Source organism: Lactuca saligna, chromosome 7 (genome assembly GCF_052625555.1).
Source record: "Lactuca saligna cultivar CGN05327 chromosome 7, ASM5262555v1, whole genome shotgun sequence".
NCBI lineage: Eukaryota > Viridiplantae > Streptophyta > Magnoliopsida > Asterales > Asteraceae > Lactuca > Lactuca saligna.
This window is the reverse complement of record NC_136423.1, coordinates 155,606,271-155,678,359: the sequence shown is the minus strand read 5'-3', so window position 1 is coordinate 155,678,359 and position 72,089 is coordinate 155,606,271. Positions and strand designations below refer to the sequence as shown.

At 35.1% G+C, this 72,089-nt stretch overlaps 1 protein-coding gene and 1 non-coding gene across 3 annotated transcripts; one reads left to right on the top strand and one right to left on the bottom strand.

The window, feature by feature from the left end:
• Positions 1-28,455: 28,455 nt before the first annotated feature.
• On the top strand, positions 28,456-34,071 carry IQD33 (IQ-domain 33). 2 transcript variants are annotated; one of them, XM_078965596.1, is made up of 6 exons: positions 28,456-28,680; positions 28,781-29,107; positions 29,183-29,398; positions 31,728-31,841; positions 33,407-33,766; positions 33,851-34,071. In XM_078965596.1, the coding sequence occupies exons 1-6, from the start codon at positions 28,606-28,608 to the stop codon at positions 33,899-33,901; spliced, it is 1,143 nt and encodes a 380-aa protein (XP_078821722.1). In that variant the 5' UTR covers positions 28,456-28,605; the 3' UTR covers positions 33,902-34,071. The 2 variants fall into 2 exon arrangements, with proteins under 2 accessions (XP_078821722.1, XP_078821721.1); XM_078965595.1 differs by having other exon boundaries at positions 28,463-28,680; positions 31,725-31,841.
• A 20,454-nt stretch (positions 34,072-54,525) lies between these two features.
• TRNAS-UGA (transfer RNA serine (anticodon UGA)) lies at positions 54,526-54,607 on the bottom strand. Its single transcript has one exon. It is a non-coding gene; the product is annotated as a tRNA-Ser (tRNA).
• Between the last annotated feature and the right edge of the window lie 17,482 nt (positions 54,608-72,089).

The following is a 72,089-nucleotide window of genomic DNA, read 5'->3' as shown; positions in this document are numbered from 1 at the left end:
AACCACACACACTCCACTAACGACTTAAACAAAGTGTAAAGTGTAATTTCATGGATTAGCACCTTATTCACAATTCCTAAAGTAACTAAGATTGGGAATTTAATTTAAGCATTTAGTTACTTTATAATTATCATTATACTTTTAATGAGAATTTATAAGTCCTTGTCCTACCCATTCGGCTAACGACCCTCCACCGATCAAGGAAGCGGTGGGTGAGAATGGACACCCATTAAGTTGCCATTTTATAGGCAACAACCTTATACCCCCCTTATAGACCAGCTTCGTGAATGAGGAGTACTAGCGGTAAGACGACTTGATCTTATACATATATATATATATATATATATATATATATATATATATATATATATATATATATTAACTTATAATATTATAAAGTATAAGGGTTGAATTTTAAATTTTAAAATTCTAAGGGTTGGAACTAAAGTTTTAATCATGACTTTACTTGTTCCAAAACTTCAGGGAAAGTTTTCTAAACTTTCAAAACTTTTCATTTCTTATAACTTATGAATTTAATTGAGTATTAAAAATAAAGACTCTTCATTTTTATAACCCTTGTGTTCTTTTAATGATTTTTATTAAAGTGTTACCTTTGGTTTTCCATAACTTGAGGACAAGTTATGGACTCCATTAAAACACATAATGATCATGATTTAAACTACCAAGTAGGTTACAAACAATTCATATGATCATCTAATCTTCGTAAGTTCAAGAACATGAATATGAACATTTCAAGAATCATAAATTACTCATAAAACTTGTAATTTTAATAATAGCCATTGTAAATGGATTAGCATAAACATCACACCATCTAAAACAAGTTTTATAACACCAAAACAGTTTAGGGTAATGTTTCTAGTCCATTTCCAGCAGCAAAACTTGAAAATCTGGACACTGCAGCCTCTACTCGTCGAGTGCATGAACAGACTCGACGAGTAGCATGCATTTCTTCATGGACTCATCGAGTCCCCCCATGGACACGGCGAGTTCATACATGCAGTGAACAAAAACTTCAATTTTCAAGCTATTTGCATCAAGTATCAAGTAAACAAGCCTAGGCTCTGATACCATTGATGGAGTTTGAGCATCGTAACACTCCTATGGTGTACATGCAACCCTAGAAACCTTGGATCTATGTTTAACTAAGATACATGCAAATAATTATTTTTCCAAGGTTCTTATCCTATATAGCATGGCATGGGGAACTTGAATCAAATAAATCTAGTAGAATTACTTACCTTGTAGTTGTAGTTGATTGCTTGGAGTTTGAGAGCCTAGCACCAATAGTGTGGATGCCTCAAATGGAAATCACAAATCACCACAAACTTTGGAACCTTGATAGAATAGTCACAAACTTCTTGAAATCGGCCCTCATAGTTTACTCACCACCACTAGTGTGATTTCAAGAACCAAAGCCTCATTTATATAGTGTGGTGGATTAGGGTTACATCCATGTAAACCCTAATACCCATGTCTTTTCATTTCCATGAGATCCATGGGTTAAAGCGCCATGGAGTATCCATGGACTTTCCATGCAAGCCTAGCCCATTCCAAATAAGCATTAGCTCACACTATATAAATACAAGAGCCCATATTTAATTAGTCATACTTTTGATCTCTAAATTAATTCTAGATTAATTATAGATCAATACTAATTAAATAATATGGTTTTATATTAATATATTAGAACTTATATATATATATATATATATATATATATATATATATATATATATATATATATATATATATATATATATATTAATAAATCATAACTTATACTATTCTCAAAAGATTATCCATATATTGTTTGGGTGAAGTGCAACCCAAATGGACCATGCCGGGTCGGGTCAAGTGCATACCAAATATAGTTATGGACTTTGACACTATATCCAACATAGTGATGCTAGCTTTCAGACTGATAGGGATAATTTTTGCTCTCAGTCGAGCTGGGTCTTTACATTAAACAGAGGAGCAGTTACTTTGAAGATTTCCAAGAAGGAGACGGTAGCTTATTCAACTTGCGAATTAGAGTATATAGCAGCAAGCGAGGCAGCAAAGGAGGCTATGTGACTAAAGAAATTCATTGGAGACCTTGAAGTTGTACCAGCTAAAAAGGAGCTAATGGAAATTTTCTGTGATAGTGAAAGTGCAATTGCCTTAGCTAAGGAACCAAGGGATCATGGGAGATCCAGACTTATTGATAGAAAATACCATTTCATCAGACATCGAATAGAAGAAGGACTCCTCGTGGAAAAGAGGGTATCATCGGATGAGAACCCAGCAGATCCTCTCACGAAGGGACTAATTCGGGTTAAGCATCTCCAGCATGCTCGGAGCATAGGGCTGGAGGATGATATAAGTTTTAGTAGTTAGATAATTTTGAAATTTGTAAAGTGTAATTGACATTTGATGATGATTAAAAGTTGTGTTTATTTATGAGTAAAATGTTGCTATCTCTTGTCACTCGTTTACTATATATCTTTTGCATGTTTTGACTTCCAGAATAATTGTGGTTGGTATATCATATTATTCGAATCTCCACAGTAGTCATATGTTGGAAGTAGGTATGAATCAAGACTATCATGAGATGGTTGCAGAGGTCTAAGCTGTTGGACGTGGCTGCAACACTCATGAGTGCTCATAAGTTCTGAGCATTGGACTCAACCCACACTCACTGGTATCACTTCATGGAATTTATCTCAATTGATTGTGAGACGGTAATATCATATAAGTCTTCAAACATAGAGATATGACTTGTTGCCTATGAGTTGGTTATGCATTGATTGTACGAAAACACATTGGTAACTCGATGTTATAAAATGTACTTTTGTGTGTGATTTAACAAGTAGTAGAACAAGCATATGAGTCGAAGTTTATCTATTCCTTCTAGGATTAGAAGCGATATCTAGGACCCTCGATGATTTTGTTTTGACCTATGTATCGGGCCCGGTCAGAACTAAGTTGATATGTTCAATTAAGTTCTTTGTCAAACAAATCGGAAATCAGGAAACAAACTGCTGGACAATAAGTAAGACATTGTTCCTTGTATTTGTCCGGCTGATATCTAGAACAGATGATTATATGATCACTCATCTTAAATGGCACATCATCATCTTCTCAGTTCTGAGAGACCTTGAAAATAGCTACGATTGCTGATCGGTTCCTGAAGTCATACTTACAAATATAGTAATTAGACTTATCCAAGTGGGAGACTGTTGGATAAGGTGTCTAAGTCCATAACTATATTTGGTATGTACTTGACCCGACCCGACATGGTCCATTTGGGTTGCATGACATCATGCATTTGGATAGACTAAAAGAGAGAAATATCACTTGTGGTTTATTAATATATTATAAGTTCTAATATATTAATAGTATTATTTAATTAGTATCGATCAAGAATTAATTTGGAATTAATTAAGTGATCAAAAGATGACTAATTAAATATATGGGTTGATTATGTAAATCATCCATAACTTGTATAGTGGCCTAAAAGGCTCCATGGATTATCAAGTTGAGTTAAACCTATAGGATGCTCCATGGGAGTTACAAACCAATGGGTCATGCAAATGAAGAGTCATGTCACATTAGGGTTTACATGGTGTAACCCTAGATGTGATATGGTATATAATGAACATGTTATCTACCAAAATCGGCTACACTACGTACAAGTGAGGGCAATCCGATTTTTAGAGTGTTATACATTCTCTCAAAGTCATTCCAAAGCATTTGGTGTTGTGTGAAGCATTTGAGGCATCACACTTGGGGTGCTAGGCTCTCAAGGTTTTCAAGGAATCAAATCAACTACAAGGTATGTAATTCTAGCCATCTTTTAGTTTAAAAGTTCCCCATGTATGCTAGATAGGATTATGAACCTTGGAAATCATATTTTTCATGTATTTTAGACAAACATAGATCCAAGGTTTTCTAGGGTTGTATGTACACTTAGGAGTGATAGAATGCTCAAAACCCATCAATTTTAACATCCATCTGCCATACTTTATAGTCATAATGAGCATCTATGGAAAGCATTACCCTAATTGACTTAATCTTAGCAACTAGTGAAAATATCTCATCATAGTCAACCCCTTGGGTTTGAGTAAAGCCCTTTTCAACCAACCTTTCCGTCAAGATCTTTACTTTACCATCCATGTAGTCTTCTTCTTGAAGATACATTTGTAACCTACAATCTTCTGACCAATAGCTTTATCAACCAAAGTCCATACTCGGTTATCATACATGGATTGGATCCCATTTTCCATCGTCTCTTTCCATTTAGTAGCCTCAGCGCTTTCCATCACTTCTTTCTAGTTAGCTGGCTCATCCAAATTTGTCAATGTAACATTACTAACAAATGTGTCCCCATATGTAGTTATATGGAAACCATAAAACTCAGGTGTAATAATAACTCTACTGGATCAACGAAGAGGTAACGAATTGTCAATGGGCTCAAAAAGTTCAGCCTCAGGTGGAGAGCTAGTGTCATCAGAGATTCTTTCATTAGGTGACTCTTAAATTTATTCAAGATCAGTTTTACTAACACTGTCCTATTTGAATATGAGTTCTCTCTCGTGAAAGACTCTCTTCAAGCTATGAAGACCACGTTCTCACTAGGTCTGTAGAACAAGTGTGCAAAGGACTTTTGTGGATAACCAATGAAAATACATCTTTTGGCTTTGGGTCAATTTATCTTTGGTCTTGTGCCTAACGAGAGCCTCACAACCCCATACCTTGATATGTGCGAGCGAGGTAGGTTTCTTTTTCTTTATATCATGGTTTGTTTTGGAAACCTTCTTGGTAGGAACAAGATTTAGAACATGGGTTGTTGTATCAAAGGAATATCCCCAAAATGATATAGGGATGAAAGCTCGAATCATCATGGAACAAACCATGTCTAACAAGGTTCAATTACTCCTCTCAACTACACCATTAAGTTTTGGTGTCCTAAGAGGTGTCAATTGTGAAATAATTCCACATTTCTTGAGATAGTCGTTAAACTTGATACTAAGATATTCTCCACCTATATCAAATCAAAGAATCTTTATCTTCTTGTTGAATTGATTCTCTACTCGTGTTTAAACTCTTTGAACTTTTCAAAAGTCTCTAATTTATGCTTGATTAAATAGACATATCCATATCTACTATAATCATTAGCAAACGTCATATAGTAGTGATTGACATCCTTTGTGGCGGATCTGTAAGTACCACATACATCGGTATGGATGAGGTCTAACAAATTTTCACCTGTTTTACAAGTTCTTATGAAAGGTGACTTAGTCATCTTGCCCAACAAACAATATTCACATTCATCATACGATTTTAGGTTAAACAATTCCAATACCCTATACTTTTGGTGTTGGGAGAAGTGTTTCCTGCTGATGTGCCCAAGATGACAATGTCATAAGCATGCCTTGTCTAAACCATTAGAAGAATCAATACTATAAACATTATGGCAATTTTATTCACACACACAATAGTTTCGTACACACCATCACAAGTATAGTTCGAGTGTGTACTTTTCATTTCATCTTTGCAGTCTCACATTAGTATGTCAGTTAACCACACACGCTCCATCAACGACTTGCAAAAAAATGATGTGCGTTTTCATGGATTAACATACAATTTCAATTTTTTTCTTAAAGCAAGTAGACTTGTATTTTATAGAATGTTCTAGTACTTTATATATTATATTTTTAATGTGATTATGTCTATCAAACTCGTTTGGCTAACAACCCTCTACCACACAAAGAAACGGTGGGTGAAAAGGACACACATTCATCGTTATTTAATATGTCGTTTCCTTATACATCTCTTATAGTGTGGCTTCATGAATCAAGTCTATTACTGATTCGACTAACTTTTAGTTATACATATAGTAATATACAATTATATATATATATATATATATATATATATATATATATATATATATATATATATATATATATATATATATATATATATAAGTTGTATTTTAAAACTTTTCAAAATACAAGGTTTAAATTTATTTATCTAGGTTAACAATGTAACAAACCGTCTATGGTATGTTGTTTTATATTATTTATTTTAGAAGTTTGCAGAGGGACTCGACGAGTCTATGGCCCGACTCGTCGATTAGAGTCGTGATCTTGAGCAGCGTATAGATCGGCGACTCGGCGAGTCCATATTCGGGACTCGACGAGTCGGCCTGCCAGGTAGAAACCCTAAATCCCCGGGATTGCACCCTATTTAAACCATCTTATGAGCCCCCAAACTCGTCTCCTTCACCCTCAAAGCATTATTTAGCAAACCCTAACCATTCCATTCAGTATTTGAGCATTTCTTGTGTAAATCTTGAAGTTTTGAAGAGAAGAAGGAGGCTAGATCCAAAGGAGAAGAAGAAGATCCAAGGTCTTGCACCCATTTCAGAGTTTATTGAGGTAATAATCAGATTCCTTCTGTTTCTATGATTGATTCTCCTTTATAAGCATATTTAGCCCATTTTATCCATTCCTTAGATTTTTCATAGTAGAAAAATCATATTAGATTGCTTAGCCTTCAGATCCAGCCATGTTTCAGTTCCAAAAACGTAGATCTATCACCTTTATGGAGCCATTTTGCATGATAGCCCTAGATCTTGATGGGTTTTAGCTATAAAAACTTTCCTATGTGCGCATGCAAAACCCTAATGCTCGGATCTAGGCTTTCTAATTAAACATGCTTTGAATCCAAGACTTCTAATGGCTAATTAGGTTAGATAACAATATTAAAATAGATCTAGAATCATACCTTTGGATTCCTTGTTGATCTTGTTGTCTTGGAGCTTCTAAAGTCACAAATGTCACTCCTCTAATGGCTTACAAACACCAATAGCAAGTAAGATGATTTAGGAGAGAGGAGAGGGGAGGAATTCGGCCAGAGTATCTCTACTTTTGATGATCTGTCGAATTCCCTCACCCCTAGGGTCTATTTATACTTGTAGACTCCTTAAGGATTACAGCTTTCACCCTAATTGGATAACTTAGACTTTAAGTTGATCTATATCCTTTCCTTGATAACCCTATGGACGATTTTGGCTTATCCAAGCCCTAGAAATCGTCCATCCTATCATGGATAAGGATTTATAGTCTAAAGTGTAACTATCAAACAATTGACAGTTTATACCCTCTTATTTAATTAATCTCTTTAAGTCACCAAATTAATTCCAATTAATCTATGACATATATTAATCAAATAACCATATATTATTCCTTATAATATTTACTCTCTCTTAACAAATCATCCATCAAGTTGCTATGGTGAAGGCAACCCAAAAGGACCATGCACAACCGGATCAAATACTTGCCTAATATAGTTTCAGCCTTAGACACTATTCCAACAGTCTCCCACTTGGATAAGTCTAGTAACTATACAAGTACAATTCGGTTTGCAATCGTAGCTCTCAAAGACACTATCAAACTCTGATCTAATCAATCTTGTCCTTTAGATAAGGGATCGTACAGTCCTCTGTTAGATATTGTAACGCCTGTGTTTCCGGGCTTGCCATTTTTAGCAATGTAATGGTCTAGGTTAACCTTTGTAACCCGTTTTGAAATAATAAGATTGTATTATTTGAGTATTATGTGTTTTGTGCTTAATTGCTTAATTATGTGGTTTGATTAATTAAGAATAAAAATAAGCATCAAAATTTAAGTGTAAAATAAACTTGATATCTTTAGATAATGTTGTAGTAGTTGAAACAAGGTTTCCGAAGATATAAAGAATGCCGAAATCCGAGTTATAACGAGGAAGTTATGATTTGTCGAAGTTTCGCGACAGAACCGGCAACGCTGAATAACGTAAAAAGTGAAATTTACATTAAAGCGATATTTAGCCTTAGTGATCTAAACGAGAATCAAAGATCTCGTTGTTAGTATCAAAGCGATAAAAAGTTAGGCGAGAACGGACGTCGGACGAAGAAGTTATGAATTTATAACGAAATTTTCTATCCCGGCTTATTAAAAATAAATAATAAAAATAAAGTCAAAATTAGCCTACGGAGTCTGAACAAAAGTTGTAGAGCGTAGTCTCACCTTTCCGTGGATATAAAGAACGTCGAAAACGGAGTTCGTATGAAGAAGATATGAATTTCCGAAGTTTATTAATTAATTTGTATTTATTTTTAATTGAAAATTCGGAGGCATTATCCGAAGACGAGTCACAACTCTGATCCGAGGTACGCGCCGCGTACTCGAGTACGCCCCGCGTACAGCCAAAGTGTCGACACTTCGAATGACGCATGCGATGACGCATTTCGGAGGCAGTACGCGCTGCGTACTGCAGTACGCCCCGCGTAAATGGGGCTCCCAGCCTCCTATAAATAGGATGCGAGGGCAGCCGGCCAAATTGCTAATTTCCTCTCGTTTTTGTGCCGAAGCTCTGCGGTTTTACCCCCGAAGCCATCCCGAAGCCCCGGTAATATTCCTGAGTCCCGAAGCGAGTCCCGATATCCCGAAGATCCCGAGAAGTGCGGTTTCCGAGCCGAAGCTCTGCCCGCGAGAAGTTCGATTTTCGTAGAGACCTTCCAGATCTGCTGTGGATTACTACTTCTGCAAGTCGTAGTGCTGTCTGATCATCTTCTGATCAAGTGAGTGTATACTACCTTTCATAAACGCAATAATAATACAAGTATGGTTCGAGGGTATTAAGTTTATTGTCGTTTATACGTGTGAGTGTGTAGTTAATTTCTTCTAGCGCATAATTATGAAGTATTTTATATGAAATACATGTTATGTGTATAATTTTGATGTTATGTGCGTGAATGTATATTCACTCTTTTCAATCTCATAGATCTGAATTGTTTTCTATGAAATACGTGTTATGTGGGTATGCCTCATCTGTTATGTGAAATATGTATTGGATGAAAATGCTATACAGGTTTAAACTATGTATAAAAATATATATTTTTATCTACTAATATGTTGGGTAGAACATGGGTAGATAGTTGGTGCGTAATAAACAGATGAGAGGCCTCGATGTTGTTGTTGTTGACCTAGTTATTCAGCGGAGTATGGATAACGACCACAACTCCTTCTAGACAGTCTCGTGGAACGCTAGCAGGTTCATAACCTATAGGTGTTGTGAACGCTGTGTTCACCGGTGTACTCTATCCCCCTCATGGTTGCCTTAGGATATCTATTGTTGAGGAAACCCCTTGGTTGTAATGTCCGTCCCGATGAAAATCCTAGATTAGGTCCCTTGAGATAGATGTTGTTTTAGGGACGTAAAGTGAGGATAACGGGAATGGGTAATCGGGATAGTGATTGGTTGGTGAAATTAAATATAATTTATTTATTGTGGGTTGAAAACCCTATATGCTCACCAGGCTCCCAAGCCTGACCCACTCAGTTTTATTTGTATTACAGGAAGTGGCGCAAGGGCGTAAGATGGACGAACCATCAAGTTGTTTTGTTTACAAGTCTGTATATGTATATATTTGTTGAATGACTTGTAATGTTATTGTTTATGCTTAATGGTCTGTATCGGAACATGACACCCCGAGTTTTAATTATATAATGAAAATGCATCTCTTGATGAAATGCTTGATAAATATTATCTTATCATGTTTTGTTTTGGGAACAAATTCCGCAACTCTTTCAAATCAAAAGGATTTACTCTGAATTTATTTTAAAGCATAAATGAAAATCGGTCTTTTCTGGCCGTGATTTTGGGGATGTCACAGTTGGTATCAGAGCATTAGTTTAAGCAAACTAGGAAATTGTAGGATTTCTAAACTTAAACTTAGAATGCTAAGTGGAATTTGAGATGTGTGTCTGTAAGATTTTAGACACAAGCACTAGTTTCTTTTAGGAACGTTGCCTAAAATGCTTTTATGTGCTAAATGTTATATGTTGCCATATATGATATTACTTGTTCGGATCTACGGTTTGTTGCCAACCGGATCTGAAGGTTTATGTGTTTAGGATTCTAAGCGTATGTATATGATATTAGAACTAGCATGTAATCGTTTTGGAGTGATAAGGATGATTTGAAATCTATCATGATCGAAGATCTAAATTTCACCTTATTCGGTGTGTAGATCAAAAATGGTGAGAACAAGGAGTGGCGTTGGAAACGCGGATGAAAATAGGGATCAACCGCCAGTGATTGACCAAATACCTGTTGTAGCAGCAGCACCAGAACATATCACCATGGCTGGAATGCAAGCCATGATTCGGGCTATGTTAGCCGAACAAAGGGAGGAGATGCGACAAATGTTGCATAACAATAGGGACGAACCTATCGTACCTATTGAGGAACCTGAATTGATTCACGAGCAGTCGGAGGAAGGGAACAATAGTCGCATTTTGAGTCAAGTTGGGAATCAAGAAGAACGAAGGAACAATCCGGAAAGGAGAAACAACAACGATGGGCGAATGTACAAAAATTTCTTGGGCGCCAAACCGCCAAGTCTTTCTGGGAGCCCAAAGCCTGTTGAAATAATGGATTGGATCTCCGAAATGGAGATGGTATTTGAAAGTTGCGACTGTAGCAACAAACAAAAGACTGTATTTGCAGTCAAACAATTGAAGACTGGAGTATTAAGTTGGTGGAAGTTGTTGGCAGATACTATGCCACAAGGGAAAGCCCTGAAAATGTCATGGGAAGAGTTTTTGGAACAATTAAGGGTGCAATATTGTTCAGAGATAGATCTGATTGATCTTAACAATGAGTTCCAAAACTTGAAGAAGGGGAGGATGAGCGTAGACGACTAGACTATGGCATTCACTGAGAAAATGAAATTATTTCCGTACCTAGTGCCAACGGAACTCTCCAAGATTGAGAGGTTTGCTAATGGACTGCCTGGCGACTTTGGCCCGACAGTCAAGATGGAAACTACTCTGAAAACGGTTGTACGTGCAGCTAAGAATGTGGAGGCCCAGTAGAAAGAGAAGGGTCTGGAAAGGGTAGAAGTTGGCGAAAAGAGGAAGTTCGATGGAACTTCAGGGTCCAATAAGAAAAACAAGTTCTCGAAGTCTGGTTCGAGGGGAAGTGGGGGCGAAGTGAAATGGTGCGATAAATGTAAGAAGAAGCATCATGGAAAGTGTGAGGTAGTGACCACATGCTACAAGTGTGGAAAGCCAGGTCACTATGCCAATGAATGTACCCTCACTAAGAAAGTTTGTTATGGTTGTGGTGAGGAGGGACACATGTCGAGGGACTGCCCAAAGAAGAAGGAGGCAGCTAGACCCAACATTCCGCCAAAGCCAAAGGCGAGAGCATTCCAGATGACACTGGAAGCTGCTAAAGATGAAGCTGATGTCGCTTCAGGTACCTTTCTCGTAAACAAATTGCCTGCCCAAATTTTATTTGATTCTGGAGCCAACTACTCCTTTATATCGCATGAATTTGGTAGAAAACTAGCCTTTCCTGTTGATAGACTAGATAATGCTTTATTAGTCGAAGTTGCTAGTGGCAAGTTTGTACCTGTTAGCCATCGTATGAAAAACATCTTAATCGACCTTAATGGGAATAAGTTCCACGAGGAATTATTGCCTATCGAACTTAATGGTTTCGACATCGTGTTGGGAATGGATTGGCTTAGTGCCAATGATACCGAGATATTATGCAAGAAGAAGATAGTGAAGGTAAACCCACCAGGGAAGGAATCATTTATGGTGTATGGGGACAAACACCGAGTGAAGTCTGGAATCATTTCCCTAATGAAAGCCAGAAAATGTTTGACCAAAGGATGTACATCATATTTAGCATTCGTGATTGATGCTAAGAAGGAAAAGAAAGTGATGCAGAGTATTCTCGTGGTGTGTGATTATCCGGAAGTATTTCCCGAAGATCTTCCTGGATTACCACCTGATAGACAAGTAGAGTTCAGAATAGACTTGTTACCAGGAACCACGCCAATAGCAAAAGCACCTTATCGATTAGCACCGACGGAGATGAAGGAGCTAATGATGCAACTTCAGGAATTGTTGGACAAAGGTTTCATTAGACCTAGTTCATCACCCTGGGGAGCTCCGGTGTTATTCGTGAAGAATAAAGATGGAAGTATGAGAATGTGCATTGATTACAGAGAGCTGAACAAGGCAACAATAAAGAATAGATATCCATTGCCAAGGATTGATGACCTATTTGATGAATTGCAAGGTTCGAGCTATTTCTCGAAGATCGATCTTAGGTCAGGATATCATCAGCTGAAAGTAAGAGAGCAGGATATAGAAAAGACTGCGTTTAGAACTAGATATGGACACTACGAGTTCTTGGTTATGTCGTTTGAACTAACCAATGCTCCGGCAGCATTCATGGATTTAATGAATAGGGTTTGTAATCCGTTCCTTGATAAATCCGTGATAGTGTTCATCGACGACATTCTGATTTACTCAAAAAGCCAGGAGGAGCATGGCAGACACTTGCGAGAAGTGTTAGAAGTTTTGAAGAAGGAGAAACTGTATGCTAAGTTCTCCAAATATGATTTTTGGATTCGAGAAGTCCAATTTTTGGGTCACGTGGTCAACCAAGAAGGGATAATGGTTGATCCAGCGAAGATTGAAGCTGTGATGAAGTGGGAACAACCGAAAAGTCCCACGGAGATCCGAAGCTTTTTAGGATTAGCCGGATATTACCGAAGGTTTATCCAAGGCTTTTCTTCGATCGCTAGTTCGTTGACAGCTTTGACCCACAAAGGAGCTACTTATGCTTGGAGTGATAAGCATAAAGAAGCATTCGATAACTGTTAAAGAAGAAGCTATGCGAGGCACCGATACTTTCTCTACCCGATGGAGTTGAAGACTTCACCGTTTATAGCGATGCGTCTGGGGTTGGATTGGGTTGTGTTTTGACCCAAAAAGAAAAGGTGATAGCATATGCGTCTCGACAGCTGAAGGAGCATGAAAAGAATTACCCGACTCATGATTTGGAGTTGGCAGCGGTAGTTTTCGCTCTGAAAATATGGAGGCATTACCTCTATGGCACAAAGTGCAAACTTTTCACTGATCATAAGAGTCTCCAATATCTCTTTAATCAGAAGGAATTGAATATGAGGCAACGACGCTGGCTGGAATTACTCAAGGACTACGACTGCGAGATACTTTACCACCCCGGTAAGGCTAATGTTGTTGCTGATGCTCTCAATCGGAAAGTCAATCTTGAAAGGAAAAGGCCAAGAGCGTTGAGAATTGTGGAAAGTATAAAGAAAGCTCAAGAGGAAGCTTCTGAGAAAAATGACCGAAAGGAGGAACGTTTGGGTAAAACGTTGGTGTTTGGTACAAACGGTCATGGACTGAAGGTATTCCAAGATCGTATTTGGGTACCTAAGTCAGGAGGAATTAGAGATCTTCTGATGGAAGAAGCTCACAAGACCATGTATTCGATTCATCCCGGTAGCACTAAAATGTATAGGGACCTGAAACCCTACTACTGGTGGCCGACGATGAAGCTTGACATTGCGAAGTATGTGGCTGAGTGTGTGACTTATGCGAGAATCAAGACACAACATCAGAAACCGTATGGGAGTTTAGAACCTTTACCTGTGCCTATGGGTAAGTGGGAAGACATTGCTATGGATTTTGTCACTAAACTACCCAGAACAAAGAATGGTCACGACATGATTTGGGTGGTCGTTGATCGATTCACTAAGAGTGCGCATTTCATAGCAGCCAGGGAGAAATGGTCTATGGAAAAGCTTGCGAATTCTTATGTGAAGGAAATTGTGAGACTTCACGGTGTTCTGCTAACAATTGTGTCGGATCGTGATAGTCGTTTCACCTCAAGGTTTTGGAAAAGTCTACAAGAGGAAATGGGTACCAAGTTATGTTTAAGTACAGCTTACCATCCGCAGACTGATGGTCAGAGTGAAAGAACGATACAAACACTTGAAGATATGCTGAGAGCATGTACCTTGGAATTCCTAGGTAATTGGGATGAACATTTACCTTTGGTAGAATTTTCCTATAACAATAGTTTTCACTCAAGCATTAAGATGGCACCTTACCAAGCTTTGTATGGACAAAAGTGTCGTACGCCGTCTTGTTGGCTTGAGGCTGGGGAAAAGCAGTTTATGGGACCGGAGTTGGTTCATCAAACTGCTGAAAAGTTGAAAATAATTAGGGAAAGAATGTTGGCAGCTCAAGATCGTCAAAAGAGCTATGCTGACAAAAAGCGAAGACTGATGACTTTTGAGGTTGGAGATTCGGTTTTGCTTAAAGTCTCGCCGTGGAAGGGACTTATAAGATTTGGTAAAAGGGGAAAGTTGAGTCCAAGGTTTATTGGACCGTTTAAAGTTCTTCAGAAGATTGGGAACCAAGCTTACAAGCTCGAACTACTAGAAGAACTGAATGGAATTCATAACACTTTTAATGTGTGTTATTTACGAAAGTTCACGGGGGAAGTTCCCGACATGATTCCACTTTCGGAGTTGAGAATCGATGAGAACAAAAGGTTGATTGAAGAACCAGAGGCAATTGTTGACCGAAAGACTAAGAAGTTGCGACGCAAGATGGTCGAGTTAGTGCTTGTCCGATGGAAACACACGAATAGGCCGAATCTCACCTGGGAGACGGAGAGTGACATGATGGGTCGCTATCCGCATTTGTTTGTTGATGTGTGATTCCGGGGACGGAATCATTCTAAGGTGGAGAGAATTGTAACGCCTGTGTTTCCGGGCTTGCCATTTTTAGCAATGTAATGGTCTAGGTTAACCTTTGTCACCCATTTTAAAATAATAAGATTGTATTATTTGAGTATTATGTGTTTTGTGCTTAATTGCTTAATTATGTGGTTTGATTAATTAAGAATAAAAATAAGCGTCAAAATTTAAGTGTAAAATAAACTTGATATCTTTAGATAATTTTGTAGTAGTTGAAACAAGGTTTCCGAAGATATAAAGAATGCCGAAATCCGAGTTATAACAAGGAAGTTATGACCTGTCGAAGTTTCGCGACAGAACCGGCAACGCTGAATAACGTAAAAAGTGAAATTTACGTTAAAGAGATATTTAGCCTTAGTGATCTAAACGAGAATCGAAGATCTCGTTGTTAGTATCAAAGCGATAAAAAGTTAGGCGAGAACGGACGTCGGACGAAGAAGTTATGAATTTATAACGAAATTTTCTGTCCCGGCCTATTAAAAATAAATAATAAAAATAAATTCAAAATTAGCCGACGGAGTCTGAACGAAAGTTGTAGAGCGTAGTCTCACCTTTCCTTGGATATAAAGAACGTCGAAAACGGAGTTCGTATGAAGAAGATATGAATTTCCAAAGTTTATTAATTAATTTGTATTTATTTTTAATTGAAAATTCGGAGGCATTATCCGAAGACGAGTCACAACTCTGATCCGAGGTACGCGCCGCGTACTCGAGTACGCCCCGCGTACAGCTAAAGTGTCGACACTTCGGATGACGCACGCGATGACGCATTTCGGAGGCAGTACGCCCTGCGTAAATGAGGCTCCCAGCCTCCTATAAATAGGATGCGAGGGCAGCCGGCCAAATTGCTAATTTCCTCTCGTTTTTGTGCCGAAGCTCTGCGGTTTTACCCCCGAAGCCATCCCGAAGCCGCGGTAATATTCCCGAGTCCCGAAGCGAGTCCCGAGATCCCGAAGATCCCGAGAAGTGCGGTTTCCGAGCCGAAGCTCTGCCCGCAAGAAGTTCGATTTTCGTAGAGATCTTCCAGATCTGCTGTGGATTATTACTTCTGCAAGTCGTAGTGTTGTCCGATCATCTTCTGATCAAGTGAGTGTATACTACCTTTCATAAACGCAATAATAATACAAGTATGGTTCGAGGGTATTAAGTTTATTGTCGTTTATACGTGTGAGTGTGTAGTTAATTTCTTCTAGCGCATAATTATGAAGTATTTTATACGAAATACGTGTTATGTGTATAATTTTGATGTTATGTGCGTGAATGTATATTCACTCTTTTCAATCTCATAGATCTGAATTGTTTTCTATGAAATACGTGTTATGTGGGTATGCCTCATCTGTTATGTGAAATATGTATTGGATGAAAATGCTATATAGGTTTTAAACTATGTATAAAAATATATTTTTTTATCTACTAATATGTTGGGTAGAACATGGGTAGATAGTTGGTGCGTAATAAACAGATGAGAGGCCTCGATGTTGTTGTTGTTGACCTAGTTATTCAGCGGAGTATGGATAACGACCACAACTCCTTCTAGATAGTCTCGTGGAACGCTAGCAGGTTCATAACCTGTAGGTGTTGTGAACGATGTGTTCACCGGTGTACTCTATCCCCCTCATGGTTGCCTTAGGATATCTATTGTTGAGGAAACCCCTTGGCTGTAATGTCCGTCCCGATGAAAATCCTAGATTAGGTCCCTTGAGATAGATGTTGTTTTAGGGACGTAAAGTGAGGATAACGGAATGGGTAATCGGGATAGTGATTGGTTGGTGAAATTAAATATAATTTATTTATTGTGGGTTGAAAACCCTATATGCTCACCAGGCTCCCAAGCCTGACCCACTCAGTTTTATTTGTATTACAGGAAGTGGCGCAAGGGCGTAAGATGGACGAACCATCAAGTTGTTTTGTTTACAAGTCTGTATATGTATATATTTGTTGAATGACTTGTAATGTTATTGTTTATGCTTAATGGTCTGTATCGGAACATGACACCCCGAGTTTTAATTATATAATGAAAATGCATCTCTTGATGAAATGCTTGATAAATATTATCTTATCATGTTTTGTTTTGGGAACAAATTCCGCAACTCTTTCAAATCAAAAGGATTTACTCTGAATTTATTTTAAAAGCATAAATGAAATTCGGTCTTTTCTGGCCGTGATTTTGGGGATGTCACAGATATCATGCTGACAATCCTATGGAATGGTTAGTCTAGAATTTGATTTCTCGATCTCCGATTTATTCGACATAGAACTTAATCAAACACATCAATTCAATTCTGACCGGGCCCAGCACATAAGTCAAATCAAATCATCGAGTGGCCAAGATATCTCTTCTACCCTCTTAGGATAAAATTTACAGATAAACTTCGACTTATATGCATTTACTTATTCATTAACCAACTATACACAACAATGCGTTTTATAACACCAAGTTACTGATACGTTTTCGCATTATCAATGTACAATCAATTAACAAATAATAAACCATATATCTAGGTTTTAAGACTATATGATATTATCGTCTTGCGATCACCTTTTATATCATATTCCATAAAGTGATTCCAGCAAGCGCGGGTTTGTTCCAATGCTCAAAACCAGTTCATAAGCACTCATGAACATTGCAGCAACCCTTGCTATGTCTAACACCATTTAGACAATCTACACACCAATTCATGACAATCTTCATTCATATCTACTTCCAACATATGAACGATTGTGGACAATTTGAATAATTCGATTATTCCTAATAAACTCAATTATTCTGGAAGTCAAAACATGCAAAGTGAAACAATAGTTAAACAATTAACATATGACAGTAACTTTACTTATAAATAAAACTCCTTTATTTAATCATCAAATGTTAATTACATTTATCTATTATATGTTTCTAAATACTATCTAATCTATACTAATATCATCCTTCAGCCCAATACTCCTAGCATGCTGCAAGTGCTTAACCCTACTCAGTCCCTTCGTAAGCGGATCTGCTGGGTTATCTTCTGATGATATCCTCTTAACTATGAGTTGTCCTTCTTCTACACGATGTCTAATGAAGTGATATTTTCTGTCGATATGTCGAGATCTACCATGATCCCTCGGTTCCTTGGTCAAGGCAACCGCACCTTCGTTATCACAGAAAATCTCCATGGGCTCCTTTATGGCCGGCACAAATCCAAGATCACCAATGAAGCTCTTTAGCCATATTGCCTCCTTCGACGCTTCGCTCGCTGTGATGTACTCTGATTCGCACGTTGAATCAGCTACGGTTTCTTGCTTGGAACTCTTCCAAGTTACTGCTCCTCTGTTTAGGGTAAAGACCCAGCCCGACTGCGAATGGTAGTTGTCCCTATCGATCTGAAAACTGGCATCACTATACCCTTGCACCTTCAAGTCATCACTCCCTCCAAGGACTAAGAACCATTCTTTCGTCCTCCGAAGGTACTTAAGGATGTTCTTCACCGCAATCCAATGTGTTTTGCCAGGGTTCCCTTGATATCTGTTAACCATGCTCAAAGCGAAGGCTACATCAGGGCGAGTACAAGTCATAGCGTACATGATTGAGCCAACTGCGGAAGCATATGGTATTCGGCTCATTTCTGCTATTTCAGCTTTAGTACTCGGACTTTGAGTCTTACTCAACTTGGCATTTCCTTGTATCGGCAGTTCTCCCTTCTTTGAGTTTTCCATACTAAAACGTTTTAGTACCTTCTCTAAGTAAGTATTCTGACTAAGTCCAATTAGTCTCTTACTTCTTTCTCTTACTATCCTTATTCCCAAAATGTAAGAAGCCTCTCCGAGGTCCTTCATAGCGAAACACTTCCCGAGCCAGGACTTGGCTTCCTGCAGAGTCGGGACGTCGTTTCCTATGAGTAATATGTCATTGACATATAGAACGTGGAAGCTTACTATACTCCCACTGGCTTTGACATATACACAAGATTCGTCTTCGCTTCGTACAAATCCAAACTCTTTGACTTTCTCATCGAAGCAAAGATTCCATCTGCGAGACGCTTGCTTAAGTCCATAAATGGACTTCTCAAGCTTACACACTCTATTTGGATGCTCCGGATTCACAAACCCCTCTGGCTGAGCCATGTAAACATCCTCAGCCAACTTTCCGTTAAGGAAAGCGCTCTTGACATCCATTTGCCAAATCTCATAATCATGAAATGCGGCAATTGCTAGCATCACTCTAATAGATTAATCTTCGCAACTGGTGAGAAGGTCTCATCATAGTCAACTCCTGGAGTTTGAGTAAAGCCCTTCGCAACCAATCGTGCTTTATACGTGTGTACGTTCCCATCCACGTCGGTCTTCTTCTTGAAGATCCACTTGCACCCAACGGTCTTACGTCCGGGCACATAATCAACCAAATTCCAAACTTGGTTATCGTACATGGATTGGATCTCGCTATCCATTGCCTCTTTCCATTTCGCAGACTCCGGGCCTGCCATGGCTTCCTTATAGCTATTAGGTTCATCAAGATTTATTAGTGTACCATCACTAATATACGTGTCCCCTTCGGTAGTAATATGAAAACCATAAAACTGGGGATGAACTCTAACTCTATCGGAACGTCTAAGAGGTAAGGATTCATCAATCGGTTCAACCGGAGTTTCCTCCTCGGGTTGAATGTCAGTGGTAGAGGTTCCTTCATCTATCGACTCTTGAATCTCTTCAAGTTCGATTTGCCTCCCACTGTCTCCTTGGCTTATGAGTTCTCGCTCTCGGAAAACTCCTCTCCTCGCAATAAAAACAACATTGTATTTCGGTCTATAGAAGAGATATCCAAAGGATGTCTGCGGGTAGCCGATGAAAATACATCGCTCACTTCGAGGTTCAAGCTTGTCGTGAGTATCTCGTCTTACGAAAGCCTCGCAACCCCAAACCTTGATATGTGCCAACGAGGGAGCTTTCCCTATCCACATCTCGTGAGGTGTTTTGGCAACCTTCTTAGTAGGGACTCGGTTAAGGATATGGGCGGCACTCTCTAAGGCATACCCCCAAAAGAAGATAGGTAGTGAAGCACGACTCATCATAGAGAGAACCATATCCAATAAGGTTCGATTATGCCTTTCTGCCACACCATTCAACTGCGGTGTCCTAGGAGGCGTCAATTGCGAAACTATTCCACACTCCTTGAGATAATCGTGGAATTCAAGACTTAGGTACTCTCCTCCTCGATCGGATCGAAGCATCTTGATTTTCCTGCCCAATTGATTCTCCACTTCATTCTTGAACTTTTCAAAGGTTTCTGACTTTTTCTTGATTAAATAGATATACCCATATCTACTATAATCATCGGTAAAAGTCACATAGAAGCGGTTCCTATCCTTCGTGGTTGATCTAAAGGGTCCACATACATCGGTATGTATTAGGTCCAATAGCCCCTCACCCCTTTCACAAGTATTCGTGAAGGGTGACTTAGTCATCTTTCCAAGTAAACAAGACTCGCATGTGTCATCTTCCCTAAGGTCGAATGACTCCAACACTCCATCCTTTTGGAGTTGGGCTATGCGTTTCTTGTTGACATGTCCAAGACGGCAATGCCACAAGGATGCTTTATCCAAACTAGTGGAAGAATCAATATTCAAAAAATCATTTCCTAAGTTATCAACAATCATAACAGTTTCATATATTCCATTACATGGTATAGCTTCAAAGTAAAAGACACTATTTAGATAAGCCATAATAGAACCATTCTCATTATTAAAAGAAAATCTAAATCCTTGTCTATATAAACCATGAAATGAAATGATGTTTCTAGCCATTTCTGGCGAATAGCAACAATTGTTCAAATCTAAACATAAATTATTCCTAAGCACTAAATAATACACTCCAATATTGGTAACAGGCAACGATCTTCTGTTCCCCATGATTAGATTGATCCTTCCTTGCTCCACATCCCTACTTCTTCTTAGTCCCTGCACATTTGAACAAATGTGATAACCACAACCGGTGTCAAGAACCCAAGAAATAGCATGATTAGAATCGCTAGATTTAATTGTGTATATACCTGCGAAAGATGGCTTGATCTTTCCTTCTTTGATTGCTTGCAGGTATTCTGGGCAGCTTCTCTTCCAATGTCCTATCTTGTGGCAGTGGTGGCACTCTGCCTCCTTCGGGTTAGGATAGGGCTTAGAGGGATCAACTTTGGTCCCACTAGAAGAGGCACCATCTCGGGCTTTAACCTTGCGATAGTTCTTTGATGAAACCTTCCTCTTCTTTCCCTTTCCTTGACCAATTGCCAAGACAGGAGCAGCAGACGGATTGGGAGTAGGTGCAACAGACTTGTCTTTGAAGTTGCTCTCAGCGACTCTCAAAAGACCTTGGAGTTTGCTTAGGGTGACCTCCTCTTTGTTCATGTGATAGGTCATCCTAAATTGGTTGTACATTGGAGGCAAAGAGTGAAGCACCATGTCGATCGCCAAGTCTTCCCCAAAGTCAACATTTAACTTGCGAAGGCGATCGACATACCTTTGCATCTTTTGCAGGTGCACGGTAAGAGATTCTCCATGACCCATCTTAGCGGAGATCATGTTAGTGAAAATCTCATAACGCTCTTGTCTCGTGTTTTGGTGGTATCTCTCCAACAAGTCTTGATGCATCTCGTATGGATACATGTCCTCGTAGGACTTTTGGAATTCGGAGTTCATGGTGGCAATCATGATGCAATGTACCTTCGTTGCATCTCGCTCATGAGTCTCAAAAGCGGTGATTTCAGCCAGAGTAGCGATTTCGGGGTTGATTTTCTCAAGCTTTTCATCGAGGACATACTCCTTATCCTCATAGCGAGCAATGGTGCGAATGTATCTTATCCATTCGCTAAAGTTCGTTCCATCGAAGGTGACCTTTTGGCAAAGGATCATCAATGTGAAAGAACTCGCAGCAGCGTTGTTTGTGTTCGACATCTATAGAAAGGACAAAGATAGATTAGAATAAGAATCCCTAATTATCACCCAATAAGAAAAATTAGGGTTAGGATCCAACAATAACATTTACATATTAGAAAAGGGATGCCGTAATCTAACATGAAAATAAATTGAAGGTAAGTGAATGACGATTCACTAATTCTCCATTACAAAACCTAGACTATTAGTCCTAAGTGTATTGAGAATTCCTAGGTTCGGATGAGATTCATTGAACTATTCAATGGCATGTTTAAATCTCGATATGCCCCTCTTATTTGTGACTGGGATGCCGAGGATCACAAAGCGGGTGTGAATTACCATGCAAATTCACATGGTGCCTTCATTGTAACGATCACCTATTCGATGTGCCGGTAAACCACACACGCTCCATCGAACTATGATAAACAATGAATCACCCTTTGCCACCTTTGCTTAGAACCAATTAGTGTGCCGGTAAACCACACACGCTCCACTAACTTCTTAGCAAGGGTGCAAAGTGTAATTTCATGGGATTGCATCAATTCACTTTTCCTAAAGTAACTAAGATTGGGAAATTTTTAAAACGTGTAGTTACTTTGTATTTCTTATTATACTTTTAATGAGAGGATGAGGTTGCCCTATCCTACCCGTTCGGCTAACGACCCTCCACCAATCAAGCAAGCGGTGGGTGTGAGTGTACACCCATTAAGCGCCATTTTATAGGCCGCAACCTTATACCCACCTTATAGATTGGCTTCGTGAATGAGGCCTACTAACGGTAAGACTAGCATTTAGTTATACATATATATATTATTTTAGTAATATCATATTAGTATAAGGTTGTGTTTTAAACCTTTTAAAACGTAGGGTTTGAAATTTAAGTTGTCTAAATTAAAACCTTTTAATCACAAATATAAATTTCAAAACTTGAGGGCAAGTTTTAAACATTTTAAAACATGGAGGATCAAATAACAAATAATTCCAATTAACAATTATTATCCTAATTATCTTTATTTGATTTATCCAAGATTTCTTTTAAGATAATTATCAAATAATTAATCAATTATCATATAAGGAAATTAAATATTTTATTAGATGATAAATATCTTTAATTAGATCAAGATTATAGTCATATATATCAAAAAATCGGATTAGGGTTGATCTAGTATGATTAAGGTAAGTTTCCATAATCCTGACGCCCGGTTTTGCCTAATCCTGACGCCCGGACTCGCCGAGTACACAAAGGGACTCGCCGAGTCAGGCCTACTCGTCGAGTCCACTTTGGAACTCCCCGAGTCCATGACTCAAAAACCCAAAAATCGAATTTTGCAGGTTTGTTTCAGTTAATCAAGCAACAACTTAAAGAAAACCAAGCTAGGCTCTGATACCACTGATGGGTTTTAGCCATAAGAACTTTCCTATGTGCGCATGCAAAACCCTAATGCTCGGATCTAGGCTTTCTAATTAAACATGCTTTGAATCCAAGACTTCTAATGGCTAATTAGGTTAGATAACAATATTGAAATAGATCTAGAATTATACCTTTGGATTCCTTGTTGATCTTGTTGTCTTGGAGCTTCTAGAGTCACAAATGTCACTCCTCTAAAGGCTTACAAACACCAATAGCAAGTAAGATGATTTAGGAGAGAGGAGAGGGGAGGAATTCAGCCAGAGTATCTCTACTTTTGATGATCTGTCGAATTCCCTCACCCATAGGGTCTATTTATACTTGTAGACTCCTTAAGGATTACAGCTTTAACCCTAATTGGATAACTTAGACTTTAAGTTGATCTATATCCTTTCCTTGATAACCCTATGGACGATTTTGGCTTATCCAGGCCCTAGAAATCGGCCATCCTATCATGGATAAGGATTTATAGTCTAAAGTGTAACTATCAAACAATTGACAGTTTATACCCTCTTATTTAATTAATCTCTTTAAGTCACCAAATTAATTCCAATTAATCTATGACATATATTAATCAAATAACCATATATTATTCCTTATAATATTTACTCTCTCTTAACAAATCATCCATCAAGTTGCTATGGTGAAGGCAACCCAAAAGGACCATGCACAAGCGGATCAAATACTTGCCTAATATAGTTTCAGCCTTAGACACTATTCCAACAGATCTATCCTTCCAAGTGCCTTTTTAGCCTTTATATCCTTTTTCATGCATTTGTACACGTAAAGTTGGAAACTTTACGTGGTAAACCAACCTTAGGAACTCAGATCTATAAATTGTATGCAGTGGTTTTGAGCAGAATCGAGTTTTTAGTAACTGCATGCATGTAACTCGGTGAGTCGTTCTTCGGACTCGGCGAGTCGAGTCGCGAGTCCCCGATCCTTCCCCTTTGAGTGATTCCGAGTGGGGACCAGTGAGTAGTAGCATGGACTCAGTGAGTTGGAGGTTAGACTCAGTAATGGAGGGACTCGACGAGTTGTTCATACAACTTGGCGAGTCTAAGGCAATCTTCTAAGATTCAAGAACAACTCGTCGAGTTGTTCATACAACTCGGCGAGTCGGATACAGATAGCCTGAGTTTTAGAATCGAATGGGAACTCGTCGAGTTTATGCCATACTCAACGAGTAGCAGCGAGCAGGGTTGAGAAATGAGAGTAGGGAGTCGGCGAGTTGGCGGCCCAACTCGGCGAGTCAGGTCAACTGTAAGTTGACTTTGACCAGAAGAGTTGACTTTGACCAGGAGAGTTGACTGTAGCCAGGGGTAAAAGAGTCATTTTACCCCAATGCAGTTATTAGTATTTGATTAAGTGTATTTGTGGAATTGTAGCCAGGGAGATACCGGAGCAGCAGCAGATAGCTTCCAGAGCCATACACTCAGCAGCCAGATCACGAGGTGAGTTTCCTTTCAGTTGGAACGGGTCTAAGGCCACAATGCCGACCCGTATAGCTAGTAGTAGTTTCCAGACTTCGGTCCGATGCATATTTTAGTATGTTTGATGCCTTCGTGGCTCAGACAGGATTTATGTGTTATGTGTTCCGGGTTACAGCCCGATGCAGTATGCAGTTTATGTGTTCATGGTAGTTGATATCCTTATGCTATGCTATGTTCAGTAGTTCCGGACTTCTATCCGATGGAGTCAGTTCCGGACTTCGGTCCGATGCAGTTAGTTCCGGACTTCGGTCCGATGCAGAGGGCAAGGCCCTGGCTAGTTCCGGACTTCGGTCCGATGCAGTGGGCAAGGCCCAGTATGTGTTTATATGTATTGTATGGTATGTGGTAGTTTGGGGGAGCTCACTAAGCATAGTGCTTACAGTTTCAGTTTTGGTTTCAGGTACTTCCGCAAGCAAAGGGAAGAGCTCGGGTTGATGGCATCGCATACACCACAGTTTCAGTTGTCCTGGGATATGTTTTAGTTTTTCATAATGTGATTTGATACAGTTTTGACACAGTCTACATAACACTTTGCTATTGTTTTGTGATATTGACGTATGAGTTTTTTTTATGATATTATCTTAGTATTTTTAGTAATTGTTAAACAAAAATTTTTGGGTCTTATTTTGGGATGTTACAAACAAATAATTAATTAATCTTTTAAAACAGTTATGGATTTAATATTTACCTTTTAGTTAGACCATTAATTAAATATTATATTAAAATCCATTAAGAATAATTCCATTTAATTACCTTATAATTAAATATTTAGTTTCCTTATTTACTTCTCAAAATTCAAATTAGGGTTTTAAATGATTTAGCATTTATTGGTTTGGATTTTATCAGAAAAAATAGCCGATAATTCCTAATAATTAACCTACTAATTGAATTAGGCAAGTAAAATTCGGAAAATCAAAATTTTTTCAAAAGACGTTGCGCCCTACGATTTTTTTTTTCTTTCATAGGTTTCAACTTATATGCATTGGTAATAGAAAACCATGGATCTGATACCACTTATGGTACATGCAAATTAAATTGGATTTTTAGGTTATAATTTAATTGTACATGCAAAATTTCACTTAACTCTTAATGGTACATGCAAACTAAATTGGATATATTTCCTTTCTCAATTAATAGCAACATACTTATGAAACAAAATCTAGAAACCTATGATATCAAAATCATGAGTAAAACCACATACCTTTACTTGAATCAAATCAAGCTAATCAAAACTCTTGAAGCCTCATTGGAAAACTAGCTCCAAAAGTATGGTAGCCTCTAATGTGTCACATCTAAAACTCAAGAAACTCTATGATTGAAGGCGTGAGGGAAAAGGAAGGAGAAATTTCGAATTTCTCTTGTAGTTATGTTTAGCCTGAAAATACAAGGGGTATGCCCTTGTATATAGTCGCCTAATAATCCTAGAAACCCTATATTTGAACTTAAAATAATAATATTTTAAAAAAAATTATCTAGTTTCTTTTTATCATTTAGAGGCTTCTAGAAGCCCTATTCAGGAGCCTTAAAACTATCCACCATATAGGGAGGTTCTAGATCATCTCTTTTGTTCAACTATTAATCAATTGCAACTCAGCCCTTGCACCTTTAATTAATTCTAATTAACCCATAATTAATTCCAATTAATTTTGATTAGTTCTTAATTAATTATTACTATTTCTAATTAATATATTAATTATATAATATATTAACAAGCCATTTCTTAGTTATGAGGGCAACACAGAAGGGACTTTACTTTTATTCATCAACATTATACCTATTTAGTTAGGACCTTAGACACCTTAATCCAATAGATAGTTTGTGTGATATAGTGAAAACAATTAGTAGCTCAACTGGAGGTGCTAAGCTAAGATTCGAAAACATTCATGATTTAATCCTTGGTCAAGATGTGCGCATACGAAGTGTCAAAGAATCTTCTAGTAGTCTCCTAAGTACCGAAGATAGAGGAATGAATCCCAACATAAGAGGTAGGGATAGAGGATGATCAAAATATAGAAAGAGATGTGTACTAAAAAATAGGAAATGCATTGCATATGCAAAGGCAAGGGTCATATCAAGAACTAGTATATGAAGTCTCTTGTAGATAAAGGTAATAATGTGATGAATATTGTAGCAGATTCTGAAGGAGATGTACTCATTTGTGAGTTGGAAAGTCAATTGAATCTTGGGTCATGGAATCTAGTGCATCGTTTCACAATAGTCAATCCAAAGATGTAATGCAAAATTACACAAAATACAAAGGGAACGTCATATTAGTAGATAAAAAGAGCCTATATATTATGGGTGTTGGTGTGGTCCTTAACACTACTTTCGCTATGAAGTGGACTTTTAAGAATGTTAAGTTCCTTCCAGACTTGAAGATGATGTTAATTTCAGTATGGAATCTTAATGATGAAGTTCATCATGTTACATTTGGTGCTCATCAATGGAAGGTAACAAATGGAAACTTAAATGGTTGCTAAGGGTCAGAAGCGGGTTACACTTTATATAGTGGAAGTATCTGATGGTGAAGCACATGTTGTTGAATAAGTTGGGGCATTCACTTTATGGTACCAAAGACTTGAGCATATGAATGAGAATAGAATAAACACACTAGCCTTAAAAGGAAGAATTCAAGATAGGAGGACTATGCTAGTTGATTTTTTGTAAGCCGTGTATTCTTGGAAAAAAGAAGATGATTACTTTTCTAAAATAGGTCATCCTCCCAATACACGAAAGTTGGAGTTAGTTCATTCGGATGTTTAATTATGGTTTCACTTCAATTTCTTCATAGGGAGGATCTAAGTATTATGTTACCTTCACTTACAATTTCACAAGGAAAGTTTATGTCTATTTCTTAAAGTAAAAGCATGAAGTTTTCAATGCTTTTAAGAAATGGAAGACTATTATTGAAAATGAAACGAACTTGAAAATCATGTGTTTCATATCCGATAATGGGGGTGAATATAATAGTAAAAAATATGTTGATTAATGTGCAAGAAGACGGTTCGGGTGACGCCTCAGCATAATGGAGTTGCTGATATGATACATCGAACATTAAGCGAGAGTGCTAAAAGCAAGACACTGCATATGCATGTTTACCAAAACTATTCTACGCAAATTCGGTCAACATATATGCATATTGAATCAATAGGGGACCGTCAGTCCTTATACGGTTTTGGTATCTAAAAGAGGAAGGACAAAGTAGTGAGATTTCTCTCAGACACTTGAAGGTTTTCAGTTGTTTCTTGTATATCAAAGTGAAAGACTCGAACATAGACAAACTAGATACAAAACCAAAAAAATGCACATATATAGGCTACGTGTTCACTTTGTTTACCGACCACAAATTTTATCCTAATCAATTCTAATATTATAGGGTTAAGGAAAAAAGTTTATCTTCTCCTCCCAAAATAATTCATTATCACAATTTATCCACCAATTTCAATTATCATATTATCTTTTTTTATTTCTTATTTTTTTTTATAGTACTTGACATTCAATCAAATCATCTGGATATTAGTGTAATGAATTTCCTATATATATTTTTGTAATGAAATTAACCCCCAAAATTATTACCTTTTTTTCCTTGTCATATACAAGTGGCATTCCAACATGATGGTAGTTCTAAGGGGGCCAAAACTAAAAATACACAAACATCAAAAAGAAATTGTAGAATCGACATAACCCTAACAGCAAGAAAACTTTATGAAACCCAATCCGTTACCAACCATGTGCTCAAAGGCATCCGCTACCAAAACAAATGTAAAAAAGAAACGTACTTCATAATTTCTATCCACCCTTTACTCTACTTTACTTTACTTTACACTTCTCTCCATCACTTCCCTGATCTAAAGTTAATCATTTCCAGCTCTAAAGTTTCCTTAATCTTCACCTAATCCACCCAATTATCTTCTTTATCTAATTATAATCACAAAACGCCACTTTATACTTCTCAAATCCCAAATTTAAGATAGTTTTTTATTCTTGTAGCTCAAAATGGTCTTCAAGTTTAAGGCCTGTTTTTTTTACTGTTAATGGTAAAAAACTAATACATGTGGACCATTTATGATGTATTCTTTATACAAGAAGCATATGGGGCATCTTTTTCTTCTTTCTTTTCTAATATAACTAAAACAGAATGATTCAATTCTGTCAATTATAGACATGGGTATCACTGGAGAACTCGTGAGGAGCGTGTTCTCCAAAAATCGATCTTTTGGAACCACCCATGACACCAATGTGAGTTCTAATTCTTGATTTTTCATGTAATTTATCGTAATTTTCTTGAAGAACATCTTCATATAAACGTAAATTTATGTGATTTTCATTGAATGATCAGGTTATGAGAACGAATTCGGTTGAAAGAAAGAGATGGTCGTCTGTGAGATCGTATCTTTGTGGCGATGAATTCAATTCGGTTTTAGCAGAAGAAGATTCGGCTTCTAGAAGATTCTCGAGTTCAGTTTTTCTTGAAGATTACTCTGGTTCTGCAAGAACTTCAAAAGCTACTGTTTTTAGTTCTCGAATTGACGATGGGTCTGAAGCCACAGTCACACAACCCATTTCAGAAAACTCAAATGAAAGTTTACACGACTACGAAAAGACCAATTTGCCCTTGGAACATGATGCTGCTGTTGTCATTCAATCAGCTTTTAGAAGCTTTCTGGTAATTTCGCAAACCAGTGTTCATCTTTTTGTTGTTCTTCGTGTCGAAATGCTTATGAGTTTTGTGAATTTTCAGGCTAGGAATCGGAATGAAAAAGAAAGAGTTGAATCGGTGAATGTTTGTGATTTGGAGGTTGCGGTGGCCACCGGAAGTCCTGGGAGGGCGTCGATAGCGACGTCGGTGGAAGTTCAAACGGGAAACTCGGTGGTGGAAGTTAACGAAGGTTGCAACAGTTTTGCTCATCGTATGTCAAATCAGAAAGGGGCCAAAGTACAAGTGTCGAAGCTTAAGGTACATATAGAGAATCAAAGTTTACTAGACGTTAAAAATAGCATAATATTAATAATTAACCAAACCTATGAAATGGCTTATCATTTGTCAGTTTAGAAGGTTATAGATTTACCATATGAGTATATAAAAAGCTATTTTAGAAAATTTGATGCTATATTTGAATGTTATAATGTCTTGTAGAGTTGTAGAATGAAAAGTATGTTAGTTTTTAAATTCTGTTAAATTTCTTTTGGAAAATGAAGAATTTTATTGACTGAGATAAAAAAATACTGTTTAAACCGTAAAAGATACACAAAGCGTAGGTGATTTTTATGTATATTACTTAAAATAATTCCAAATGTTATTGTTTATTTCAATGTTTTAAAAACCGGTTTGAACCGGCCGGTTGGATCAATATCGGGAGAAGGAGCGGTTCAACTATCACCGGTTTTATATTGATTTCTGAATAAGATTGAACCGGTCGGTTTTAGAAAAACCCGGTTGAACCGGTTAAAATAAACCGGTTGAACCGTTTAAATCGAATAAAAACACATGAAAAAAATAATTTACATAATAAAATTTGATGATTGTTTTTTCAAATCTATTTAGTTTTCTCTAAATAAAAATATGTGGTAAATGTTATAAAGTTTTTTGATGTATTTGTATTCATCTAAAATTATATTTGGTTTCAGTATTATACTTTATATTCTTTTTTAACGTATATGAATTGATATAAAAACTAAAACTTATGGTTATATGTTATTTTAATGTATTTGAATTTCTCTACAACATATTTTTATATGTATTTTTAATGTTTGAACTTGTAAATATCAAATTCATAATTATATATGTATTTATGTGTAGGAATATAGAAAAAACACATGAAAACTATAGAAACCGATTCACCTGACGATCGAACCGGTTGAACCGTGAACCAATCACCATATAAAAAGCTATTTTAATGTATTTGAAGCACCAAAATGGTATATAAGTGAAACTGAGTTGCTAATAATTTTCACCATTGGTTTAAGTCACATTTACAATGGACCAATGGTGGATTCTTTATTTATTTATTTATTTATTTATTATTATTATTATTATTATTATTATTATATTTTTTTGGGTTTTTTTGCACCATATAGCTGCCAATTCAACAGTACGAGAACTGAATAGCAAAAAACCTGTCCCATCAAATTTTAATTTCTTTATATGAAACAATATATTAGAGATTAAATTAATATAAATACGTACTACATATTTAATATTATTTCATCTTTAAAAAAATATCAATATAAACGTTTCTAACATTTTCATATTTATATTTAAATATTAAAAATGTTTTATATTTAACTGTTACAAAATTTTTGACTTTCTATATTTTACATTTGTTTAACAAAAATAAAAACACATATAAAAGTACAAAGTTGTAAAAAAAATATTTAAAACAAAAAAGAACCATGAAAAAGCTACTTTGAATAAGGTTCAAGTGTTTGCAAATGCACAACCACTTTCTTTCCAAATAAGGAAAATGCTCACAATGATAATTAAGCTTTTTCCATATTTAGAGAAAAAAAATTAAAGAAACATCATTGTATTTGTGGATGTCTAAACTCTATCAAGATGCTATTGGGTTAATTTATAACTTTAGGGCTTTAAGTTTTACAAATTGGTATATCTAATTAGGGATGCCCAAAAAAACCGGTTCACAAACCGAACCGGTTAGTGAACCGGAAACCGGTTTTCCTCCGAACCGGTTCATGCATGAACCGAACCCCCGAAGAACCGAACCTACGGACCGAACCAATTCGCCCTTTTTAATGTGTGATCCGGTTTCGAACCGGTTTGTTAAGAACCGGTTTTTTGAACCTATTTGTAAACCGATTTTGAACCGGTTTGAACCGGTTTTTTACACTTACTAGCTCAAAAGAGCTTTATACTCTAAACAAATAAAAAACCCATTCCTATTTAACACTTACTAGCTCAAAAAAAAACCGGTTTTCGTTGAACCGGTTTTGAACAAACCGAACCGGTTTAAATATGTTCGAATAATTTTTGGGGTGAACCGGATTGGAACCGAACCGGTTTTGGTGTGAACCGGTTTTGACTTGTTGGACTGAACCGAACCGGTTTTCTGAACCAGTCCGGTTCATAAAAAAAACCGGTTTTTGCACACCTATATCTAATATCTTAGTAGTAGCCCATTAGGCCTTCTTTAAGTTGTGGGCTACAATAAACTTCAGCAAATGATTTGATCATTTATTTATTGGGCTAATATTTAACATTGGGCTTTGAGTGTTATAATAACTCTCATGAATTCAACTAATATCAAAATAATTATGTTTTTTAGCAGGAAGATTGGGACGATAGCACAGTGAGTAGCAACATATCAAAAATGAGGATTCAAAATAGACTCGAGGCATCTACAAGACGCGAAAGAGCACTCGCATATGCTTTCTCACAACAGGTCACATTCAACTACTAAAGTATCAAATAGCTCTTCTTTACATCAAAAACGAATAAAACAACTAAACACAAGAAATAGCAATCTACTCAACCAAATTATTATAACATCTTTTATTTATTTATTATAACATTTTACTTTTGTTTCTTATTGTTATTGTTATAACCACTGGCGAAATTAGTTGGTTGGCAGGGTTATCACATGCTACCCCTTATTTCATCCGTAGAAGTATTAAAAATATTAGAACTTTTTTATTAATGCAACTCCTAACAAAAAAAAAAATGAAGCATATAGCCCAATCAATTAGCCCATCTATTACTTGTATTTTTGGGTAATATTTTTCTTTATATATTGCATTTATTTAGTTTAAGTTAAAATAACTATAACAAATCATTAAAAACAATTGATTAATTATTAGTTTTGTCAAATTGTCATTATAATGATAAATTTGGTACATGTATATTGATTGGTTGATATTGCTTGAGTAGATATGATAGTCTTGATTTTTTTTTTTTATATATGAGAGTTTTTGCTTCTTTTAGCTCCTTTTAGCGTAGGTTAATGTCATTTTTTTAAAAATATATGCTTTTTATATAACGAGCCAAATATTGGTAACATTAAAGCAATAACAGAAATGGAAACAAAAGACGTGTTTTTAGTGTATGATACCTCTTCAATTGGTCAAGTAAAAATAAATAATCATTATATAAATTATTCATAAGTAAGTAAATCGCCGTAACAAAAAGTGTTTGAGATCAAAGAACATTACGTGACTCATGTTATGTTTGGCACGTCAAAGCTACCTGATAAACTAGTTTATTTTTTGAATTTTTTTATGTTGTCGTGTTTGGTAAGCCAAAAAGTAGCTTATAAGCTAGTTTTTTGAAAAACTACTTAGACTAGCATTTTAGGAGTTTTTTTAAAACTTTCCAAATACACCCTTTAGTTAATTATAGAAACACATATTCTTACATGTCCTTTTATGTAATTTTATATATTTCAGCTAGTTTTACCAAATGTTATTTTTTATCAGCTAGTTTTTCAGCTATCAGCTAGCTTTTTATTTAACAACTAGTTTTTTAGGTATCAATTACGATTTCAGCTAACCGTCAGCTTTTGAACTAATACGCCAAACATAGCCTCAATACATATGGATGTTAAGATTGAAAAAAATAATGTATCACTTTCATAAAATGAGTAAATGAATAGCTCAATTTTAAAATGTGATATATACACTAGTTTGTTACTATATTGGGAAAATGTTTTGGTGCTACCCCTAACAAAAAGTTATGTTACAACACTATACATTGTGAAACCTAACCGAATTATAGAAATGTCATCAAATTACAAAAACAATTTTCATTGTTATAATCATGTAGAATTTTGAAAATACAATGTCCTAATAAGAATAAAACTAAAAACTGCAATCCTATAATTTGGTAGGTTTCCTAAAGAAAGTATATTGTTGTAATAAAAAAAAATGAAAAGAGGATGCTATAATAAACAAATAAATAAAATTACATTGTTATTTCTTGAACTGATTTTAGTTATTGATATTGTTTATATAGTTAAGGATTTGCTCAAAAAAGAAGCAAAATGTGAGAAGTGGAAATGATTCAGAAACGAATATGAGTTGGAGTTGGCTTGAAAGATGGATGGCTACTCGACAACATGATACTTCTTTTGGGGACTTAAGCAAACAATTTGAGGAATTAAATGTGAATCAAAAATTAATGGTGAAAAAGAAAGTTATATCGGATTTAGCAGGGGAAGAGAAGGAAAGCTGTGGATCAAATGAAGTTTCTATCCATTTTGATAATGTTTCGTTGAGCTCAAAAACAGCTGAAAAATCTTACTATAAGCCCACTCGAAACAGGCTCAAGGCAACAAGGCAAAAATCCTCAACGGGTTATAAGGAGTATTCTAAGGTAAAAAGACCTTTGATTAATCAACATTTTGGTATGTGTATTAATGTATGTGATGATTGATGGTTATACTGGTTTATGAAACAGATGAATAGGCCAGGAGGAGTAAGAGAAATTAGATGTGAAGATCAACAATGACTCCAACGAGTTGTGACTTTTATATATTAATAATATTTACTACTTTGAAACCATTAATGTTGTGGTAAATTTGTATAAATATAAGGTTTTGATTAGGTTGTGGTTTTAAACTGTATTTGTATTTGGAATGATAATATTTTAATTCTTAAAATTAGGTGTTTCTTTTTCTACTTAACATAATAATATTGTGAAGTTTATTTGGTTTACATATTATCTTAAAAGTAGTATTTAACTTGAGTAGTAAGCCAATTTATTGTTGGAAAATTGGTTTTAACCAATTTAAAAAATGATATTTTTTCCACTTTTAATACGAATTTCAAACCCTAACTATAATTAAAATGAAAAAATGATTATATGTTCATGTTCCTCCATGATACATTCGTTTTGATATATCACATGTTCAAAACGGACAGAAGATAAATGAGAAAATGTATCTTAAATTGAGATGTTTGGAAGAAATTAACAAATGAGCTAAGTATAAAAAGTTTATGACTACAAATGTTTCTTTATCCTTGTAAGTTTTATGACATAAAGGTTACCTCTTGTGCGGAAGATTGCAAATTTGAACCATATTGGGGTCGAAGAGGGTTATAAATCTCATTCATCTTGAATCTGTCTTGCGTGCGCATGGGGCAAGTTTAGCTGTTCCCTATTTGGTTAAAATCGAATTGTCCAATCGGACAATTTGAATTGGACTATTTGGTTCGGATATTCATATTTTTAGATTGATTTTAAGCTAAACTGAATTATTATTTTTGGATTTCGGATTTGTTTTGGTTTATAAAATAAGAACCGAATAGTCCAAAAAAAACCGAATAAAAATTTATTTTATATATATATATATATATATATATATATATATATATATATATATATATATATATATATATATATATATATATAATGATTTATAAATTTACAAAATTATTTTTCTAATTATTAGAAACTTTTGACCAATATAGTCTTTTAATACGTACTTCTTATCAAAAGTTTTTTATCAATAAAATATTAAACTATAATTAATTTTTCTTAATTTATAAATTATAATTCATAACTAAAAAGTTTTATATAGTTACTTTTAAAGAGTTGGTTAATATTTAAGTTATACATTATTTAAAATGTCTTACCTCTTAAAAATCCGAATTGTAAAAACTGATCCAACCGAACTGTAATTTTGTTGGATCAGATCCGATTTGAATTTAGTTTGTATTATTTTGATCCGTGTTTTGAAAGCCGAAATCCATTTGGATTTATTGATCGGATTAGATCAAACAAATCAATTCAAACGAACACTCCTACGAGCGTGCGACTCACGCTTACGAATACACCACCAGTTTACCATAAAAGTTTAGCTCTCTTTTCCAAATATTTTTTCTTTTTGTAATTGAAAAAAAAAATTACTAAATTAATCACAAAATATTAGTTATAATCTTGTGATTAGTGTTTCGTCAGTTATATGTTTTAAGTCTCATTCATCTTTAATCTCTCTTGGGCGTGCAGTGGGTTCACTAAACTTGCTAGCGCACGACATGAGGTTACAAATGCACTATCAATCGATCTGAAAAGTTTACGTCATTTTTGCAAATATAAATTTTTTTTCTTTTTGTAACTGAAAAAGAACCATTAGTTATCACAGTAATCACAAAATATCAATTAAAATCTTGTGATTAAATTTTTGTAAGTTACATGTTTTGGGCCCTATAAATATAGCTCTTTGGTCATTGATTAGACACATTAGATACACCAATATTTCCTTATTATCTATTGATTCTACTTCTTCTTCCTATTGTTGCAGTCAAGGTACTTTTCTGGCCAAGCAAGGGTTCAAGTGATCTTGAAGAATCACTTACCGTTGTTGCATCTTGGGAAATAAACACTCATATTTACTTCGTGAAACTTCGATGAAGCATAACTTCTTCATATGAAGTCGGATTTAGGCGCTCCTTATATCCACGACATAATCATTACGACTACTGCATCTTTAGCTAAGATTATCTATTATATCTTAAGTGTTTATCCCAAATTTGTGACCATTACACTATACTAATGTGAAAAGCCAATGTTCAAGATATTTTCATTTATACAGGAGTTCTAATTTATGTTTTTCATTTTAAGTTAATCATGGATTAAACTAAAATGCAAAGTTTAATTATGAATAGGATATCATCTGATAATCCTGTTGATCCGTTCACAAAGCCATTATCTAGAGAAAAACATGATGGTCATGCAAGGGCCATTGGCGTGATATTAAATAGTGATATGATGTAATAGTTTAGTTGTTTAGTTTGAATTATTATGATACATTTTAATAGTATGAATTGTAACTGTTTTGATGTTTATTTCATAGTGACTAAATAAAGAGCTTATATTTGCTATCAAAGTTGTCTTAATTCAATACTATGTTTCACTTTTTCATGTTTTGAACCTACTTCCAGAATGTTTAATGTGACATCCCCAATTTCACGGTCAGAAAAGACCGATTTGTTTATGATTTATTTTAAAATCAGAGTAATGGTTTAAAGAAAACGGTTGCGGAATTTGTTCCCAAAACAAGATATGATAAAAACTTATCAAAACATTTCTCAAAAAGAATGTATTTTCATTTAATAATAAAACATCGGGATGTCATGTTCCGATACAGACATATAAGCATAAACAGAACTTACATATTATTTACACTAATGATTTATATCTCCTTTAAATCTCTTTGTGAAATATATCTTCGTATCGATAACTGTGATACAAAGAAAACTGAGTGGGTCAGACTTGGGAGCCTGGTGAGCATATAAGGTTTTCATCCCACAATGTTATATCATATAAATATATATAGAACATCCAAAATTATATAATTTCACCATATAAAAAGCAACTCTTATCCCACCCCCATCGATCCTCACAATGCCACGATCTAAACTCTCATATCTAAATTTTTCCTCTTTATCTGATCCCTACTCATGGATCTAAACTAATCTGTCCACCTGATCCATACTCTCGGACCTAATACTAACCTCTTGGTCTAATCCATACTCCCGGATCTAAACTAATCTCTTGGTTTGATCCATACTCCCGGATCTAAAACTGTGCCCAATCCATACTCCCGGACTAGGGACAATTTACTATCTCTTAATCCATACTCCCGGATTAATGACAAGTTTACCTATTGGTCTGATCCATACTCCCGGATCTAAAACTGTGCCCAATCCATACTCCCAGACTAGGGATAATTTACTATACCTAAATCCTGTTATGATCCATACTCCCGGATCTAAACTGTGCCCAATCCATACTCCCGGACTAGGGACAATTTACTATGTCTTAATCCATACTCCCGGATTAATAAAAAGTTTATCTCTTTTCCTATTCCATATTCTCGGATCTAAATCCAATCTCTTTGATCTAATCCATACTCACGGATCTAAAACTAACCTCTTGATGTGATCCATACTCACGGATCTCATCTACCCATGTCCTACCCAACATATTCGTAGATACAATATATATATATATATATATATATATATATATATATACTTTAACTCATTAAAACCTATATAGTTCATCCATTCCATACTCAATCTCAAATAAACAAACAATATATAAACACATAGCACGTATTTCATGACAAATACTTAATATTTATGTGTTAGAAGAAAGTGACCACACACTCACCCAAAACATATACTTAATACATTCAAAAAATACTTGTATTATAATCGTGTTTATGAAAGGGGGTCTCAAGGTTGATACCGGGGCTTCGGGGGGTTAAAATAGGGCTTAGAGGGTGTATCGGGAGTGGGAGAGAAGGGATGGAGCAACCATAGTCGGCTGGCCCTTCAAATCTGTTTATAGGGCAAATTTGGCCCTTGCCACGTCGTGGGCTTGATCGTCACTGCATGCGTCATCCCAAGTTGCATCTGGGGGACACCCGGAGCTGTCAGGAGATTTGCCACGTCGTGGCACTGCTTGCCACATCGTGGTCTCTGACAGTTTTGGGGTTTCGCGCCCCGAACTTCTGATATTCATAACTTTCACATACGAACTTCGTTTTCGACGTTCTTTATATCGACGCGAAGGTGAGATTATGCTCTACAACTCTTGTTTAGACTCCATTGGCTAATTTTTTACTTTATTTTTAATATATTATAATTATATTACTTATATATTATTTTTAGTAGGCCGAGATAGGAAAACTCCGTTATAAACTCATAACTCCTTCATCTGAACTCCGTTTTCGTCTGTCTTTTTTTCGTTGGACTACTATCGAAGACATCTTCGAATCTCGTTTAGATCACTAAGGATAGATATCTATCTACCTTAAATTCACTATTTACGTCGCGCTGGGTCGCGCTGGATCATGTCGGTTCTGTTGCGAAACTTCGACAGGTCATAACTTCTTCGTTATAACTCGGATTTTGGCGTTCTGTATATGCACGGAAACCTTGTGACATATACTAAAACTTGGTTAAGATTAATCCTTATAAATAATATTCCATCAAAAATTCATTTTTGATGCTTATCGTCTCTAATTTGACTAGCCCGGATCTACGGGCGTTACAATTATCTCCCCCTTAGGATGATTACGTACCGGAATCATCAACGAAATAGGGATTGCATAATGATTCCACACGTTATCTCTTCATCCTAGGTAATAACCGTAACTTCTATTTTTCCTCGATAGAGTATTTAACTCTATGGTTTTCTTGACAGCAGACTATGCCCAATCTTGCATCTGCTTATCGTACTATGTTGTACTTTCAATCATAACTTCCAAGTTACAAAATAAGTCCTTATTGTGGACTCCTTCTTCTTCTCAGGATAAATACTTTCATTTATCTATTGTAACAAACCGATGGGTCGTGTTCTAATGACCTTTCATCGTATGATGCAACGCTTAGACTCAAGTCTCTTAGAGTCAAATTCCAGAATGGAATATACCTTCTTTCATATTCTAACGTGATATAATCACATTTTTACATGTAGAATTTCTAGCTACAAGCTTCCTTAACAACAAGCACGATGCTATCGATCACATTGATTTCAATCTTTTGACTTAGGTCAGATGTTACATCGAACTTGGTTCCATGAACCACGTAACAAACTCCTCGTAGTCGGACTCAATTTGATATGACCACTAGGGTCGGAATAACAACCATCTTACTACTCACTACCGAAACAAGGGTAATGACACACTTGGACAAAACGGAATCAGTTACTAGCTTCTTGGTAACCTTGTGACTTTCCCTGATCCAAGTGCGAGTCTTGTGCTTCCGGTAGTATATGCATCTACTACCTTTCACACTTACTCATACTCGTCCCAAGTATTGTCCCGCAGTCGACCAATTCACCATACAAGAAAATCAGACAATCATTCAACACATGAGTTAGCAAAACTAGGGTTTACATTAATTCCTTGAAACGATTACACAAAAGTTCAAGTTCACCCTATACTATGCCCCTAATAGGCTACACCACATGTTACTTTTCATATCGCTACTTTATAACTTGATATTTGGATATAAAATCCTCATTCCTGATTCCTTGCATTGCCATCTGCTTGATCAAGGATCATTTAAAATGCTCTTGCCTTTGGCCTTGGCGACACATTTGGCTTTGTAATTTCTTCCCTTCCTGGGCAGTTTTGTTTGAAATGTCCTTCTTCACCACACTTAAAGCAGGCTTCTCTTTTGTTTAGGCATTTGCTGGCGTAATGATCCATCTTCCCGCATTTGAAATAGGTCATTTCTTTAGAGCATTCCCCAATGTGCTTCCTTTTGCACTTGTCACACCATTGTGCTCCTTCTTCGAGCTTCTTCGAATCAGACTTCGAAAATTTTCTCTTCTCATTGGACCTTGAAGATCCTTCAATCTTTCTTTTCTTGCCAACTTCAACCTTGCTGGCGGCTCTTCCCTTAATCATATCTTCAACAGACTTGGCAGCCCAGATAGCTGCCTCTAGAGTAGGCACCTGACGAACTGGCACTGCATACTCCCATGAGAGTCCCTTTGCATACCGGTCAACCTTTGTCAGCTCATCTGGAACGATGCACAAAGTAAACTCCATCTTGTCTGTAAAGTTATTAGAGTATTCATCAACTGACATGCTGCCTTTTGTCAATGTCAGAAACTTATTCTCCAATTCCAACAGATTTTGAGCCGAGCAGAACTTGCGCTTGAACTATGCCAAGAACTCTGCCCATGACAATTGCAGTAGCTCATTAGGGTTTAAAGTCTTCCCTAGAGTGTTCCACCAACGAACGGTTCCACCTCGGAACTGACACACTGCATAGGTAGTCTGCAAGTTGCCTCTGCAGCCACAAGTCATGAAGGCTAACTCCATTTCGGAGATCCAATCCATCACGCTGATCGGATCCTCCTTTCCAGTGAAGGTCGATGGTTTGCAACTTAGAAAGTCCTTGTACTTGCATCCCATTCCATCATTCCTTCCATCATGGTTGTTTTGCCTAACTATCGGTGGGTTGGCTTGACCAACCGATCCACTGAAGTTTCCACCTTCCGAGTGCCCTTCATTTAATTCGGGCTCTTCCAAGTGAATTGACAGTTCTTCACGATTCTGTTGAAGCAACCGTCTAGTCTCCTCCATTTGACGATCCAACATCGTTCGAATCATCAATTGTACACCAGCCATTGTTATCGGCTCAGGTGCTGCTGCTACGACAGGTATTTGCTCAATCACTGGTGGTTGATTCCTGTTTTCATCAGCATTTCAACCTCCACTTCTTGTTCTCACCATTTTTTGATCTACACACCCAATAAGGTGAAATTAGATCCTTATTCACGATAGATATTCAAATCATCCTTATCACTCTGAAACGTTTACATGCTAGTTCTAATACTGTAGTTGTACGCTTAGAATCCTACACACATAAGGTTTCCAGATCCGGTCGGCAACAGACAATAGATCCGAACAAATAATAGCATCAATTTAGCTATCACACAAAACAATTAGCACATAAAAGCATTTTAGGCATCATTCATACAATAAACTAGTGCTTATGTCAATTTAAGTGTACTACCTAACATATTTTAGACACACTCCTCACAATCATTACTTAGCATTCTAGGTTTAAGTCTAGAAATTTCCTACAAATTCCTAGTTCGCTTAAACTAATTCTCTGATACCAACTGTGACATCCCCAATTTCACAGCCACAAAAGACCGATTTGTTTATGCTTTATTTTAAAATAAGAGTAATGGTTTAAAGAAAACGGTTGCGGAATTTGTTCCCAAAACAAGATATGATAAAGACTTATCAAAACATTTCTCAAAAAGAATGTATTTTCATTTAATAATAAAACATCGAGATGTCATGTTCCGATACAGACATATAAGCATAAACAGAACTTACATATTATTTACACTAATGATTTATATCTCCTTTAAATCTCTCTGTGAAATATATATCTTCGTATCGATACCTGTGATACAAAGAAAACTGAGTGGGTCAGACTTGGGAGCCTGGTGAGCATATAGGGTTTTCATCCCACAATGTTATATCATATAAATATATATAGAACATCCAAAATTATATAATTTCACCATATAAAAAGCAACTCTTATCCCACCCCCATCGATCCTCACAATGCCACGATCTAAACTCTCGTATCTAAAATTTTCCTCTTTATCTGATCCCTACTCACGGATCTAAACTAATCTGTCCACCTGATCCATACTCTCGGACCTAATACTAACCTCTTGGTCTAATCCATACTCCCAGATCTAAACTAATCTCTTGGTTTGATCCATACTCCCGGATCTAAAACTGTGCCCAATCCATACTCCCGGACTAGGGACAATTTACTATCTCTTAATCCATACTCCCAGATTAATGACAAGTTTACCTATTGGTCTGATCCATACTCCCGGATCTAAAACTGTGCCCAATCCATACTCCCAGACTAGGGATAATTTGCTATACCTAAATCATGTTCTGATCCATACTCCCGGATCTAAACTGTGCCCAATCCATACTCCCGGACTAGGGACAATTTACTATGTCTTAATCCATACTCCCGGATTAATAACAAGTTTATCTCTTTTCCTATTCCATATTCTCGGATCTAAATCCAATCTCTTGATCTAATCCATACTCACGGATCTAAAACTAACCTCTTGATGTGATCCATACTCACGGATCTCATCTACCCATGTCCTACCCAACATATTCGTAGATATATATATATATATATATATATATATATATATATACACACACACACACACACACATATATATATATATATATATATATATATATAGTTTAACTCATTAAATCCTATATAGTTCATCCATTCCATACTCAATCTCAAATAAACAAACAATATATAAACACATTGCACGTATTTCATGACAAATACTTAATATTTATGTGTTAGAAGAAAGTGACCACACACTCACCCAAAACATATACTTAATACATTCAAAAAAATACTTGTATTATAATCGTGTTTATGAAAGGGACTATACACTCACTTGATCAGAAGATGATCGGACAGCACTACGGCTCTTCAAGTAGATATTCTTCGGTGAAACCGGGATTACTTCATACACCGGGTTTCTCGCGGGCAGAGCTTCGGTTCGGAAACTCTTTTGTTCTCGGGATCTTCGGGTTTCGGAACTTGCTTCGGGTCTCGGGGTTGATACCGGGTCTTCGGGGGGGTTAAAATAGGGCTTAAAGGGTGTATCAAGAGTGGGAGAGAAGGGTTGGAGCAACCATAGTCGGCTGGCCCTTCAAATCTATTTATAGGGTAAATTTGGCCCTTGCCACGTCGTGGGCTTGATCGTCACTGCATGCGTCATCCCAAGTTGCATCTGGGGGACACCCGGAGCTATCAGGAGATTTGCCACGTCGTGGCACTGCTTGCCACATCGTGGTCTCTGACAATTTTGGGGTTTCGCGCCCCGAACTTCTGATATTCATAACTTTCGCATACGAACTTCGTTTTCGACATTCTTTATATCGACGCGAAGGTGAGATTATGCTCTACAACTCTTGTTTAGACTCCATTGGCTAATTTTTTACTTTATTTTTAATATATTATAATTATATTACTTATATATTATTTTTAGTAGGCCGGGATAGGAAAACTCCGTTATAAACTCATAACTCCTTCATCTGAACTCCGTTTTCGTCTGTCTTTTTTTCGTTGGACTACTATCGAAGACATCTTCGAATCTCGTTTAGATCACTAAGGATAGATATCTATCTACCTTAAATTCACTATTTACGTCGCGCTGGGTCGCGCCGGTTCTGTTGCGAAACTTCGACAGGTCATAACTTCTTCGTTATAACTCGGATTTTGGCGTTCTGTATATGCACGGAAACCTTGTGACATATAGTAAAACTTGGTTAAGATTAATCCTTTTAAATAATCTTCCATAAAAAATTCATTTTTGATGCTTATCGTCTCTAATTTGACTAGCCCGGATCTACGGGCGTTACATTTAATTATGTTTGAACCTCCATAGTCGGTCACACTCTAGGAAATGAGTGATTTAAGCCTATTATGAGTATTGGTTAATTGGCCAATTTGATTTGGGTATTGCAATAGAGATTGCACTAACAGTTACGAGTCCTTAAAAATAGAGATTTTAAGTATCGGAACAACCTAAAATTAGAGATTACTTTATGGATTTAGTCATAGGTAGTTCTAAAATGTCAATATCTTTTATTCTTCAAACCGATATGCATATGGGGTTTTGTTTGCAAAATCTATTTTACATTGGTACGCTCCAACGCTATTCGTAATTGGTAGTAATTAGGGGTATGTCCATGTATGATTAGACGAGGAGGCATAACCTATGTAGCCAAAGTTTATTTGTTCCTTCTCGTAACTAGAAATCAATATCTATGGGCCCCTTGATGTATGATGACATCTGAAGTTCTTGGTCGGGCCCTAAGTAAATTATTTTTTCAATTTTGAAGTCAGATGTGATCGTCAGAAATATGTATCGGGAAACAGAATGGTGAATACCGAAATTGATTATTACCCTTGTATCATGTTCATAGAGATGTCTAGAACAAAGGAACAATTGGTGACTTGTCTAAGGACTGAATTTTGATTATGATCAGAGTTTGGCAATTAAGTTGGATGACTACTCTTTGTTGATTGTTAGTGAAATATTAAGAATGTGAAAAGTTAATGATTTGTCCAACTGAGAGACTATTGGAAATAGTGTCTGAGGTCATAAATTGTTTTGGTAATATTTCTAATAATAACATTGTCCTTTCGAGTTGGCCTCATAACCCAAATATCAATAAGGAATGGAGAAAATAAGTTATTAATTTATTAAGTAATTGATAAATTAATTAGAAATTATTTTAGAAATTAATTAAATAATTTTAATTAATTAATGAGCTTGAATATTAATTAATCCAAGAGATACAATGAAATCTTATTGAAGCTCCTAAAGCATTAGGTTTGGATAGTTTTGATGATGTCCCTAATAGGGATAACGTAGGTTTCTTATAAGCTAAGGATAAAGCCAAAAAGTTTGAATCCTTTAGGGTTTCATCAACTTCCTATAAATACATTTTTAGGGGTTAAACCCAAAGTTCTAATTCCTTTCATAAAATTCATCCAACCTCTGTCCCTCTCTCTTCATATAAAAAATTCTAATCCTCTCTTAGGTTTAGGAATATTGAATAAACCTTTGATTAAGGTTTTGCCTTCTTCTTATGGAGTTCGTGTGTCTTACTACATTAGAAGGATTCTACTTTGGCTTATTCATCCTTTGCAAGCACTAGCACATACGAGATCCCAATCAAGTAATCAAGAGGTTGTTATATTTATTTTATATTAAAGTTCATTATTATAACTAGTTAAACCTAGATCTAGGGAGCATGTACACTTAGGTAAATCTTTTGATTGTTTCCGCTAATTAGATAGTGTATTAATTCTATTAAAACCCAATAAGACCATTTGTGAAATTTTGTCAATTTTTGCCTATGGATCATATTTGAAGTTTAAAAGAAGTCACTTAAATTTTGTATTAATTATCATAAATAAAAAAAAAAGAAAAAAAAAACTAAACCATAGAAAATATAATATTTATATAAATGAAAAAATAAAATTTATTTTAATCATAAGAAGGTATATTTTTAATATATAAATAATTTTTGTTGGCTAAAACTTTATCTAAAATATTTAAACTACAATACATCATTAAATATTTGTACTTTTTATTTTTTATCTAAAAATATTTGAAGCATAGAAACATCATTTTATCTACTTTTATTTTTTGTGTGGTATAAACTTTGATATTTATCTTTATTTTTGTTAGACACATATATTTATTTTATAAGAAATTTGATATGTTATGATAAAAATAATAATATGTTGCTATTTTGTTTTAAAAATGTAGCAGATGTCTTCCAAATTGGATCAGTGTAGGGCATAAATGAGTCAAATACATTGTTTTTGGGAACCACCATGTGCCATGACGTGACCATAAGGAGGTAACGATGTGACCATAGGGAGGTCACGACATGACATGCTAAAAAAGAGAACACGTTCTGGATGGATGTCATGACGTGGCCTGAGTATGGTCATGATGTAACTGTAGCTGCAGCCCAAGCCTATTATCTTTTACGGTTTGCTTCGTATTTACACCTCTAATCTTAGATTTAGGGTTCTATTTCTATCATCCATCTCCCTCTAGAACCTTGAAGGAAACCCTAATAACCTTATCTTCATTTGTGAGCTTATTCTTAGTGTTTTTGGTTGATTTTTAAGGAAAAAAAAAAGAAGGCTTTGGTAGTGTTGTGTGCATGTTGGCAAGTTTAAGTTTTCTTTTAAGGCATCTTTGGACCTTTTCAAGTGGTCAAGATCCAAACTTTATTGTTCTAGGTTGCTAGATCTAAGTTATTGTCCCTTTATCTTTAAGTTTGAGCAAGTTGGAATTGTGGGATTCCATAAAGTTGGCAACTTTATGGGTCGTTAAGGTCGCTTGAGTGTCATGTATGTTGGATATGAAGTTTGGATAAGTTTTAAAGACATTTATGTGATTGTGGTTTCATTTTTCATCATTTTGACCTAATAACAAATCTAGACATGCATTGGACATACATGTCTATATAACATTAATTTTTAGAGTAATTTTGGAGTTAGAAGGTCCTCTAAATAGTGGATGGATAGCTTAAGTGATTAAGGGATAGATGCATTAAGTTGTCCGGCCCAATCTGTTGTAGTCACGACGTGAACATATGGTGGTCACGACTTGATGTATAACACCCGATTCTAGGTATTTTCATTTTTGACCTTTGGTATTTTAATACTTTGCATATTTTTCCTCTAGGGGGTAGTTTTGCCATTTTCAGAAACCTTGTAGTAAGCGGGGCGTACGCATGCAGGGGACAAACACTAAAATTTAGGGTTTAGACCCTATCTAAATAACATTTTGAACCTTGGATCTCACATTTCTTAGCCTCTAAAGCCCTTTGAGTCACATTTCGAAACCCTAGCCCCTTTTGAAGAGATTTGACCTTTCTTGTGTGTGTTTAAAATGTGTGTTGGTGAGACTTGAAGAAGAGCTTGAAAGAAAGAGCCTTGATCAAAGGAGAGCTTGTAGATCAAGATTTCTCAAATCATTTCTAGCTTCATTGACGTATAAAGCTTGGAAGTTTCTCCTTGTTTGCTTATATCTAGTCTTTATGAAGTTTTGGTCCCATTTAAGTCATATGATGAGATCTACTGGCTTCCTTTCACTCCAGAAGTTAGGAGTTGCTTCTCTTGATATTTCTGAGGTCCTAAGTCCATGAAGTTATCATCTTGATGGTTGTGGATCAACCATGCATGAGTTTAGGTCATTATGGTTAAAGTAGAATGCTAAAAGTGAGGTTTGTGTCCTTTTGAGCCATAAAAAGGCTCCAAGTTCATGAATTTATGGTTTAAGATGTTTGATAAGACTTGGATCTAGATTTTTGGCTTTTGGTTGCAAGTATTAACCACTTAGCGGAAACGTGCTTAATGGGCACATACATTGAGTGTACGTATTTGTACGTTGAACGTATGCTGCCCGGTTCCCGATCATGGCTCGCTTGGTAGTATGATGGGCGTACCTAGATCATACGCAACGCGTACTAGGAATCCTTGTAGAACGATGGGTGTATGCCTGAGTACATCGGGCGTACTCAACCATCGTTGACTTCGGTTGACTTTCTTGGGTTTAGGCCATATTTTGAATTTTTAGGGTTTTAGCCTTGATGGGGCCATTAGACTTCTGAATTTGGGTCATTTCTAAGCTATGAGATATCTTGAATTTAGGCCATGATGTGTTTTAGGCCCATTTAAGAGGTTGGGCCATATTAGGCTTTGGGATGCCATTTAGTAATTTCTACTTTTTGAGCAAATGGGTTGGGCCTTGGTTTTGGGACATGTAAGAAAAGGGTAAAATGGTCTTTTACCCTGAACCTTGGACAATTGGACTAGGATTTGATCTTTGGGTTGTAACCCAGTTATTGATTGGATATTATTTGATGGTGTTAGCATAGGGATTTTCTGGATCAGTACACCGAGATTTTATCGGAGAGATTCAACAATGTGAGGTAAGTTTCCTTATTGTTTTTGGCGAGTCAAAGACATGAATTTTGGCCCATGGTATATTATGTTTAGGATGCTAGTTGTGTGTGTGACTGTACATGTATGATATATGTTATGTATCGGGCGAGGCCCGAAGTCACACGGGGCCTGATGATTATCTTGTATGCTATTTATCTTTGTGATTCTTGCATGTGTTTATGTGTTTGTATGTATGCCAGGTAAGGCTCATTATTTAATGACATATCTATTCCGAGCGGGCCATGTGTCGAGCAGGTCCCGATGCTGGGCGCGACCTGATGACGGGCGGAGCCCATTATATGTTTACTATGTATGGTATGTGTTATTTTAGGGAACTCACTAAGATTCGTGCTTACAATTTTCGATTTATGTTTCAGGTACGTCTGGATCCAAGGGGAAGAGCTCGGGGTGATCGCATCGCACACACCACGTTGTTCCGCATTTTATTTGACTCTAATGTATTTGGATGTTTTGTTTACACTTTTATTCTATTATGGTTCATGGACATGTTTTGAAAAATGGTTTTATTAATTTAAAAATTAAAGATTTTTATCTTGATTTTTGGGTCGTTTCAAGTTGGTATCAAAATCTTGGTTTGAGGCATTCATACACACTTTCGGGTGTGTCTGAACTTAAATTGGGGATTTGGTTGGTTTTTATAAAAAGGAATGTTTTATAAAAAGATTTTTCTAACAAAATAAAAGGGTATGGTGCATGAAATCAACCCAGCTCAAGTAAGTTTTCCCAAAATACCCATACATGTTTTATGATATGCTTGATTTGTGAATTTGTGAATTGCATGCTAGGTTAGGGATAAGGATCTAACAGAAATGTCTTTATATGCCTGATTGTTTGAGATTTTAGAATTGCATGCTAGTATGACTTTTAGATGATTGGATGGATTGGCCTGATATGTGATGACTTGACAGTCTGCGATACTAACTTGATAGTCCGTATAACTGACTTGACAATCCGCATAACTGACTTATCACTACGCATAACTGACTTGTCACTATGCATAACTGACTTGACAGACCGCATAACTGACTTGTCACTACGCATAACTGACTTCACAGTCCGCATAACTGACTTGACGATCCGCGATGCTGACTTGTCAGTCCGCATAACTGACTTGACAGTCCGCGATACTGACTTGTCAGTCCGCATAACTAACTTGACAGTCCGCAAAACTGATTTGTCACTACGCATAACTGACTTGACAGTCCACATAACTGACTTGATAGTCCGCATAACTGACTTGTCAATCTGCATAACTGACTTGATTGTCCGCATAACCTATCTTTTTTTATATATTAAACCTTCTATTTATATGAAATTCACATCTTTAATTTACAATAGGGATCATTTCACAAAATGGCGTCCAATGTACCAACTTCTTCGAATGCAGCAAATCCATCCAATGGGTCAGCTCCAACAAATGGTTCATCTTCATGGAAGACATCAGAGGTGTTGGTCCTAACACAATGTTGGATTACTGTTTACAAGGGTCTACCAGTAATGGCTCCCCTTAATTTCCTTTTTGGTGAAGAATGGTCCTGCCTAATAACTTTGTTCAACTATCAGGTGGGACAAGGACAACAATGGCTAAAACCCGATATTGTTAGTAAATGGATGGATTTAAAGACTAAAGTAACATGGTTCTATCGATGCTACAATTATGAGAAAAAGCGAAGCTCTGATGCAGACGTTGAAGAACTTCTTGAACACGTGAACGAATATTACATATGCGAGTTTGATGGAACTGATTTCGAGTATACGGACGTTTGGAATCTGGTTAAAACTAAACATTTTTTCATGTAGACGACTGTTTCCATATTTATAATGTTTTATGAAATGTTTGTTAGTCGTAATGTTTATGATTATAATATTTGTAATGTTTTTATGTTTATGTTTATGATATTTGTAATGTTTGTTAGTCGTAATATTTATGTTTATGATATTTGTAATGTTTTTATGTTATTTGTAACGTTTATTTTGTTTGAATGTATAACATAAAAACACATATTTGTATTAAACGAAATTACTAAAAACAAGTATTTCATATATATATATATATATATATATATATATATATATATATATATATATATATATATATATATATTATATATATATATATATATATATATATATATATATATATATATATACAAATTTCTGAAAATCAAGTTATATATATATATATATATATATATATATATATATATATATATATACAAATTTCTGAAAATCAAGTTATATAGTATCTCAAATAATATTTGTCATCCTATTTCTATAGAGAAATCCCGCATCTCTACGTGGCTTATCAATCTTCACCGGTACCTCCGAAACAATCATTTCCATAAACATGCATACGAATATTCCATAATCCCTTCTGTCAAGAGTATATTCTCGTTGTGGCGTGTCTACAATATCAATAAACTCCATAGTTGCTTTGTCTTTGTGTCGAACAGGGAAATCGTTCCAGTACTCAATAGCATCTAACTCTGAGATAATACTATCTCCAAAACTTTTGAATTCTCCACCAGTAAGGTACTTTGAGAAGAAATTCATGGATCGTGCTGAATCATAAATATCTACTTTCCAGGTATCTAAATGTAGCACTACCATAAATCAATGGGTAGCAACAACATTTATGGGGAATAGAACCTGCAAACAATAATAAATTAAATAGGCGTAAATTAAGTAATATTTAATATATAAATAAATCATTATTGAACTTAACTAACCATATCCACATCCTTCCATTTAGGACGACCTGCAACACCACTTGCTACATGGCTAAAAAACATGATTTTCTTAGTTGCAAATTGATTTCTTGAGGATATATCGTCCATCTTGCGTTCGTTGGCCGTCTTTCCATGAGCAGGGCAATCCATATCGCAATATGTTGTACATTTTAAGATAAAACTGTTACAATCATTTATATAAATTATTGTCTAAAAAGGTATTTAAATTTTAAATTTAAGGAATGTTATCAAGGAAAGTAACCACCCAGAGTCAGTAACTGCAAGTAACCTCAACCAAAACTCCAAATCTAGTGGGAGTATATGCAGCCTATGTTTAGTGTTGAGGTTGGAAGAGATTATACTCCATTCTTTCTAAAAACTCAACACACTAGCAGCATAAACACTGTCTAACAAGAGCTGATTTGAAACATCGTTACTCTCTTCATTCACAGTCTCTTCATTTGCTTTTTCAGGACTCTCCACTTCTTTTTTTTCCTTGTTTTGGTGATTCTCTTCACTTTTGGTGTGGATTACATCTAAAAAAATTAACATGTTAAATAATTATCAATAATGTTATATTTTATAAATATACCAAATTTAAAATATGATCGAGTTTTGTACCAATGTGAACGGAGTCCGCTGATACCAAGGAGCACCCCTCTTTCGTTGTGGCCTACCAATAGGAGTCATTGTTACTGTGTGATGTTCAGCCACGTCCAGTGACGGATCAACATGCGTAGGTGTACGCCCAACTTCCCCCTCCAAACCATGACTACCTAAATCATCATAGTTCAACTGTGTACCATGGTAATATGTTTCTTCCTCCTCTTCATTTATCATCTCCTCCTCCTCCTAATCATCATCATCTCCAAACCCTGTGGCTGGCTCATCTTTTTTGTTTTATACACGATCTACTTTAGAAGATAAGTCAGCCACAACGCCTAGTAGATGCTTTACTAATGCCTTTGTTCTCGTCTTTTTCTTCTTCTTTACCAACCTTGTTGATGTGTTGGTTGGCATATAAGTTCTTTCTATATCAACATGTTGTGAGGAAGAAACATTTGTGCCAGATTTAGTCGAAGATGTTTCCGACTTGTACTTCTGTCTTCGAGGAGGCGAAGCAACAACAGGCGGACTATTTCGGATCGGACTATCTTGCCGGGGGGAGGGGGGGGGGGGGAGGACTCTGGACTATTTCAGACCAGAGTATGCTGTTGTGGGGGAGACTCTTCATGGTTAAGAGTCAAGTTCATGTAGCGAACATAAAATAGCAACATCAGCTCCGTCGGGTTTGCCACGATAGAAATAGGTTGGTTGTTAGGCTGCAAAAATCAGATTGTTACTTTAAAATGAAAAACATTGGAATTTGTAAATGTATATAATCCTTAATATTAAAAGCATACCAAAGACACGTTGATTATTCGACGACATTGAACCCAAGTTAACGGTGTTTTACTTCTCCACGACCTCATCCGTGGCAATTATGTAGGCGTATGTATATAAAACTAGGTTGCCTCGGGGAACGTCTCCAAAATCCATATCTATGTAAAAAAATGTAAGCATAAGCAGAACTATGATAACTATTTAAATGCATTAGAAGCTAACCTTAAACGGAAGCATAAAACCAGGAACAGTACACTTGTGTACTTTCTTGGATTCGGGATTGGCCTCCTTGAATAGTCTAAATTCCTCTATGTTCTTAAACATTCCACGCATCAACGGTGAAGTATAGGTCTAGAAATATGTACCTCATGCAAACCTGCAATTTTCAATTTATTTTTTATAATTACTATTATTGTATATAAACACAATCTTTAAATATAATACATGTTCCAATCATCTATATTATCAACAAGCTTGTATACTGCCGCGAGAATGTTCGTTTTAATGTCTCGTCCGTGGAGACCTTTCAACATAAAAACAAGTTGGATAAGCATTACAACATCTTCATCCTGAAGTGAAATAATTCAGAGACATAATGTACTCTTCTAAATCTTTCAGCTGCAAACGTGCATCAGAAATGTCTGGGAACAACCGAGCACGAAGATTTGAATTTGACCGGCCTTTTTCATCATAGAGTAAATCCACATAAGGACAAACTTTTAAACCACAAATGAGAATATATTCAGTTTCACCAAAATCCAACTGCATCTCCTGTATATAAAAAAGAAATCTCTCCATTTCAAATACTTGTTGAGACATTACTTCGTGCAACATCATAAAATGCACAAGTAAGAGACCACCACGCCTTTTAAAGTTAAATCCGTTTTTTGATTGAGATCATCGTGCTACAAAACATAACATTTAATTTTATATAAAACGTTAGTAATTGAAAATAAATAGCAACATACTTTTTAAATATAACTAAATACCTCATATATATATATATATATATATATATATATATATATATATATATATATATATATATATATATATATATATATATATATATATATATATATATATATATATAAAGGAATGTAAAAGGGCAGATTTTTTTTTTTTTTTGAAAAAGCATTTTCAAGTCATTTCGCGGAGTCTAAAGGTCATTCCGTGGAACACCCTCTACGGAGTGACCACTAGCCTCTGCGGAGACCCAATTTTGTTGATTTAGATCATTCCGCGGAGGGAATACATCACTCCGCGGAAACTCCTCTGTGAACTGACGTATATCTCCGCGGAATGAATCTTCCCCAAAATCGAACCTGTGAATCTTTACATCACAAATCTAAATTTGTATATATATTTCTATGTAATCAATTGGGGTTTCGTAACAATTGAATCACATACGACATTAATCAAAAGAGGGTAATGTGAGAAATACCCGGGAGCCAAATCCATCGCTAAAACATCGAGGAAATTGCCCTCCATCAGTGCCGGAATTTAACTTGAATCGCCGTCGTTTGATGTCGTTATCGCCGGATTTGAGTCGTCGTCGGAATCCTCGATAGCTCACAGTCGACGCGGAGGATCGTTTTTGTCAAAGCGAAATCGGGAACCTGTGGGGGACTAAAGAGGAGGATTGAATTTGTCAACAACATGAGGGTGAAATTACAAAACTACCCCTCTCCGCAGAGGATTCATGGGTCCGCGGTCGGTCATCCGTGGAACGCATGTCTATATCCGGAATTTATATTTTTCATGTCTATATTTTTGAATTTACCCCCATTTTATGCTTATTGGCGGTATTTTCCCCTTCTAGAAACACAATAATGGAAACCGTTGTTTCACGAAAGAAAGCGAAAACTAGTGTTTCCAATGAATTAGCGGTATATTTAAAGAAGGTTGATATGGGATCTGATGAATTTAAGAACTATCATAATTTTGAGTGGTGGAAAGAGAAAGGTTGGCATCAATATCCTATTTTGGCAGAAATGATCCGTGATATACTAACTGTCCACGATGGTTGCAAATGCGAAGTTTCTTAAAGAATCATTTTGAACAAGAGGGACAAGGAGCGAATTTAGTTGAACATGATGTACATAATAGAAGTGAAGATTGTATTTCGTTTTCTGATAGCTCATATGAATATGGCTCATATTGAAGTGATTGATAGCTCCGATGAAGTTGGCTCATATAGAAGTGTTGTTCTTGTTTGGTTTTGTGATAACTCAGACAATAATAATAATAATGGAATCGGTTTCACGAAAGAGTGCGAAAACTAACATTTCTAATGAACTAGATTTATATACAAAGACGGATTTCCAAAGTGTTATGATTTCTGACGAATTTGTGAACTTTAATATGTTGGAATGGTGGAAAAATAAAGGTCGACATCAATATCCTATTCAAGGAAGTAGTATGGCTTTGGAATTTGCTTTTTGTTTGAATGGCATGGTTTTGGAGGAGATGGATGAGTACGTATAAGCTAACTCCGAGATGGTTGCAAATGCGCAGTTTCTTGAAGGAGCATTTTGATGATGGGGGACCAAATGTGAGTTTTACTTAAAGGTGGTGGGTTAGATGAAAGTGAAGATCATGTCGTTTTGTTTTATGATAGCTCGGATGAAGAAGGATTCTTCTGATAGGGAAGATGAAGACTGGAAAATGGTTAAATACAGTGTGATAAAAGTTAAAAAGTAATTAATAGGAATACCAACAGTATCCATTTTTTGTATTAGGTTAAACCATAACCAAATTACAAAATATTATAATAATTTTTTTGTTTTTACAAACGTTGACCCAGCGGTGGGGTGGGAATTGTTAATTGTATGAATCCATGTGTTAGGTTCGTTTGTATATAGTTTATAAATCACATAATCATATTTTTTTTCGAACAGCAAAAATTTGAAAACGTCGACAGCAGGGTTCGAACCTGCGCGGGCGAAGCCCAATAGATTTCAAGTCTATCTCCTTAACCACTCGGACATATCGACTGCTACGTTATTGGTTTATTTTATATATCATAAAAAAGTTATTATTATTATCATTATTATTATTATTATTACTTTAAACTGATTTGTTGTTGGTTTAGAATGTTTTTTTTTTCCAAAACTCAGTTGATTTTGAATTCAACCTTATCTTCGATTGTTAATCTATATCATAAAATTGTGTATATTATTATTATCATTAGTTTATTTTGTTTATTTATTTAAATTTAAAAAATAAAAAAAATCAATTTTAATAATTAATTATTTTTTCTTATTTTCTTATAAATCTAAAGTTTTTAAATATTTATACATTTATATTAAATTTTTTTCATTAATTCATGTAATATATAGATGTTAAACCTAGTTTAAAAATAAACAAGATACGTACGTTAGGACAACAATACAACAAAAGATATAAATGATTAAATTCTTTTTGACATAATGTGAATTTGTAATATTTACATACAGCACAACCTAATAATAACATTGGTTAAACTTAAGGGGCGATTTAATACATAGACTATGATATTAGTACATAATCTATGTAGCGATTTAAGAGACAAGGGTTTTTATATATATATTTTTTTCTATGTTTAGAAAAGTTGGATTAGAAAAATAGTAAATTTATACAACATACAAGTAGGGTATAGATTATTTGTTCTGGAACCGAAAAATCCGAAAACAAAATCGAATCGAAATCGACTCCAGACCAAACCATATTTAAATTTGGTTTTAGGTGTGGACCGAGACCAAACCGGATTTTGATTTTGTTTTGGTTTTGCGTTTTGGTCTCATAAACTTTAGATTAAATCGGAGCTAAATTCGAATTGTATTAATTAATTGATTAAAAAATTTATTTTATATTTTGTATATTAAATACTCAATATAAAGTAAAAAAAAAAAAAAAAAAAAAAAAAAAAAAAAAAAAAAACATTTTAATCCTTTTACCAATTTAGAGTTTTCAGTATTTAGTAATCACGACTCATAACCCTCACGAATTATATGAACACTTTACTTTTCATTTTTAATTTAACCTCCCAACCATATAAAGTTTATATGTTTATGGTTGAAACTTTAATTTTTTATTCTCAACCTTTGTAACTTAGGTTTGAAAAATGGCAACACCGAATTTTTAAAATAAAATATTTGGTTTTGTTGGCTTTTAAACTGAAATGAACTGAATTAGAATTCGGTTTCTGGTTTGTTCTAGAGGGATTTGAATGCAATTTGATTTGGTTTTTGACTTTGACCAAAAAATTTAAAACCAACTAACCGAAGCACCTATAAATCTAACCAATTCCTAACCCTACATAAAAGTTTAACGATTTAAACATGTTTTGTTTATTGGTTGCTTATAAGCAAAATGTTTGCACACACACTATTCAAACAATTTTTATTTTTATTTTTCACTAGGTAATTTTTTTAATGTATAGCAATTTGTAAAGCAAGTTTTGTCTTTCGTTAGATATGGGCAAAGTAATTTGAATTCTTTTAGAAATTTAAATATAAATTACTACGAACAAATATTTTGATAACATATATTGAGAAGCCTTCATTACTCTTAGATGAACAAAAACATGTTATAGGTTCAACTGCAAACACAACTATTTTGTGATCGGTTAATTTTGTCTTGTTCATATATACTAATATGAAAAATGATAAGGTAAATGTCACCATAGCTTTATAATGGTCGATTCAGTTCCTTAACTTAATTTCTTGTTTTTTAAGAGATTAAAGTCCATAGCAACCTGTCTATTAAGCCATCCGAACGGATTGTAGCCGGTTCATGTGTCATGTCAACTAAAATTGCCAAAATGCTGAAAGTTTAGGACCAAATATATAACATGTTGCAACACCTGTTCCAGGTATTATTTAATTTTCTAAGTTTAGGGTTTTGATGTTGGGACTTGACGAGTTAGGAGCCCCGACTCGTCGAGTAGAGAACATTTCGAGGACGTGGGATCTAGGCCCTACTCGACGAGTTGGAAGGCCAACTCGATGTGTAGGTGCTTTAAAGGAAAAAACCCTAATTTTAGGGTTTGCATCCTATATAATCTCCTTAAAAACCTTATGGCTGACCTTCCATCAGCCTCCAAACCCTAAGAACGTTTGTGCTAAACCCAAATCCCCATTATCTTTCATTTTGTGAGTTAGAGTGACTTGTAGAGCTTGAAAAGAAGGAGATAGTGAGAAGAAGAAGAAGAAGAAGAAGAAGAAGAAGAAGAAGAAGATCCAGCAAACCAAGCCCTCGCTTTTGAGCTTGACCATCTTGTGGACTATGGTAAGCCTTTAAGATTCGATTTTTACCTTAGAATATGGCTAGATCTTAAGTTTACTCTTCATTTCCTATCATTCTTAGTGATTGCATGCATGGGGTTCATAAAGTTTGCAGCTTTATGGATCTCCAGGGAAAAATAGTCCCAAGGTGGGCTAGATCTAACTTTTGATCAAGCAAGGGTTTTTAGAGCATATTTCCCCTTTTTGGCCATTTTGACTTAAGGACATGCATTGGACATGCATGTCCATAAAGCCTTCGTATTTGGAACGCTTTGAGGACTAGAAACTCCTCTAGAAAGGAGGGATTCCATATTACTTTTGGGAATGCATGGAAAGACTTTTGAGCTTTCCAACCATGGATAAGAACCTTAGAGCATTCGGAGTGGTTATAGAGGTTAAAGTTGGAGACTTTATCCCTCTGGAGGCCTTAGGGTTTCAAATATAATCCCTAGAGTCCCTGCATTCGACAAATCATCATAATAAGCAAACAGGGAGGGGGACTCGACGAGTTGCGCTAGCGACTCGATGAGTCGGATTGGGATTCCCCGTCTACTAGATAGTAAGTGAACTCGTCGAGTTGATGAAACAACTCGGCGAGTTAGCTAGGGTTTGTTCAGGTTTTCTGAACTTCGGAGGAACTCGACAAGTCGCTAGATGCACTCGACAAGTTGGGGTCAGCATGGACTGTTGACCTTGACTTTGACCAGAGTTGACTTTGAGGGTAATTATGGGATTATGTCAACTTAACCTTATGATGCTTATAGGAAGTTGAGTTGGAGTTGTGTGTTGGGACTTATTGCATCTTATCTTATCAACACAACATTCGTGAGAGGTAAGTCTTCTCACCATACCAATGGGTCTAAGGCACCAAGGCCGACCCATTTTATGATATGTGGTACACTAGCTGAAGTTATGTTTGAGGCATGATAGTTGATTATGTGCTAGGAAGTATGCTAGTTGTATATGTGTTATGTTTGTATGGAAGACCATGGGAGAGCCTATGACACATGGATGTAAGACCATGTGGAAAGCCCATGGATTTTCTACTAAAGACCATAAGAGAGCCGATGGCAACCGGATGTAAGACCATGTGGAGAGCTTATGGCTTTCCTGTTAAAGACCATGGGAGAGCCCATGGAATTTAGGTATAAGACCAAGTGGGGAACCCATGGCATCCTGGATTAAGACCCTGGGGACGAGCCCACGATGTCCCTATACGTTGTATGCATGGCTTATGTGATATGTGTAGCTTTTATGGCTATTATGATATGTTTTATGTGGATTATATGTATGGTATGTTCTGGGAACTCACTAACAATTAGCTTATAGTTTGTGGATTTAGTTTAGGTACATCTGAGCCCAAGGGCAAGGGCAAGGCTCGATGGGGCGACATACACTCTCTCAAGCGTTTTCTTATAGGACACTCTGATGATTTGAAATAAATTGTACTTAATATGAATTTTGAAAATATTTGTATTTAGGAGTTCATGTTTTGTGGACAGTATCTTGGTTAATCAAAAATGAAAAATTTTCCTTTGAAAATTTGGGTCGTTACACATGTGTTATTATCTTCTCCAAATTTTTGTGTGAATAGAACACAAGCAGCAAGATTGAATCAACTGATCACAAAAAATGAATTTTTTGATCTTCAACTCATTTCGATAATCAACTCCATAAACAAAACCAGAATCATCACCTAGCTCCACCTTGATGTCTTCGTTCCTCTGTTTATTGACTAGGTTTTGGTGTATTCCAGTATTTTGAATCCCCTTTTCGAAATCCAATCCCTAAAATTCCTCAATATCTCTATGAATTTGTTGGTAGGTGAGATCCTAGGAGATGATTTTGGTAGCCTCACTGTACTTGTTCATCTTGACATGATGCAGAACAGCTTTAATGACTCCATTTCCGACCAACTTTCTGATTACTTGGATATGAGCACGCATTCGCTTGAAGGTGGACTAGGACTCAAACTGGTTTCTCTTTGGAACTTGACAACATTAATGTTGAGTGTGAATCGTTTCCAGGGTATGATTACTCAATCTCTTTTAAAACTTGAATGTATTCGTATTCTTGATCTAAGCAATAACAGTCTCACTGGTGGTTTAAGTTTTGAAGTTTGAAACCTTTGAAATCGTAAATCCTTAATGTTGATTGAAACTTTTCTTATTAGAAGTATCTCTGATGAAATTGAAAATCAGACGAAGATAAGGGAATTTTGGGTAGGACAGAATTAGTTTTCTAGTGGATATCTAATGAAGTTAAGGAAATTGGAAATCTTGAATCCTTGAACCATTTCAAATCAATATTACCACTTCGAATAACATTTGTTTGCTTTTGCTTCGGATTCACACTTCAATCTGCAATTGATTTCACGGACTTCACTTAGATTCTATTTAACCAAAAGAACTCATATTTGACTTTTCAATTCTATGCTTTGACTATTCTCTGGTAATTAACTAACCATTCATCTAAACTTTGATATCACTTCACATAAAACGTAGATCTTGAACTAGTGACTATCGAAACTATTTCAATCCATAATACTATTGAAACATCAGTAAACACCAACTTTGACTATTACATTGATTGTTCTTCAGTTATTTGATAACCAAATTAATGACACATTAGAATCAATTTGACTACTTCGATAATCAACATGCCAGGTGCTTTCGATGATTTTGATTTTCAAAGTAAGTTCCACAAACACCAAATTCATCTCCATCTTCAACTGTCTAACTGACGTCGATTTTTCTAAGTGAGTCCATGTTGGTGATGATTTGGTAATTTCAGTTGATGTGGCATGTGAAACTGGCTACAATCGGTTAGAATGGCAAAATAGACGGGTTGCTATGGACTTTAATCCCTTAAAAAGCAAGAAATTAAATTAAGGGACCGAATCGACCAAAACCCAAAACATTATGGGGCTACATTGACATTTACCCATAAATATGCAAGAAGTAACAACATACTTTGGATAGAAAACATTTTGACTGCATCATAATATATTCATTACTTTGAAAAACAAACACCCAAGTATTACATGAAAATGAACATTGAAAACAATAAATTATATATTTTTTTAATTAACCTCAAGGCCCAACAAAAAAACATCTAAATTAACACCAAAAACTATCTTAATTAACCTCATAACAACCACCAATAATGACATGTACTCAGCCTTCTTCTTGCATGTGCCAACCTGAAACCCAAGTTTAAAAAAAATAAGTGGCTAGCGAGGGTTATACTAAAGAGTGAATTTGATGTTGAAATTAATAGATACACGGGTCTTTCATTAAAATATTAACACATGTTAGCTAGTGTACTTTACTTTGCCACCATATAGTTAATTTAGCAGAAGTACCACAAATTATCTGAACAACAATGGGATAATAAGATCCCAGAAAGAAGCACTAAATCATATGAACATTAAGAACAATACAATAAAATTAATGAAAATCATTATAAAAGCATGGAAGTTGCTAATTCATAATTCAACAGAAGAAACTTGAAAGCAACATACATGTATCAAATATAAAATTCCATCACGGGCGCATGGAAACTTTACTACTCTATAAGAAGGAAAAGTATGATAAATGAGGGAGGTAAATATGGAAGATGATACTTTTTTCCAACAATTGAAACTAAATATTACTACCATAACATAATGTTCAAGATATCGTTTTCACAATTGCAAAGATTAAAAGGTAAGCAATAGCTAAAATGTTAAAAAAACGATAATTATATATTTAATTTTTTTCTATAATCTAGTTAATTATATAATTTTTCTCATTATAGTTAGTAATTTATCATTCATTTCAATCCAAATTATTCTTTGTATCAATCAATATCATATGGAAAAAAAGTAAATGGCATGATCATAAGATTTACCTCATCAATTTTTTGAAGTTCTGATGCAAATAAGGACAAACATAAGCTTAAACAACAGTTGATGTGATTAGTGTGAAAGATTTCAGGGATGAAACTATATGCTTACTGAAAACTTCAATACAATAGTTCCATAAGATTAAACAACACTTGATGTGATTAGTATGAGTGAGGAATTGTGTCGAATATGTTGAGTTTAACCTCGAGAATACTAAATTTCATGTAATCCGAAAGAAATCATATCCACATTTGTAAAAGGTCATCATAAAACACTAAAGGTAAACCATATCAAAGAGCATTATATATCTCTGTGGTGTAAAAGTATAAAAGTATCAGAAGATATACTAAGATGATGTAAGGCTTGTACTCGAAATATATCAACAAACCATCATTTTTATTGGAAGTAATATTTGAATCATGTAGGCCTAAACTTATACTCCAAATAGATCAATAAACCAAGATGAATTTTCCATTTGAAGATCCATGCCAAATGTAACCTTCAAATAAGTAGGATTGTGTAATAACCAGTCAATAATTTGAAATTTACACAAATTCACTATTAGAAAACAGGCCTTTAATGACACGAAATTTATGACACGCACAGATTTACGATACGCAAAAGTGTGTGACGTAAAAATAATGTCATCTCTCCTAAAATTTAAAGGATTTAGAACACGCATTTGTGCATGCCCTAAAATTAGTGTCAAAAAAATAAAACATAGAGGGCACCTAACCTAAAATGTGTATCATGTGAGTGTGTCGCTTTATAATTTTTTAACGAAACACGCATTTTAAGGGGGAAAATGAAATCACCAAAAATTAACCCCCGCCTATTCGATCCCAAAAATTAACACCCCCCCCCCCCCCCCGCCTCTTCTAGTTAGCAAGAAAAATCCCTAGGGACTTCGTCCTCATCCGCATCTTCCTTAATTCCCTGATCCATCACCTCCACCAAAAAGCTAATCCTCAGTTCCAAAAAGTTCTTAGACTCTTAATCGAAATCAGTATAGATCGCCCCACTTCACCTCCCATCTACCCTAACTCATTTTAAGCCATCAACTCCTCATTTTCTCTCAGATTTGAGACTCCTCTTTCATCAGAAATAGGAGGTGGCACGGTAAATTTTCTGAGATTCGAAACTATATGACTTGAATTAGAGGTTGAAGATCAGAAATCGAAGGTTGCAAGTTAGATTTGGGATCGAAAGTCAGAGGTTCAAGGTACGATCAGAAGAATCAGAATGTGGAAAAGAAAAACGGAGGAGGCATCAGGTTTGAACGTTGTTATCTTCTTCTTCATGTATGTTCCCTAGATTTCTTTCTCTTACATTTAATTTTTAAAGATTCTTTTATTCCCTAAATCAGGTACGAAGATTGTTCTCTTCTTCTCCATCTGTTTTTGGAATGATGACTTCTCTTGTTAACCTAAAGGGTATTTTCGAAATTTTGGGCCCTAGCCGAGTCACAGAAAAAAGGCAGAAAGCACGGCACATTTCATTCCATTTGTTCCACGGAGATCTAGACATCTATGAGTCAAATGATCGATTGAACTATTCTACATGAACAGATTTCACCAATTTTTCATCTTAGCTCTCATATCTGCATGATCCTGCTTATAAATGTAAGTATTTCTAGTCTTTCTACTTCACTTACAATGTATTACATTCTCGTTTTAAGTTTCTTCCCTCAACTGTTCATCCTTTTCTGTGATCGTGGACATCTTATGTAAATGAAATATTATATGTTCACATATTCAACGCTACATAATATGCATAAATATTGATCAAACAATGAAAGTTGGATATTGATCGATGTCTGCAATTTACATATCAAGTTAAAATTGCTGTTGAAATCAAAATTATTACGACTTTGATAACTAAAATCATTACCCTACCACTGTTAACACATTTCTAAGGATAGAAATTCATTTTGGCATCAAATAGAGTAAGATTGTCCATCGATGAACTTATAGAACAAAATTGAGCAATTATGTATATAATTTGGGTGCAAGCCAAAAGTTCGTGATTAAGAGAAGTAAAATCATCAACAAAAAGTGTAACCAGTTCAGATTTTTATTCCGTTTGATACTTGAAAATCTACTTGTATGTCACTTCTAAATAGTGTAATACTGTAATTTCAACTCTTTTACTGTGGCAAATTATGAACTCCATTATGTTTGACATATGATTACAATGGCTATGTGGGCGAGCTGGATGCCAAGTAAAATTGGTGATTTGGGTTCCAATACAACATTAAAGGAACATCATTTTTCATTACTATTTAAGTGTGATGGATTTGATTAAGCATCATCAAGAAGAATCAACTGGCCATTGCAAATAAGTATGAACAAAATGTCTAAATTTTGTTCTTCACTTTGTGATCCAATCACATCAACCTTGTAAATGAAGAACAATGAACCATTGAGTATGCAAGTGAGTGACGAATTATTTGATAAATATTGGATGACATGGATTCTACCATATATATTCATTGGCATCTCAATGATTATATTTCATTGAATTATTTTCTTGGCTTAAAAAAAGATTATTCTTAAAACTGCTATGTGTATTATTCTACAAGATATATGAATCAACTCTGATCATAATTCGACATGGTGAATCAATGTGGAATGAAAAGAATCTGTTTACTGGATGTGTTGATGTGCCCTTAACAAGAAAAGGAGTAGAATAAGAAATTAAAGCTAGAAAGAGAATCAGTACAATGCCATTTAACATTGTGTACACGTCAGCATTGGTTTGTTCTCAAATGACAGCAATGCTTGTCCTAACCCAACACTGCTGCCAGAAAGTATTTAACATTTTGTTTTATAAATTATCATCATCACTCAATCATGATGGCGAAGCATGAGCTTGTATAACATCATACCTTATTCGGTCATGGATTGCATCCAGACATTGCAAGAGCAAGAACTAGGTCTAGGTCATGCATATACAATATATTCTTAAAACATCTAAGTAGTGATGTGCATCCTATTTTTAGGTCTGTAATGCAGGCAGAGGAAGGAACATCAAACTTTTAGGTACAATAGTTTGCCTACTCTGTTCCTTTTATAAAAAAATTGTTACGGGCACCAAAAGAGTTGGGTTTGGGATAAGAGAGATCAGTTAAAGCTATTGAAAGGATTCATCTTGCATTTTCTGCAGTAATTTTTTGAAATATGAAAAAGATTTCGATTGTTTTTTAAGTTTAATACGTAAAGTAGTTAATATCTAATAAAAAAATTAAACATAAAAGGAATTAATTTTATGCTCTTTAACATAAAAGGTATTAATTTTACACTGAACAAGCTTTCTAGGGTAATTTTTAATGGTGAGGGCATTCAAGTCTTTTGCACATATGAACTAAATATTGTACCTTGCTTGCAGGATCGAATCTTTATTTTTGGATTGCTATCATTCCTATTACTGTAACAAGTTACTTTTATCGTTGTTAGCTATTTCCTTTTTTCATATTCTAACTGTGTGTTTGTGTGTTTATGTTCAGCTTGTTTTGCTTGTGGGGACAAAACTGCAACATGTTATTTCTACTTTGGCACTTGAAAGTGCTGCAAAAACAGGAAGCTTCTTTGCTGAAAGAAGGTTAAAGCCTCGAGATGAACTCTTTTGTTTTAAAAAGCCATAACTTTTGCTCAACTTAATCCATTTTATTCTTTTTCTAGGTTTGTGTATTTTCCTTCCATCTGATTCTTCATTTCCATCAAGTGTTTGTTTTTAAGGCTAATAACACAACTTCATAACTCATGATCAATTCGTATGCAGAACACGTTTTAGCTAGCTTCTTTCTTTTGGTTTTGGGTAATTTCTTCTACTTAATCCCCTAACATATTTTCATCTCAAAAGTTGGCATTATATATTTATACATCAACTATGCACTTTTTTTTTTATTCCAGTGCCAATTCGGTTATAATTCTTATTTCATCAAGAACCACATGCTCATGTACATACGCCTTGTTTTAGGGTTTGAATAAAGTTCCTTTCAATTTTGACACGGATTTTATACAATATTAAACATCTCAATATTCTTATCACTTGTTTCCATTATCTAGGTTTGTGGGCCAATTCTTATGCAACTATATCACCCCACCACTCTATGCCCTAGTTACCCAAGTACTATTTTTTCATGAAAATATCCAAAAAGATGTGGGAGACTCCAACATTCTGACATATACAAACACTTATATGACAGTGTCACACTGATGTGGGATACATTCACATGAACAGTGTATTCTTGTACACAAATGGGTATGAATTACATGGCAACATTAATTCCACAAAGATTAAGAGATACAATCCATGGATGGGGAAAGGATGCAAGGAGATGGATAAGGCGGTTAGGCATATATGGAGATGATTCAACGGTTCACACGAAGACAAGCACGATCATATCTGTTGAGGAGTTAAAGCACCATGAGTTGGTACCAACATGTGTGTATATGTACCCTTTTCATACCATGAAGCCTTTAATCATCCTGTTACATGTAAGTTTTTAAAGTCCATTGTTTCTCATTCGTCCATTTAAATTGGATTTGTCACTGATTGGTTTCTTGTTATATATGCTTAAATTTTAATAGCTATCATGACAACCATCAACAATAGTTTTGGATCGACACCTTCTAGCAGAAGATATCCTGTATGTGTTCTTGTGATGCTATTATGGATTCAGGAACATCCTTGCTTACTGGTCCAACTGTATGTATATCACGTGAAGCTTCTCTTAGAACTATTAATCTTAGGGATTTCAAGTTTTTCATATTTCTTGTATCTAATTAGTTTGTAAATTATTGTTACAACTGCTATTGATTTGTTTTATCTTTCCATGGGATGATTATTTGTATGACATTAAATTTTTTGCAATGGATTGTATTTTTTGTATATGATGTTTAATTTTCTATAATGAGACATTAATTGCAAATTTAATTTGAATATTATTAAATCTATAAATAATATATTTTTTAAACATTTAAAATTATGATACGCAAAAATGTGTGTCATCTTCATTTATGATATGACCTTTCTTGACAGGGGCTTCCTTGATACGCATTGCGTGTCATAAACATGCGTGTCGTAAGGTTACGATACGCAAATGTGTGTCGTCTTCCTTTATAACAAGGCCTTCCTTGATATGCATTGCGTGTCATAACCGTGTGCCGTAAATCTGTATCATAAATGCGCGTCGTAAATAGACGACGCGCAAAAGTGTGTCGTCTCTCTTTATGACAGCGCCTTCCTTGACACGCATTTGCACGTCGTCTGAGCGTTTTACGACACGCATTGCGTGTCGTAAAAGGCTGTTTTTCTAGTAGTGATTAAGTGAAAAAAAAAACCCTCTACTAAGATATAAAAAGACCAAAAACAATAAATTTTTGTGATCCTCTGATGTCTTTTCCAGAGAGATCGAAAGCAAAACATGTCTGTGTTTTTGTTCATCCAAATTTGGTAGGATAAATCTCGTTCAGGCACGTAACTACAAACATCAAAGCACCAAAATGCTTATATAGACCGAATGTTTGAAAAAAGGAAAGAAGAGAGGGTGAGTGGTGTGTTTTTTGTGTATAGATTTGGAACAAAACCGACACATCAAAGTATCAAACCAAACAGTATCAAATGTCATCTTGCATAAAAACTACATTTAGATTTTCAAAGAATCCTATTTCCCTCAAAAATCATAGAAAAATGAATTTGTATCCTCATACATAGATATCATATAAGGTCAAGATTCATACCTTAGATGGTCTTTAATTTAGCTTTAAAAACATAAACAAATCTTATAAATTATCAAAATATGATCTAAAAAGGAAAAAATGTGATGCAAAAATACTTGTGGTAGGGGAAGCTTATAGCAAAGGGGGAAATAGGAAATGTAACTCCAATACTCCATATAAAAAACGAAATGTGATTGTAATTCCAGTACTCTATATGAAAAGTAGAATGTGTGGTGTTGTTCTTAGTGAAACCTATTTCCTGATCCAATTAATGGTTGAGAGTGCACAAAGATATAGAACACAGATATCCAATTAGGGATCTTGAAGCTACACAAATGAACGAACACAAAGATGTCAGAATAAGAGAGAGAAAGAGAGAGAGAGAGAGAGAGAGAGAGAGAAAGAGAGAGAGAGAATGGTTGATGGATAGATGATTGTGAGGTAATGATATATAGTTGAATCCAAAACATAGTAACATACCATACTCAAAACCATACAAATTTATGTCAACTCGACAGGGGTTTCTCCATCATGACAACCACGGCTGCAAATGACAACCATCAAGAACAATCACTTACTTAGGGGGAGAATTTTTGATTGATTAGGGTTAGAACCATCATAAAAAACTTAAAATTACAACACCAAGGTAAACACATCTACTTCCATTGTCGCCTGCATATCAGTGGTCTCTCTATTAATATGAAAAGTGATAGTGGAGAAAGAGATAGAGAAGGAGGGATTGGTGCATTGTCGTGCGTAGAGGTGGCAAAAACTAACACAACATGAAATCAATATGAAATAAATGGGTTTGTGTAAGATATTTCAACCTGTTTAATTAAACGGGTTGACATGACACCATACAAAAATTAAATGGATAAAGTTAGGGTTGAAAGTTTCAACCCGAATATGAATCGACAATGACTCGTTTATATTAAAGTTTTCAGAATCTTTTAGATAAACTAGAAAGACCAAAAACCAAAACAATACATAAAAGAAAACTTTTGGGTTGACTTATTTTGTAACGTGGAATACACTTAGCCGTCTTTTCAAGACTTTCATTTTCAGTTTTTATTGTTATCGCTCAAATTACAAAGTCCTCTCAGCCATACCCTCCTCTTCATGATCCCTCATTCTCCTTTCAACTAATATTCATTCCATTTTACTCTCTAAACCTACTATTACATTTCCTTTCCGCCTCCCAACTATTACATTTCCTTTCCACCTACCCAAATCATATTGTTACAACATGTTTAATGTTTAACTTTAGATGTCATGACACAGTTTAAGGTACACTCCTAACTTGAAACCCGACACGAAAATAAATGATTTCACACGATACGACATGTTAATTAAACGTGTCGAGTTAGGGTCAAGCTCTCTCAACCCGTCATGATATATATATATATATATATATATATATATATATATATATATATATATATATATATATATCTTATTTTAAAAGTATATTTGGACCACCATAATGATCATCGGACTGTTGCCGAAACCATCATATCATCGCCAGAACCACTGTAACGTTGTCGGAACCATTGGGCCACCGTTTCTCTACTCTATCTGGATCTGATTGTTAGTCGCCTCCCTTCGCCAAAACCACCTCCTTCGCATCTCATCTTCCAAGACCATCAACAGATCTTTGTTTCACTGTCGATAAGATTTCGTCTCCTGATCTTGTTTCACCGATACAAGTTCTGGTTTCTCGATCTTGATTCTAAGTCCTCCGACCTCCGGCAACAGCTCACCAAGAGAGATGCGTTCATTTCTGACCTTCACTCATCTCGGTTTTCGATCTCTTTTCATCGACGATCATCATTGCTACTTTATAGGTATTATGATCTGCATTTTCCGGCCATTACGAGTGCCAACATACACTTTAAAGGTTTTTTGAACAATATTTTAGTAGATAAATCCCTTCATTTCATTATGATTTAATTCATAATGTTGAATCGATATTATTGTCTTTAATTGAAGGTGGAATTTATAGCTTTTTTAATCAATTAAATTGGCAAAGAAGAACCGAAGTTGGTTTTTGATAGAAGGTATAAATCAAACAATTGCCTCTCTTATTAAAGGAAATAATGCCAAATAATTGTTTGGTTGTGACGAATGATGATAAAAATGGAGGAGGAGGAGATTTTCATGGAAGGATATGTTGGTGACAGTAAAAAAAAAACTTCAGTGGTATATATGAAATGGAGTGGATTTAGAAAGAAAGATAAGGAGGATAATACTCTTGGAGTGGAGAGGAGTACTTTTTGGGAGTGGATTTATTAACTGTTACTTGAAGTAGTTTTTAAAGTAGTTTGTGAATTTGAAGTTTTTTTGTTTTAGAAGTTTATATTCCGAATGAACGTTTTACCTTCTTAGGGAAGAAAAATAATAAAGAGTATGAGAGATGCACAGTATTAGTTGTTGAAGCTAATTAGATAAGAGAATGAAAAGTTTGAAAAAGAAAAGAAATCAATTTTTTTGAAGTAAAAGGATGGGGTGCTGGATTGATGGCATCTCTTGGGACTTTGACTCTAATATGGTAGATGGTATAAATCAAACCCTTGTCTTTCTCATTAATTTATCATCTATTTCCTAGAACTTTTAAAAGGAAACAATACCAGATAATAACAATAACGTTATATGAATTCTAATTTAACAATCATAATAGCAATCAAATACTATGTCTAATAGTTTTAAATTAAAGCAAAAAAAGTTCGATGGGATTGGATTAATTTTTAAGTGTGAGTTGAGCATTTAATGTGTTAAGGAATTTTGTTGGATTATTTTTTATTTGGTTGATAACTCACTTGGTTAATTTTGGGTGATTTTAAACATATAAGTCAAATGAAATTTATTGTCAATAGTATTCTAAATAGTAAAAAAAAAATTATTCAACTATTCAATGTATACTGGTATCATATTTTTATAATCATATAAATCACATGTGATTCAATAGATATAATTACATGTGATTAAATATACGAGAATAATTAGTGAACTGAAACATGAAATCGGATCTTTTACATGTTAATCATATGCGATTAAATACATATAATCACATGTGTTTATATATGTCTAATCATATATTACTTATATGGAAAAAATTTATGTTCGCGTTTGCAATTCGATAATTGGTCCTATGTATTTTATCATATGTGATTATATGTATCTAATCACATATGATTTATATGGACATGATTCGATTTCGATTCAATAGTTGTTCTCATTTATTTTGTTACTTGTGATTATATGTATTTAATCACATGTGATTACACATATTTAATCACATGTGATTATATGCATTTTAATCACATATGATTTATATGAACCATATTCGTTTTCACATTCTAAATTTAATAGTTGTTCTTTGTCCACATTAATTATATGTGATTAAATACTTATAATCACATATGGTTAAATCCATGAAACAAGATATTGAATAGAAAACACAAAAATGAATATGTCGATATGAATCATATGTGATTAGATACATCATACATATAACCACATGTGATTATATATACGAGAAAAAATTTCGATTCAAATTTGGTGGTGGTAGTTGTAGGTATTGGGTGGTCATATGTGATTAAATACACATAATCATATGTGATTAAATACATATAAACATATTGATTAAATATACTGGAACACCACCACCCAATACTCACCAACACGACCTACCACCACCAACCATCCACCCATAACCACCATCACTTATTCTAGTGTTTATAATCATATTTGATTATATGTATCTAATCACATATGATTTATATAGAAAAAGTTGAATCTTGTACTATATATCATATGTGATTAGATGCATATAATCGCATGTGATTATAATAATTGCATGTGATTATATACACGATAACAAGTATTGAATTAAGAACACGAAAAGAAATCTTTATCCACATTAATCATATGTGATTAAATACATATAATCACATGTGATTAAATACATGATAAAATTTATAGAACCGAAAACCAGAAAACAAATATTGTCCATATAAATCTTATGTGATTGGATGCATATAATCACATGTGATTATATACACGAGAACATATACTAAATCAATATTGTGAAAACATATAATTTCCACATAAATCATATGTGATTATCATCACCTGTGATTAAATAAAAGAAACTAAATATTGAAACTAAAATGTGAAAATGAATATTATCCACATATGATTATATGTATTTAATCACAAATGATTTATGTGGACGATAATCATATACAAATTTTTTGATTCAATAATTGTTCTAATGTAATTAGATTCATATAACCACATGTGATTATATGTGATTACATGTATCTAGTCACATATAAATTATGTGGACAATAATCATATATGATTAGATTAATATATAATCTCATGTGATTATATGTATCTAATCACATATGATTTATATGGACAAGATATATTTTTTCTTTCTCGATTCAATGTTTGTTTTCGTGTATATAATAATATATGATTTACATACATAAGATTTGTTTTTGCATTCTAGATTCAAAATTAGCTTTATGTCCATATTAATCATATGTGATTAAATACATGAGAAAAATTATTGAACCGAAAACATGAAAACGAATCTTGTCTATATAAATCATATATTACTAGTTACATATAATCACATTTGATTATATGTATCCAATCTCATAAGATTTTTATGTGGACAATATTCATTTTTGCATTCTCGATTCAATAATTGTTCTTTGACTATTTTAATCATATGTGATTAAATACATTTAATCACATAAATCACATGTGATTAAATACATATAATCACATGTGATTATATACATGAGAACAACCTTTAAATCAAGGGCGTAAAAACAAATCTTGTCAACATAAATCATATGTGATTAAGAACATATAATCACATATGATTATATGTATCTATTAACATGTGATTTATATGCTACTACTGGTCAAACCAATGTAGTTATGATCTACCTCAACATGATTAATGGTGGGACAACAACCAAGTTTGAGGAAATAACCAATACCAACCAACTTTAGGGTTCCAACAACCCTACCCTTACCTTCCTCAACAAACTGAAACACCACGCATGTCCTTAGAGGACATTATGAAAAGCATTGTCACTTCTACCCAAATTTTACAAGAAACAACCCAAGCTAGCCTCAAAATTTTATAGCAACAAATAACACAACTTGCTCAATCAATAAGTATAATGGAAGCTCAAGACAAACTACCATCTGAAGAGAGCCCATCGCATAGTGCATGTTCCAATCCTTTGAAAGATAAGAAAAGTTCCATATTTATTTCTTAATATATATATATATATATATATATATATATATATATATATATGAAATTCCATATTTTTTCATATAACAAAATGATGTATAAAAAATATAATAATGTTATGAATTATTATTTAGTGAATGACTATTGTATTCTCCATATTCCCCTATTCCTCTCCATAATTGGTGAACATCATAGCAAACATTATTATGAGTTTTATGAGTGTAGTTATGCATTACTATAATGAGCATTCATATCATACACCACCTTTCATCTTATTTGTCTAGTATAAATAGTGAATATTATGTATTGTAAAGTTTGATG

Bases quoted from the DNA above. Each gene is read 5' to 3' on its own strand.
- IQD33 (XM_078965595.1), top strand. From the start codon at position 28,606: ATGGGTATCACTGGAGAACTCGTGAGGAGCGTGTTCTCCAAAAATCGA. The intron at 29,399-31,724 runs GTACATATAGAG...TATGTTTTTTAG, and splicing joins TACAAGTGTCGAAGCTTAAG to CAGGAAGATTGGGACGATAG. The intron at 31,842-33,406 runs GTCACATTCAAC...TTGTTTATATAG, and splicing joins CATATGCTTTCTCACAACAG to TTAAGGATTTGCTCAAAAAA.